Source organism: Salvia hispanica, chromosome 3 (assembly GCF_029641045.1).
Source record: "Salvia hispanica isolate PSC_SH4W2 chromosome 3, Shi_PSC_v1, whole genome shotgun sequence".
Taxonomy (NCBI): domain Eukaryota; kingdom Viridiplantae; phylum Streptophyta; class Magnoliopsida; order Lamiales; family Lamiaceae; genus Salvia; species Salvia hispanica.
This window is the reverse complement of record NC_142694.1, coordinates 12,441,395-12,512,426: the sequence shown is the minus strand read 5'-3', so window position 1 is coordinate 12,512,426 and position 71,032 is coordinate 12,441,395. Positions and strand designations below refer to the sequence as shown.

The window sequence follows — 71,032 nt, the reverse complement described above, 5'->3', positions numbered from 1 at the left end:
TCGAACATAAGTAATGGGAAAAAATATTGAGGAAACTAGGCAGCATCTGAAGATAAAAATAATGAATTATATTTAGATGCTAATAGGTCATAAACAGGACAATTCATTACCTGTAGTGGTGCACTTGGAAAAAGGCAGGATAAATTAGCAAGCTTACAAAAAAATATCATGATCCACCAGCTTAGTGGATTCTAGTTTCACTTCACACTCATGCCACTTCGAGTTAAATAAAGATCTCTCCTGTCTCACAACTTACTGTGCTCCAAGCATACAAAGTTGATTAATATGCAAACAGCAATATCTCCTAAACGCATACCTGACAAAGAATAGTAGTATGATGTAGTAGTAGACATAGTGAGAAAATACATGTAACTGAGAGTTGTTTATAAAAAATAGTACTAGTAGTATTATAGTTTCTTCTAGTTTTAAGAAAATATGGTACCTTCACCCCTGAAGATCAAAAGTGACTCATCAGCAAGGATAACTAGCAATACAGCAAACCTCTCTTTACTTGAGGCCCTGATTGAGGCCAAAACAGCCAATATGCAGAATGCTAACTGTGTTTAGAGATCTGAATCATTCAGAGTACAGATTATACTATTAGAATGGTTTGTCTACATCACATATTTTGCAAGTCAAACAAATGTAAATTCTAAGTTACATTTGAAAACTTCTACGAGTCAGATGTGTGTCATATTGCCTGCAACATGTCTGTGTTCTAGAGTTAGTCATCTATTATCAAAATGATAATACTTCCCACAAGGAGCATCATGGACGGATCATGCACTTCAGCATAAAGTCATCCTCATCGTATGGCTGGTCTCTTCTTGCATAATGATATCCATGAGGAGAGACCAGAAGCAACAACTATGGGAACACCTGTTGGATATGAAGAGGCAATTAATGATAAAAACAGCTTCAAACATTGCATTTTTGTGTGGATATATCTTATGAGCATCTCACAACTCAAATAACTTCGAATTAAAAAGTCAAAAACACTTCAAATTTCCAATTAAAAGTGTGAAATAGCTGCAACATCATGGACCCTAGAGTAGGAGGTGACAGGTTCCTAGATAAGGATATTGGAACTTCTATCCTTATCACATGCTTCATAAAAACTCAAAAAATAGAAATAAAAACTAAGAATCTCACACAGCCAAAAAGAAGCTGTTCTCATACTTGCACACATTCTTATTATATTTTCCCATTTTAATAGGTATCGGTGGAGAACTTGATTGTTCTTTAAACATTCAAGTAGGGATCTTCTTGCACACCCTGAAATATCCAGTAATATCCTCTCATCGCTCTTGCCATTTTTCCACTTAAGGGAGAGTGCAAAGGAATAGCAATATGCATTATAAGAAAGTTCATCTCAATCACACAGAAACCAAACGGAAAACAAAAGATTATTGAGTTTAAGAGATATAAAAATTACAAGCAATACTGAGGCCAAATAGTTGACTGCACCTCGCTCTTATCATCTATAATACTAGGTTTCTTATTGCAGTGCTTCATGATCATAGTTGATTATAGCACTCTGGCCTGCATTCAGAACATAAACACCACGCTTAGGTTAGTGACGTAGACATATCTGATTGATTTCTTCAGAAAATGAGAAAATAAACAACGCTTAGTAAAAACAAATAGATATTGTGTTCATTGAACCATCACCATATTTACACAAAAAAACATAATTCAGACCCCGCCAGACACTTTGTTTATTTTAATAGTGTCCCCCTACTTCACGAATATACAGGGAGGAAGAAAACTTCATATCAACCTTGGCAATGAATTGAGTTTGCTTCCGGGCCAGTCATTTCCTCTCCTTCATTGTTAAGAAACGAAATCCCAGATGCATCTATTCTGAAGAAAAACCCCAGAGATGGAGATATAGAAGATTTTGCTATCTTTATAAGCCTTTTTCCTGTAAACAAAAAGGCAAAGAAACATGACCCATTCACCACAAAAAAAAAAAAGAAAATCAGAAAGTCACATTTTGCATTGTATAGAAGGAAGTGGTTACAGGACAAAGTTAAATGACCCTTATTAGCACAATGATCCTCTCTTCATAAGACCATCATGCATATCACATCACTCCCTTATAACTATTAGTTTTTTCGGATGATAGAAGCTTAGGTTTAAGCATCTAAAACTGGAGCATGGATAAGATATCACATCAGACCAGGATTTGTGGGGGTTTTCTTTAGACATTGGGAAACACAAAGGAAGCAGGTCTTTCTGACCAAATTATTGCTGAAAACATAGGCCATGATTATGTGGTTAGACAGAACACAATTAGAATTTGAACTAAACATTGCTAAAGTAGGGGCTCTTTGAAATTGCATCATCTGATTGATTGTGAACCACCCTATCATAGAGTCCATCTTCTTTTTGAGAAACATTATTTCCAGATTCCAAATAACGTTATCTGGTTTTAGCAAAAGGATGAAACATACCTGACCTAGATTCTAGAACTAAGCGTATGCTAACTGCATGAGCCCAGTGAATTCCCAGAGCAGCAACAAGATGATATTCAACTTTTGAAGTGTCTTCTAAAGTGTCGGCTCTGCCGTGCCCTGCACCAGGATACCAATATTCATTATAAAGAAGAGAAGGAACAAAGAACCATACAATACATTGTTTATAGGATTATAGACTATTTTATCGGTTCATTTACCTCCACTTCTGTGTTTCAGTTTGAAAAGGTATTTGCTTACTGGAATTACTATTGCAAAATGATTCAAGTACTCCCAAAGCTTAACTTAATTTCAATATGTTACTTTAGAAAACCCCTTAGTTTCCATTATAGATAAAATGAAACCTACACATATTATCTACGAATACAAATTGAACCAAACTGTGAACTCACTTGGTGAAACTGTGCTCCCTCGTATGAACATATCCACTTATTCTGAATTTTCAAATGATTTCTCAACTCATTCATAAAGCATTTCAGCATAATGATTATGAAAGGAATCCAATAATAGCTGAAGCTTACAGATCACAAAGTAGTACCTTGGAATACATATCGGGAGGCTTCATCACGAACTTGAGATCTTACTTGATTGGTCACCACCACAGGAATCCGACAACATTCTGCTAAGGATCTGCATATAAAAAAATATAAGGTGGTGTATCAATACGGAGAAAATATTTAAAATTAGATCAAATTCACATATAAGAAGTCCTACTTGATAAAAGAGATGTGCCAACCTAGTTTAGGGAGTCCCTGACCATATTCCCTGCAAAAAAGGAAAATGATTTAGAAGATAAGAGAATCATGAGATTTTTATTTTTATTTCTAACACAATCATGATGTGATGCATAGTTGCATCATGATAAAAGAGTCTAACCAAAACCTCTTAGTTCACTGACAACTAAAAGAAAAAATACTCATAACCTAGCAAGAGTAATCACCCAGAAGCAAGTGCTGTCATGCTGTCAATTATAAGCAGCTTTACATCATGCTGGAGTAGAGAAACCTTTATTTTCTGCAAGCTGTCAACAAAAGACAACAGTACAATAAAAGGTTAGTTTTGAAGCAAGTAAATCATCATTTTAAGTCAAATCGAGAGAAACACAAGTGAGAACAAAGGTTTAAATAACTGAGAGCATCTAAGACCACATACAAATCTAGGTCTACTTATCACAACTTTAATTTGACACTGGCAACAAATTTTCCAATAAGCAATTTAAATAATTTCTGATGCCTCAAGAAGAATAAGTCTGAGAATGCTATAGAGTGAAATGTGGATACTGAGGCACAAACAAGTTTCAGAGCATGCTAGAAAATGACATATATACTCAGCCTCAGTGGAGGTAAGGACATAGATTTAAATGACATTCATGAATATGCACATGAATTATAATTTTAGATTAAGATAAAGTTACAAGTTTTAATAATCCTTCACAATAGCCATTCTGGACATTGGCAATTTGAGGTGTTTCTTGGATAAAGTATTACATTGCATTGCACTGAATGACAGATACCAAAAAAAATTAAATTGATTAGTGTCGAAATAAAATAAGCCAGGACACTCAGGCAAAGTCATTTATTAATTATATGAACATTTTACTTATTTATATCTGTGTTTCAGAAAATTCTAGTTCTCACAGACCATGTGAATAAAGTTAATATAGAGTTCAGATGATATTAACAAATAGATGGATCTTTTGTACCTTTCGGTGAATTCAGATAATGATGCTGGCTGCAGAACCAGAATCCTTCCAGCCATCTGCCATATAAAAGTCTTATCGATGGTAATTGATAGATAGACTCAAGCAACAGCCAGAATCCTTACACTCAAGAGAAAAACATAATTTTAACTCCAGTTCCATGAAGTTTATCGGTGAAATCAAGAACATAAATGCATGGAAGCTAAATCTTACTGAGTATAACAAATTCATGAAAAATGTAATTGTCATGCAAGTTCTTTGCTGTCAGAGAAAAAATAGAAATTTGGCATAAAGAGACACTCGGCACCAGTAGAATATCATTATAATAGTATACAACAGTAGCACTCTCTCCCTGAGGCAATTTTTTAATAATTTAACTTAGTTCTTATCATACGAGGTCCATATTTATACTATCCCTTTGGCTCTTACAACTATTTTGAATGAGGAAAAAAGAGAACGAGATAATCAATCAAACAAAAAAGGTGGAGAAAAACCAAACAATATTTTTTCTTTATCTTGTGAGTGAATGAAGTGAAAATGGAATTGTATGGTAATTCAGAAAGCATGATACACATTCGAACGAAATGTTTTTTTATGATGATGCAATACCACAGCGCTATTCTGTTTTTGTGTTACTTGTTCAATCACTGCAAAAACCTTATCTCTCTGTAAGTCTTTTATCACGAGCATTGAGAGTTGAGTGTAACTAACTAAGACTGCCTATCAGATGTATAAATCCATACCATCTCTTTGCCATCCTTGTTTTCTTACACAAAGAACCAAAATTATATGGTTACGATTGATGATATATCTCAGATATATCAAACACATCACAGATTTGAAAAACCAATGACACAAAGCACAATTCATTGGAAATTGCATACCTGTTGAGCCATGCCTTCCATGTTAAATATTTCTGGGAAACTACTGAGCCCCATTTCTATAATCCTGAAGATAGGTGTGGCAACAAGTGAAATTCAGCCAATATGTGGTGATTTAGCATGAGATTCAAAGCATACCTTCTTGAACTAAATTTGGATTCCACATCAATATATATTACTCGGCCACCTAATCCTCCATGAGAAGTAGGCAATGATGCAAGCAAAGCAAGCTTCAGGCAGAACTGCAAGAAGATAAGGCAATATCAGCACAACAATTAAAGAACAAGACAGCTTGACAGAAATATTAGCATACCGGAATGAGCGAAAAATATTCTAAGTATGATCTCCACAAGGAATCACCACATTCATTTCAAAACTTACTTGTGTTTTCCCTATCCCTGCAGGACCAACAAGCTCAGTCACAACGCCAAATGGTATTCCACCACACAGAGCTGCATCAAGACCTTTTAAGCCAGTGGGGAGATGACCTGCTAGGTACTCATTGTGGTTTCGCTGCTCCAGCAACGACAAAGCCTAGTATCGTAATCCCAAACAATCATCATGAGTATATGCACCACATTTCCTGAGCACATCATAAGCTGCCCGAACAAATTATAGAAACCAAAATCCTATACTTTTCAGCCATAAACTTACAGTTTGATAAGGTGGACATGAAATTTCACTAATATGTCCTACTGCAGCCATAACCTCTTCCAATCCAACATCCATCAACTCCATTAACTCAAACTCACTCAGTGACAATGCATCCTACAGAAAACAAATTAAGAACAATCTCATTTGAATTCAGCTATCAAGTGTCTAATACTAGTAGAAATGCATTAAAAACAGTGAAGAGCCACTCGATTAGCAATTGTATAACATATAGAGAAATATAGCAAACTCGATTCGACTCAATTGTAACCGGGGACGAAATATAAAGCAATACCTTGGCGGTGAGGATGTTCCGAGCAGAAAATACGTTAGCTATCGATTTGGGGAGCCCCATCTCGCTGATTAGCTTGTTTGCCATTTCCGAAGAAGCTCTCTCGATCGGGAAATTTGTTTCCGGTTTAATTTATAGTCCTTTTTTTCTGATTCCGTTTCCCTTCCCTCCAAAGGAATGGGCCATGGGCCGACATTTAACATCTGCTCGAAGCCCAATCACTGTTCCATTCGGCCCTGATACTGTTCCCAATTTTTTACATATAAAAAATGCTCTAGAAATTTAAGGATGATATAACTTTTAATGTCTAGTAAATAATGAGATTAATATTATCATTAGTGTAAGGTGTAATAAAATAAATAAATAAAAATATAATATTAAATTTTAAGGGACTAATTTCATGACATAAGAACACTGTTTTTAGAGACAGAATGAAATATTTATTTACGATTGGAGTAGTTATTGAGTGATCATACGGCACACATTACAATTACAATATGCCAAGGTTGGCATGCTAAGCGACTTTAGCATTAACAACAATTTATGGGGTCAACTATAGTCTATCGGCTTTATTGAAAGCGTATCTCAAAATTTAAATAGTAGAGCATTCAATTCAAGCTGTGAGCGATTATGACTACTCCACTTATCAATTCTTTTCTATTCTTAGTATATTCACCCGTTCCCAAATACTACTACTATTAATATTTTATTACTAATTTTGTTATTAAAATTTGTTTATTATCCATTATAATTATATCTATTGATAGTGGACAGATAGAAATACTATACCGATAGGTTATTTATTTGACAAAACCAATGGCTCGAGACAAAAGACCAAGAAAATAAAATGTGGGCAATAATCACTAGTTTACAAATCTTTATTTTGTTTTGAATTTTCCAAATGGCGTACAAAATAACATGAACAAGGCGATTTCAATTTTAAACATGAATCCCAAACAACAGAGTCTTGATTTAGTAATAGTTGATGATATTTTACCTAATAAGGGTAAATGCATAAAAATCATCAAGTTCGGTCAAAAATTTTGGTCTATCTACAATTTTAAAAATTTGGTTAATTATATCATAACTTTGGCATTTTATTTTACTTGTCTCATAATCTATGATTTGGGAGAAACTATATACGCTTTTGACGAACAAAAAATATCACGTGAACAAAACATTCAACTATTTAAACGGTGTCATTTAATACATTCAGTCAATTATGTCTTTAACATTTACATATGCATACATACATTGATAAATTCAAAAACACAACATAATTAAAAGATAAATTCAAAAACACAACATAATTAAAACTTTTGTACGAGGTAATTAAGAAAAATATCAAAATTGTGATATAATGAACTATTTTTAAAAATTCGATCAAACTCCATGATTTTTCTCCATTTACCCTAATAATAGTAATAATAATAATAGTAATAAATATTACAAACATGTATTTGCGCTTCCCAACTAAGCCACCCATTAATTAAGATGACGCAAACGTCAAATTGTTATCAATATCGATTATTCGATGTGTATGGTTATTAGTTCGATTCCACCGACATTTGAATATTACTTTCTGCATAAAAACAAAAAATGTCGAGTATGAATTAGTATACTGTATATTCTCCATATTACGCTCGAAAACTTATACAGTCATACTAGTAATTTACTCTATAAAATAACTATACAATAAATAAACAATTAATCTCACCCTTTGCTCTGTTTCTCTCTCTGTTTTACTCTGCTAAATGGAAACTTCGCCGCAAAAACATGCCGGCGCCATCGTTCCGCCGAAGAGGGGCCGCATCAAGGCGCAGATCTTCGAGAGCATCGCCGGAACCGTATCCCACGTCGCCTCCAAAGCCGTCGAATCACTCAAGATCCGCCGTGGCGGCGACGGCGGCAGCACAACCGATAGCTCCTCCACCACCTCCGCCTCCCCCGCCGCCAGTCCATGCCACGGCGCAGACGGTTAATCCGTTCCCGCCTCAAATCTCATGCTGTTTATATATTCTTACGTACAGATTTGCTATCGATTTACTCATTTATGTGTAGAATATTTGTGACTATTGTACATATTGGAATTTCAATTTCACTCTCCATGTAAATAGTATTCCTAATAAACTGGTACTACTATTTCAGTGTGTATATAATCTTAAACTTCATATTCGATTCATCGGTGTTTGTTTCTTTTCTTTTTACTTTTGTGTCAATTGAGGATTCACAATGATGCTCCATACTAATAACATCTCTTAACTATTCCTGGATTCCATACCATTTATATCTATTTTCCTTTCCTTTTTTAACTTAGGAACAACACTTCCTACAATTCATTTCCTTCTTTAATTATCTATAGATCTTACTATTCTATTCATTTAAAAATACAATTAATAAAAAATTTAATCAATAACACAACTTCATTAAATAACTCGAAATGACATTAAAATTTTCTATTACATAATTTATATCCTAAAAATTTAAAATAAATAATTCAAACCCTAAAAATTTAAAATGAATAAATTTAAATCCTAAAAATTTAAAATAAATAATTCAAACCCTAAAAATTAAAAATGAATAAATTTAAATCCTAAAAACTGAAAACTATTGCGGCGGGGTTGCGACAGTTGCGGCGGTATGACCAGTATAATTGACATAATTTATTTTGTTAATTAATGATGTATTTTTATAGATGATTGGATGATGATTAGGAGTAAAAAATGAAAAAAAAGTGAAAAAATGGTAATAAAACCAAGGCGCGTAATACCGCTGCATCAAGCAGTGCTCGGGCATGCGGTGTATCCGTTCCAGCGAGCCGCCTCCAATGGTGTTCCGATGCAATTTTGTCCCGACGGGATGGTACTGCTCAATGCATCTAGCGGCATTGAGGATAGTCTTAGTTTTTTAGTTTATTGTAAGACTATTTGTCTATTTCAAAGACAATGAAATTAGTTTAATATAATTAATACGTGTATATAACACGGACTTCATTTTCGTGATGTTTGAGTTACATAATCCATTGATTCAATTCAAGTGAATTCCGCGTCTAATTTTCTATAAGAATGCGACGTCATGGCCCACTTACTATTCGTTCAATCTAGAAAAGATATGCCATAAAAGGTTAGATAAAGATGCGAATAAATAAGATATATGAGTAGTGCCTAAGTAAATCTAATTCACTGTATTTTCTCTGCACTCCTTTAATAGTGATTTGTTTATCTAGAAGGTTAGAGCATCCGCGACGGTTTGAAATTGGCGATCGTCCGTCCGTGCCGCTGAGCACGAGCTCGTCCGTCCGCCGATGAGAGCTGTTCGTCCGTGCCAGCGGCACGGTGCTGCTCTTAGCTAAGAGCACGTCCGTGCCGCTGAGCAGCCATACGTGGCGTCTTCTTATTGGCCAACGGCATAGCCGTTGGCAAATTCGATTTTTATTTTTTATTTTTTTTAAATTCATAAATAATTCAAAATAATACTAAAAAATAAAAAAAATATTTTTGGATTCCCAAAAAAATAGAGCCGTTTATAGACGTTTTTTTTGGATTTTTGTGATTTTTTTTTTAATCCCAAAATCATCTATAAATACACACATTCATCATCCACTTTTCACATCAAATTATCTCTTATTCATACTTTTTCATACTAAATCATCTACATCTTCCTCTTTCACCCAAACTCTCTCTAAAAAATTCAAAAATGGATTTCACCAATCTCATTGCTGAAGCGGAGCGCGAAGAACAAGAATATGATGAACAATATCATGCCGCCTATGAAGCCTATGTCGCCGCCAATACCCCCGCCCCTCCTCCTCAACCAACTAGAGCAAAACGTCGCTACATCCCTCGTGATCGAGAGGGAGCCCATGAAAGGCTCGTTGCCAACTATTTTTCCGACCAGCCGCGGTATCCAGAAGATTACTTTCGGCGCCGTTTTCGCATGTCAAAACGATTGTTTATGCGTATTGTCAACACATTGTCCACCCGCGTTGAATATTTTCAAGAAGGTGCAGACGCAACCGGTCGGCAAAGTCTCACGGCGTTGCAAAAGTGTACTTGTGCCATCCGACAACTTGCTACTGGACAAACGGCTGAACTCTTCGACGAGTATTTGCATGTCGGTGAGTCAACTGGAATCCTATGCCTCAAGAATTTTTGCGACGGCGTTCGTTCTGCTTTCGGCGAGGAATTCCTTCGAGCACCCACCACCGACGATTGTCAACCGTTGCTTCGTCTTCACGAAACAGTCCACGGTTTTTCCGGTATGCTAGGCAGCATTGACTGCATGCATTGGAAGTGGAAGAATTGTCTGACTGCTTGGAGTGGGCAACACTTAAGCGGCCACAAAGGTGGCGGCCCAACGCTTATCCTCTCGTTCACCGCCTATGGATTTGGCATGCATATTTCGGTGTTGCCGGATCCAACAACGACTTGAACGTGTTATATTCTTCACCACTCTTCGATGATGTTTTGAATGGTGTAGCACCGGCGATCGACTTCACCGTCAACGGAAATGCATACCACATGAGTTACTATCTCGCCGATGGTATCTACCCAAGGTGGTCGACTTTCATGAAGTCGTTCAGCAATCCACAAGAGCAAAGACGGATTCTTTTTGCACAGCGTCAAGAGTCTGCTCGGAAAGACGTCGAAAGAGCTTTTGGTGTCCTTCAAGGCCGATTCAACATTGTGAAGTCCCCTTCTCGGCTTTGGTACGTTAAAAATATCGCCGACATCATGTACACGTGTATTATCTTGCACAACATGATTATAGCTGACGAAGGACCGATGGCGGGTAACTTTTACGACGAGGATGAAGCCGGAAGCTCAACCGCGAGGTCACCCCACGCCTAGGTGTGCATACGACGGTGAACGAGAGGATGGAAAGAAGACACACAATGCGCGATACAAGAGTCCACACTGAGCTACAAAAAGATCTAATCAATCACATTTGGGAGAAATTCGGCAACGAGTAGTGTAATTTTTAATTTTTAGGATTTTAATTGTGTAATTTTTAATTTTTAGGATTTTAATTATGTGAGTTTTAATTATTTTGTAATTTGTAATAGTATTTCGGATATTTTAATGCATTTTAATATTGTGGAAATGTTTTTATTTAAATTGAATAATAGAATGGTGGGACCCTTGAGCTTGTCCTTAGCTAAGAGCACGGATGTGGGTGTTGTGCTCTTAGCTAAAGACAAGCAGTAAAAGTGGGTCCGGACCCACTTCCGTGCTCTTAGCTAAGAGCACGGATGGGGATGCTCTTACCTTCCAAAACTTAAAAATTATTACAGAATGTATTATCTTTAGAAAATAAAGTCACTAAACATAAAAATACTTTTGTGATTAAAGTTCGTGCATAAATTTGTCAACCAATTGGATTTGCTTAGAGAGATCTAGATTCTAGGATGAAGTTGCCAAATTGACTTACTGTACCATGGAGATTTTATGGACTTGGTGGACTTAAATTCCGCGTCTAAACAAGAACCACAGACAAATACACAACTCAAGTCAATAAAATGAATAAATGGTAAAAAAAACATTAACTAAAGCTAAATTGATCACGAGCTTGATAGTAACTTTCGAAATAGGTTTTAATACAAATAAATATGCTAATTTGTGATTCTAATGTCTAATAATACCATTAACGCTTTAAAAAGTGACCTAATTCAATTCCAATTAAAATTAGGAGATACAAATGAAAGTGTCTTAGCAAAACAAAAGATTAAGATGATTTTTCCTCGACATAGGAACACTTTATTTTTGCATTCTAAATTGCGTTTAATTTACAAAATTTTCCAACATAATTAATTGTGACCCTATTTTTGTGTTCTTAAAAAGTTTGTAGTAGTTTTTTAGTGCTAGTGCTCTACAATCAAAAAGCCAAAAGGGCAATTACAAAATTTTTAGGAGTTTGAATTCAAACAACATTAAGCGTTACAAATGCCAGACAGAGAGCAATTGACAATTTAATTTATTATGATAGTCTCTACCAAAACACGTCGATATTTGGGGCGATTTGGAATACAAATGTATAATAAATGCTATACTATAAAAACAACAAGTGAAAAGTGATTGAACTATTTATTTACTTGGTCGAGTGACCCAGCAAATGATTATCTTAATGGGTAAGATAATTTATAATGTATTAAAATCCACTAACCCCTTTTCAACCCAATATTTATTTGTTAGACTTCAAAAACGATAAAAAATCTGTAATGAACTGTATTCACGATGTCCACATGCATTTGAATGCGGTGACGTTGTCTAATGACGTTAATGTGTGACGTTTTTTCATTGCTTGTTTTATTCCTCTTTTGACAATACAAATACAATAAAAGTATATACTAGTACTCCACTAGTTATAAACTTGCTTTAATTAGCCAAGAATTGATTGTCTATTTGTTCTTACATCAATAAAGAAAACACAAATAAAATTACAGAATTTCGACTACTATGAGTATATTTTTTGCTTCTGGTATTGAATAAATTATCAGATTAATTAAATTATAGGAGTATCTTCTATCGTCAAGGATATGATCTTATTCTCCTATGCTTGTTTCATCAACTCATTTTACTATTGTTCACATTCTATTTGGGCTGGTATTAATTTAGGAATTAAATTGGGACCACCTCTCGCCTCGTGTTTTGACTAATCTTTGGTTTTATAAGAACAAATAGTTTGTGTTCACATGTATATCTCTCTTTGATTCACTACTTTTGCATATTCATTCATGTCGTTGTTATTATACATATCAATAGATACTGTATCTCAAAAAGATATCCTATTGACAGGTAAGGTGATTAATTTGTGATGTGAAATACTATGAAAGTAACTTAGACCACATCCAAACCGAGCCCCACTCTTCGCTAATTTCATTGATCATATTAAATTTCTAGTGTGAATTTTCTTTATTCTGTCCAATAAATTGAATTAAATCGAACTAGGTTGAATGGTTAAAAACTCACCTTCGAGTTCGTAATATGACTCAAATTATTTTGTCAGATAATATATACTTATAAGTCAGCAAAATTGCACAAACAAAAAATCAGTAACATATAATACCAGTGCTGTAATAATTTAAAGAAAAGTTTAAACGTGATCAAATTTGACCATAGTTTAGTTGCGGGGATTGATGGAGACGTACGATAGAAATCGAACCTAATTAGTTACTTATATTTTCGCAATTTGAATGCCCTACTATTTGAGCTATATCCCCAAATTAACCAAAAATGTATCCATTGATATTTATTTTAAAAATTACCGAGCGAGAGAAATTTATGGAAAAGAAACTAAGGACTACTTATTGCTACTACTATCTCTGAAAATTTATCACTTATTTCTATTTTGCGTCTGTCCCTAAAAGTTTGTTATACGCATTTTATTATAAAACTAATATATAAAAGTGGAACCCACGTGCTATTAACCTAGTTATACACATTTTATTATAAAACTATTATATAAAAAGTGGAATCCACATGCCACTAACTTTTTCAGCCCATTTTCTATTATATTTCTTAAAACTTATATCGGATCAAATTGTGACAAATTATTATGGATGGAGGAAGCCATTGACAAAAAAATCTTCGCTGCAGCCCAATATATTTTGTTTAAATTTTTGGAGATGATGGGCTTGAATCTAATATTCAAATTGAATGTGCTACAATTTGAGCATAAAAGCCCATACATATTATTCATTCATAAATGTACGCAGTGATCACAAACTCCCGCTTATTCTTAATAGATGATGAGTTTGAGAAACTGTAATTAAGATACTGAATGTTGTCTATTTAAATAATCCTCTATATAAAACTTATCATCTTTCTTATTAGGAGTAGTATTTTTTTACTTGATGCATATTCAATATTTTTATAATATAGAATTTCTTTCATTATAACTAGCAGGCCAGAGTCACCTAAAAAGATCAATACGTGTTTCATTTTTAATTTCTTCAAACTAGTTAATCCGAGACACCTAAAATAATTAATATGGGTTTATTTTTCTAATTTGTGTGTGTGACGTGTTTGCCATTTCAACGCTCATCGTTACACGGCCTAATTTGTACAAGTACAACCGAAAATTCTCTCATAACCTTCATTAAGGATAGAAAATTAAAGCTGACTAAAAAAGAATAACACAATATATGAACATATAATTCGATACGTTACATTCAACGCCCGAAAATAGAAATGTTATGACGTGGCGGTCCATCATTGGAGGGCATTCCTGCACGAGAAGTAGAATAGAATAGGCATCCCCAAGAACAGAGATGTTTATATCTGAATTAGAAAGCTGAATAAAACAGAGGAAATTGTGTTGTGTTGCAGTTTCTCCTTCTCTCTCTTCTTTCTCTTCTGATAACCGTCTTCTGCTACTACTATTTCATTTCTTTCCCTGTTCTCCGCTATTTGCAGCTGAGAAATAAAAAAGAAACCACATATATTGAAATAAATATTTATATATATATATAGAGAGAGAGAGAGGGGAGAGGGAGGGAGGGAGGGAGGGAGGAGCTAGACATGGGATGTTTCTCGTGCGCAAGATTCTCTCACAAGAAGCAAAACAAAAAGAAAAAATTGGCCATCAAGGACAGAGATGATGGTCATGCACGAACCCCGTCTGGTAAATGTAGTTGAAACTAACACAATATCAAATGCAAAGATGATTGATTCTATGAAACTTTCCACATGGGTTTCCGAAAAGATCGAATTTTTTCTCGATTGGAATCGTTTTCTACATTGCATGTTAGGGTTAGGCTTTGTCATTCTGTATATTTTAATATCATTCCTGTTTACGCATACATGTTTTGCCTTTGTTATTACCTTCTGTAGATTGCGAATTGATAGATTTGGAGAGACTGAATTCCTGCATTTGATCGTGCTTGCTTTTCTGTGTTTGTTATTGTGTAAAATCCTCTTTGAACTGTCTACAATGTCAATGTAGAAAAATTGATAAGAGATTTTCTTTTATTATATGCAGGGGTGGTGGGGAAAAAGGTGATGGATATGACATTAAAGCAAAAATTATTCTAGAAAAGGCCTAATGTATTTGAAATGCAAAACTCTAATTGATTGTTATCTTAAACTGTTGCTTCTTTTATCTTCTAGAGGTTTGTGATTGTTGTTTGGAATTGCACTTTTCGTCTTTGCATTATGTATTGTGAACTTATTGATCAAATTGGGCCATTCATCTTGTAACTTGGTGTTTGATCTTCTTTGTTCATCTTTCTCTTGTGTTGTTTAGACCACTCAAAGGTAAGCCCTTATAGATCTATTAAAGAGCCTAAACTAGTGTCTCAATCCTCAGATGGCAGCTTGAGTCCTAGCTCTGATGCGGGGAGCGATATCTTTGAAGCGAGGAACTTCGCCTTCGCTGACTTAGTTGCTGCAACAGAGAATTTCAGGGATGGAAATTTTGTCGGTGAGGGAGGATTTGGACCGGTCTATAAAGGTCGTTTACCCGGTGGCAAGGTATATCAAGTGATGCAACAATGCGTACATCTTTTGCATTTACTTTGTTTGCATATTCATTATGTCTGTTGTATTGTGAATGCAGATTGTGGCTATTAAGCAACTTGATCGCAATGGCACTCAAGGAATTAGGGAATTCGTGGCCGAAGTTTTAACACTAAGTAATGCAGATCACTCTAATCTTGTCAAACTAATAGGCTATTGTGCCGAGGGAGATCAGAGGTTGTTAGTCTATGAATATATGCCCCTAGGTTGTTTGCAGGACCTTTTACATGGTAAAGCTCGTTTCTTTTTCTTTTACGCCTTCTTTGCTTTTATGAGTATGAAAAGATTTACGATTGACTTGCTTTTCTTGGTATCTATAGACATCTACCCCGGCAGTGAGGTCCTCGACTGGAATAGCAGGATGAAGATAGCAGCAGGGGCAGCAGAAGGGTTGGAGTATTTGCATACAAAGATGTCACCACCAATAATATACCGCGATTTGAAGTGTTCCAACATATTGCTCGGGGAGGGATATCATTCAAAACTATCGGACTTTGGTTTAGCCAAGGAGGGGCCTTGTGGAGACAAAACTCATGTTTCCACGAGAGTGATGGGCACGTATGGATACTGTGCTCCTGATTATGCCATGACTGGCCAACTCAACTTCAAGTCGGACATCTATAGCTTCGGTGTAGTTCTTTTGGAGATCTTGACAGGAAGGAGAGCTGTCGACTATACAAAATCTGGTCCGGGGCAAAATCTAGTTGATTGGGTTAGTATTCGAACATATTTCACCGTTGCCATTGCTTGTGATTCTTGAATAATTCGTTGTTGGCGTCTGCATGCAATGAACAGGCACGGCCGCTATTCAAAGGGAAGAGGTTCCACGAGATGGCAGATCCGGCTCTGGAGGGGCACTATCCGGTGAGGGGGTTGTACCAAGCCCTGGCCATCTCTGCAATGTGCATCCAAGAGCAGCCTAACGTAAGGCCGAACATTGGAGACATCGTGAAGGCGCTCAAGTATCTTGCTTCGCAGCATTACGATCAACAAAATGCCATCCCTTATACGAGAAGGAACAAATCTGTCACCGGATACGAACATGAAGCTGAGACCATCACCAAACCGGAGGAAGAGTAAACTCTAGGTCGAGTTAGAGTTTGCTTATCCTTCTCTGCATCCCTTGTAGAGTTGGCTTGCAGCAATAGCAACGGTGAAGGAGTCATTTGCTTTTTACTCTTTTTTCCCCTTTTTTTCTTTTTTTTTCCCTTCCTTTTAACCTTTTTGTTCGTGTAGTAGGTCTCCTCAATCATCTCAGATATGAGTATAAGAAAGTAATGTTTCTCTCGAGATTAAAGTAAGAGAGTGATTTTGACTATGGTTAAATGAAATCTCTAGCTTCTTTCATTAGATGTGTGACCTGATCAAATAAAACTATGATTAGAAATCAAGGAATATTATGTTGGATGAATTTACCATATCGTCCTAAATAATTTTAATTACTAGTACTAGAATATAATCATAAAATTCTATTTCGAAACAACAAAACACATAAATGGGCCACGCTGTTATTTGTTACTAGTACCAAATAATGGCAGTGTTTATCAGCCTACAGTTGGCACGAGTCTGACCCATACTTTTTCGAATACTATAGTTTATAATTCAATGTACTCTTAAAATAAAGAAAAATTGAGCAAACCTTGATTATGCAGGTGCATCGGTAAATTACTCTCTTGTGTCGGTGCATAGTGTTGCATATTTATATAATCTTAATTACTCCTATTAGTAGTCGTAGTCGTAGTAGTAGTAAATATTTTTGATGGATATGGGAGAAAAGCTTTTAAATTAAATAAATTCTGCCTAATATGTGCGTTTACTTGATTAGTACTGTAATTTAAAATATGAGAGTGTAATTTTAACATTTAAGTTATATTGCAATATAATTATTAGCATTAGATTAGGGTTGGCATCATGAGTTTATAATTTTGATTGCTCAATTTAAATTAGGCAACATCTGTTGATGTGACAATCATATAGATAAGATAGACAATTCAAAAGGTTGTTCACGTGGTTTGGACCTACCAATTGTTGGTTTTTTTTATATCTATTGATGTTGCTCAACACTACATATAGGAGTATTATCTACACTTGTTTTTTTATAAATATATAGTACTATTAGATTTCGAAGAAATTCCATATTTTCATATACATATTGATTGTACATTACAATTTTACAAGTGATATATTATATTTGTTCTTAGGTAGGTAAACTTTTTTAAATTTATTTTAGCACGAATCTGTTCGGCAACGAGCACGTGCAAACAGGATGTAATTTAATCATGCACTGCAGATTCTTTCCATCCAAATCCATGATATTCTATGAAAAATAAAAGATTTTGTTCAAGAATAATTTATTTACCAAAGTATATTCTCGATACTGATAAGTATTGCATAGCTACCACATCTTTTCAATTTATTAAAGTATGAGTAATTAACAAACAATAAATCTGAAGTAGACATACGTACTATGCTATAATCATATGGTTACCAGATGACCTTGGAGTTTGCTCAAATAATATAATCAAGAATTTAAACTAGTTTGAATTGATTCTACAAGATTCCATATTCGAACTTCATTTTATAATAACTAAAAGTGAGTCAAATCTTGATAATGTAACAAATGGCATTTTGTTAATCACTAAAAAATTAACAAGAAGTGACACTATTATTTTAAATTTTAGGGATACTACGTGAAATGAGACAAAATTCGTTGCATCTTAGGGTGCAGCAAATTTAGTTACACCCACACTTGCGTCAATAACAAGACTAAATGCCAATATTTAAAAGTTAACCGAAGCAGACCAGATATAACTTTTCAAACAATATGCTTATATGTTTAAAATAAATTGAGGTCTAATATAAGTTTTCAAAAGGTTAAAGTTAAAATATAATAGTATCATGTTACAAGAATCATGAACCTTACTCACGTATTGCATAGAGATATTGGTGCTATATATCTTTTCTTTCAATAGGATTAATTAGGAGATTTCATTTTTTTTCCTATGTGGCGGTTCTTAGTTCTTATTTCTCTAAGTGTTCTATTCTACTATCTTTTTTTTATTATATTCTCTCAGTGAAAAATTGGTATTTAATTATCAAAACTGGTTGGGATTAATATAATTTAAATCGAAAAATATTGTAATGTAAAATGAGTTTCCATCAAACTTTATACACAAGTACAATTTTATATAGTGCAGTGTATTCTGTAACACCAGCATGTCAAAAGAGACGCAATGCTAAAAGTTCAGTTTAAAAGATATCAGACTATCAGTTATGATTGCATATTCTTTCAATTTTTCTTATAAGAGAAAAATCCTAATCGAAAATTGGAAACTAGAATCCAAACATACCACATGACCTAATACGAAAGTAGCTAAAATTACAACTTTTCACCTTTGTCTGCTCAACTTTATGAAACATGTACATTCCCAACGTTATCTCCCAAAATTATTAATCTAATAGTAGTATTATTGAAGGCCCGCATAAAACGACATAATCATAAATCATTCTAGGTATTAGCAGGGGATTTCACATTCACTTCTACGATCATTAAATCTAATAATCCAACCCATTCCAAAAACAAAATACTAATATAATATAATAATCAAAATTGTTTCTCATTTTTTTGGCAATTAATCACCACAAGGTGGCTACAATTTTTACAAACCTTTTTTTGGGGGAGGGGTCAATTTTTTTGTACATATTAGTGGTGTTTTATAAAATATCTAATCCATAGAGTAGGGGGATTATGAGATCAATTGAATTATTTTTATTTATATGCATTATTACATTGTTAATTGTTAAATATGTCCTCAGTCCTCGTATAGCTAGTAAGTTACGTTAATATTATTGAATTTTAAAAAATCTTCACATAGAGTTAAAAGTTTTAGTGGTTTGGTTTGATGTCCTATTCATGCGAGACCTGTCGCAGTTACATAAATCTCGTATATTATTTAAAATAAGATAATTATTGTATTAGAAATACCCATTTAAAGTTACGGCTCCCAAACACAGGACAAAAATTGAAAATAAATCTATTTAATTAAGGTTAACTAATGGGGAAATAGTATTTTATCACGAAAATTTATTATATGAGCTCATCAAAAAGTCATACTAATTCCTCCCGGCCATCGTAATTTCTACTTATTGAGCTCATTTATAAAATTTACTTATAAAGTATATAGTAGTATAAGTTTAATCATTCAACTTGTTGACATAATATTGACACAATTTTCGGATAATATTGACGTAATAATTAGCTGCGAGGGAGTGCATAAGGGCTTTGTTGAGAGAAGAAATAATTAATTACGTAATATTCTATTTCTTGAATTGTGATACTATTAATTACGTAATATAATTAAACTTTTACGTGTGACAAATATAGTTAAAATTTCTACGTGGTTATTATTTTGCTACGCGCAGCAAATTTTGTGACATTCTTATGTTATCTACAAAAATCATGTCACTTCTATTCATTTTGTTCCCCCCTACTGATTTAAAATTGAAGAAACGATAAAAAAAAAAACAAGTGCAGTCCATATCCCCTCCATTTTCTCTTGTACTAGTACTACTACTTATCTCCTATATGCATCCTGCATGTGTTTTTTTGTCGCCTAAATTTTAATTGTCACAAATCACCACAAAACCAACATTTTATAGTACTACTACCATACTCCTACCAATTATTTAATGATTTAATAATATACTCTTCAAATTTCATCAAGCTCTGCCATATTTTTGTGTTCGAAAATTTATAATTTTTTTTATAGAATTCAGTGATGGAGGCATGTGAATTATAGGTGTACAGGCATGGGAAGCCAAACCTTTTCGACAATTATTCTCCAAATTGTTGTACCTCAGACTGATCACCCAGTTTTTTTTCCCTTTTAAAAACTGCTAATTTTCAGTCCAAAAATCATATTCTCACATTTTGCAATTACAAAAAAAAAAAAAAAAAAAAAAAAAAAAAAAAATCTTGCAAGTTGCTTCAAGTTGAGGAATTCCTCCTTTAAGGTAATGCTTTGTTAATTTTATACTACTACTAGTTCGTATTCATGTATATGTATCTTTCTGTTTCGTGTACATTTGTGCATGGATTCACATGTTTGATCTTCTTGAAATTGTGGGTACGTAATTAGTGTAGTGTTATAATCAATAATCAACTACTATATGGATTCCTGTGAGTACAGTTTATGTATAGTCATTTTCATTCACACCACACTACTTTCTTTAACATCATCACCTCACCTACCTACAATTTCGATTTTTATTCAATGCCTCTCTTCTCATAAACTCCTGACTTTGCTTCTTTTGATCTACCATTCAAGTATTGATTCAATAATATTCATGAAATTGGATATGAAATATTCTGACCATTCTGCCCTCCTAAATTGTGAGGTTCTCATAGCTCCGTGCAGTGCGGGTTCGAAAACGACACACACATTTTTTATTTGTCTGCCCGAAAAGGCGAAATTCCACTTATACCCCTGTCATCGGACTTATTGACTCCCGGTATCATATAAATAAATCCCAAAATAAATAAAACATTCTTCCTCCCAAAATAAGTGTCTCATTTCTACCCATACATTCAACTAGCTGATTAATTAATTAGTTAATAGGATGAAAGCAGTATATAGTGAAGCGGTCACATGGGAAGCATTAGTGACAAAACATCAATCTCTACTCTCTCAAGTCTTGCCATTTTCATGACAAGAAAATATCACACAGAATCTAACAAAACAAACATGCATGAAATTCAACTCTGATCAATCACAAATCCCCAATCCCTCAGTAGCAAGTAATTAATCCGATGTTGATTATCTGAATCTTGCAGAGCTATAATGGAAGGCAACAAGCCCCTAATCCCGCCGCTCCCTAGAGACCCCCGCGGCTCCCTCGAAGTCTTCAATCCCTCCTCCTCCGCCGCCACCTCCGCGCCGCCGCCTCCGTCAAATCCCGTTTTCCGGCAGGCCCCGTCGTGGAAGAGCTGGTCCAGCAACCCGGAGCCGGAGCCGGAGAAGCCAGGCTTCGCGTCGAAATCGGGAAGAGCAGGCGCGTCGAATCCCGACGGCATCACCTCATGGATGGCGCTCAAGGACACGGCCGCGCCGCCGCCGAAGGCGCTGGGCGAGATATTGAACGAGCATGCGGCGAAGGGGGCCACCGTGGGCGCGGCAGCGCAGAGGGCGGCGGAGTGGGGATTGGTGCTGAAGACGGATGAGGAGACCGGGAAGCCGCAGGGAGTGAAGGTGAGAAACTCCGGCGACGAGAAGGGGAACACGCGGAGGGATTCGAATAACTCTATCCGAAGCTCCGGGGATCAGTCCGATGATGGGGGAGGGAAAGAGAGGGGCTTTCCCAGAGTCTCTGAAGATCTCAAGGATGCATTGTCGACGTTTCAGCAGACGTTTGTGGTGTCGGATGCAACCAAACCCGACGCCCCCATCATGTATGCGAGCGCCGGGTTTTTCAAGATGACCGGCTACACTTCTAAGGAAGTTGTAGGCCGGAATTGGTAATTAATTATTTTATTTTATTTTATTTACAATTTAGTAGATAACGTCCTTCGTTATCTGTTCTTATCATGTTTTGACTTATCTCGTCTTCACATTAAATAATAGCCTCTTAATATTTGGGTGCGATGCAGTCGGTTTTTGCAGGGGAAGGAGACGGACCCGGAGGATGTGGCGAAGATTCGGGAGGCCTTAGAGACGGGGACGAGCTACTGCGGGAGGTTGCTCAACTACAAGAAGGATGGCACTCCCTTTTGGAATCTTCTCACTATCACACCAATCAAAGATGAAACCGGAAAAGTCCTTAAATATATCGGGTAATATTAATGTTTCAACATAAATTGTACTTACTCTAGTAGATAAAAGGTAGTAACAAATAATTTGAGTTGAAAATTACCCTTGATTTTTCACTATGTATAAGTATAATGATAAAATCTAGTAGTACTATATGTCTTTATTTGGCCTTCAAATTAATAAACGGAACATGGAGGTTTAATAGTGATGGACGTCCCAACTCAATTAAACATATTCTACCTTTTTCTGGGCCCAATTTTGCATGTCTTCTTCCTTTGCCAGTTGTGAGATTTTAATACCATTAATACAAGATTACCAGGGTGGCAATTTGCAATACGTGAATATGTTATTATTTTATTTTATTGTAATATCTATATAAAATTTAACTATTATTGAATTTTTGATTTTTTTGTACTATGTTTATGTTATATATAAATGTATTATTATCGTAAGTATGAGATGCTATATTTTTGTTTGTTATTTTGTTGAATTAATTACTAGATCATAGCGTGGTCCAGCAAAAAATGTCACAATAATTAGGGTATAAAATTGCGGACCACTTAGTAGCCTGTATGCGAATATATACGTCTCTGATCTATATAAGAATTACGAGTCATGTATCAACATTTATGGGCAAAAGTTATTAAGATGTGGGATTTGATTGAGACGATTTTGTGGATCAGATTGCTATTATTAAGATGTAGCCTAGTATCCCAATGTGCAGTGGCGGATCCAGGTGGGGGCAGGTGGGGACGGTCGCCCCCACCATGCGACTAATTTTCCCTTATCCCGGATGTATATTTTCCATATCCGCCCCCTCCGTTGCCTCCGATGTCGCCCCGTTGATCGATAAAAATAACCATTATCGCCCCAAGCTCAATTGAAATAACATCCACAGACTTGCTAAGTTGTATAGCATGCCTCGATCCAAAAAATATTTCGCTGCTTGTTCATCTTGCTACTCTTTACCCATAGGACTTCATATCAACTCAACATACTGAATTGTTTAAACAACTTGAAACTTTTGTTGATGTTGTGAGAAGAGATGCACGATTGAATGCTATTGAAGATTTGGCTAGCCTATCTCAGAAGATTATTGAAACTAAGAATGATAAAGTTTTTTCGTTGGTTTATCGTCTGATTGAGTTGGTATTAATCTTACCCGTAGCGACTGCATCTGTTGAAAGAGTATTTTCAGCAATGAAATTTGTCAAGACTGACGTGCGGAATAGGATGGGAGATGAGTGGTTGAATGACAGTTTGGTAGTATACAATGAAAGATTCATCTTTGCTAGTGTTTCAAATGAAAGAATCTTGAAACGTTTTCAAGATATGGATACTCGTAGAAATCAGTTGTCTCGGTTAACAGATGCTAGAGCTACTTGAATTATAATAGACTTTCATTTTGCTAAAAAAACATATTAAAGTATTATATTTAATATTTTATTATTATATTTAATATTTTATTATTTTATTCCGCCCCCTCCATTTTTTAATTCGGGAGCCGCCACTGCCAATGTGTACGTCTTTTATCATGTGATAATCACAATTGCTATTTGATTCAGACGATTTTCTGTAATTTATATGTTAGTACAATACTATGGCAGTTGTTAAGATGGATATTGAATTTGAAAAGTGGATTGATTAAGATGTGAAATTTTGGTTTATTGGTGCAGAATGCAAGTGGAAGTGAGCAAGCACACCGAAGGAATCAGGGAGAAAACCACCCGGCCCAATGGGCTTCCCGAATCATTGATCCGTTACGATGGTAATCCACCTTTTTTTAATTATTCTTTTATATATATCAATAGTGATCATTTATTTATTAGTAGTAATTTACTTGGTGATCACGATAACTTAAATCTCCGACCTTTAATTAGAGGAGAAACTTTTTATTAATTAATGTTACTTTAATACTACCTCATAAATTTTTATTAATATGAGTATTAATTTACATATAGTACATAAAAATTAAAATTTTATTTATTTATATTCCTCTATAATTACAAATTACAAATTACAAATAAAGTAGTAGTACTCCCTCCCTCCTAAAGAAGTAGACAAACTTGTAAATATGTAATTGGTATAAAATAAAATAGTGACGTGTAAAAAAAGTAGAAATAGTGCGAAGTCCACATTATTAGTATCGTGTAATTGATAAAATATTTTTGGCAAGATAAATAATCAAAACATCATAACTCAAATTTTACTACTCCCAAAAGTTGTTGGATCACACCCCCAAAAAATGAAATAAATGTACATATAATTAGAATAGTATTCATCTATATTGGAGTTGTACAACGTAAAACTATATGAAATGTGTGTTGTTATCATGACTAGAGTAAGGTGTTTTGACTCTTTTACTACTTTGGATTGAATAGCTCGACAGAAAGAGATGGCGACGAGTTCAGTAACAGAGCTAGTCGAAGCAGTGAAGAGGCCTCGACCAAGAGCTCTCAGCGAGTCCACCAACCGCCCCTTCATCCGCAAATCCGGCGACCACGAAATCTTCGACGCCCCAACTCGCCGGAGCTCCGACGACAAGCCGCCGCCTGTCCGCCGCCACTCGCATGCTGGCACTCGAACCTCCATGCAGAAGATCAACGAGCTTCCCGAAAAGCCTCAGAAGAAAACCTCCCGCCGATCTTTCATGGGGTACGTAAACTTTTCCTGTCCCCACAAAAATTTTGTCACATTTTGACCTGGCACGTTGAATAATTTGCTGGAAAATTAGTTTTTACTGTAATAGAATGTGAGTGAGAATGAGTTAATGCAAAAAATGGTAAAAAAGTGAAATGTGGGACAAACGAAAATGAAAATATGTGCCAAAGACAATGATGCGAACACTCATTCTTTCATGCAGGATTTTGAAGAAGGGGCGGCGCTCGAGCACTGAAGATCTCGAGCCGGTGTTCAATGACGACGAGGAGAAAGAGAACGGTTACTCCTCGGAGAGCGAGGACGAGGGGAGGCCGGACAGCGTGGATGATAAAGTGAGGAAGAAGGAGATGAGAAAGGGTATCGATTTGGCCACCACTCTTGAACGTATAGAGAAAAACTTCGTCATCACTGATCCAAGGCTTCCTGATAATCCTATTGTAAGTTAATTAATTACCCTTTTTGTTGGACTGATTTTTATTTTTGAATCTAATAGTAACAGTTATTGTATTTGTGTTTTGTGTAGATTTTTGCTTCTGATAGTTTCTTGGAGTTGACAGAGTATAGCAGAGAAGAAATCTTGGGTAGAAACTGCAGGTAACTTAACTTTACTATTGAACCTTCCAAAATGTATCTCAAGGCCAAAAACATAAACTGAAACTTGTTCTTTTGTAGATTCCTTCAAGGGCCCGAAACTGACCCGTCAACGGTTAGGAAGATAAGAGACGCCATCGATAACCAGAGGGAGGTCACGGTCCAGCTCATCAACTACACTAAAAGTGGTATGTATGCAATGAGATTAGGTCTTACTGCAAAGGGAGTAGTATTATGTCTGCTTTTCTAATGAATTCAATCACAGGCAAAAAGTTCTGGAACTTGTTTCATCTGCAGCCTATGCGTGATCAAAAGGTAGGCACGTTGATCGTTGTGCAATATTAGTAGTATTTGCTCGTGTGTTTGGTGTAGAAGGCGTCCGTTTTTAAACATGTACTTGTTCTTGAATAGGGAGAGGTGCAATATTTCATAGGAGTGCAGCTAGACGGAAGTCAACATGTCGAGCCGCTTCACAATTGTATCCCTGAGGCCACAGCAAAAGAAAGTGCAGTACTGGTGATTAACTTTCCTATTTCTCTGTATATTTGAGATGACATTTGATGGTTGAAGTGAATTTTTTTCATATAATTTGAGTTCGGATGAAAGATCTGATTTTCGTTTGCTCAGGTGAAAGAAACTGCTGCAAATGTTGATGATGCAGTCAGAGAGCTTCCAGATGCCAATACGGTCAGTTAGTATTGAATTTTTTCTTATGTTCCTCCTTTTTGAGGTGTTTGTCTTATCTAACTCAACCAACAGAAACCCGAGGACTTGTGGAAGAATCATTCGAAGGTTGTTCATCCAAAGCCTCATAGGAAGGACAGCCCTTCCTGGCAAGCTATTCAGAAGGTGCTGTGTCATGTTTAACTGAGAATCTTCTATTTTCTGAATATTCGAAGATTATATGATCATATATGCATATCTGCTACCTTCTTGAACATACGAATCTGATATACGCATGTCTACAGATTCTAGACAGCGGGGAAGAGATAGGATTGAAACATTTTAAGCCCGTGAAACCATTAGGAGCCGGTGATACTGGAAGGTATGTGTGTTTTCCATGATATTATGTTGTGAACAAAATTGATATCAGTTGATGCGGCTAATGAATTATGTCCTTGCAGTGTGCATCTCGTAGAGCTATGTGGAACAGGGCAATACTTTGCAATGAAAGCAATGGACAAGGGCATGATGCTCAATAGAAACAAGGCACGGAGCTGAACTCTGTCATTTGTTTGCATGTTGTGCGTCTGAGTCCTCGCTTATGTAACGGTGCATCTCTGAATCTGCAGGTGCACAGAGCTTGTGCGGAAAGAGAAATCCTAGACATGTTAGATCACCCGTTTCTTCCGGCTCTGTATGCTTCATTTCAGGTTATACAATTGGCATTTGAATGTATGCAATTAGATTATATAAGTGATATAGACGATGTTCGAACTAATTTTTCCGTTAAACTTGTTTGCAGACTAAAACTCATATCTGTTTGATTACTGATTACTGCCCCGGTGGAGAGCTCTTTCTTGTACTCGACAGGCAGCCTACAAAAGTGCTGAAAGAAGATGCTGCAAGGTAAACACAACCTTGGTTATTACACGTGACAAAATTCGCTTGCAGTCGTAGAAAAGGATTCTAATGCACCCCTATGATTGTTATTTCTTTCAGATTCTATGCTGCTGAAGTTGTAGTGGCACTGGAGTATCTTCACTGTCAAGGTATATATAACCGCGATTTATATATCAACTAAAAAAAAGATTAAGCAGAAAAAAAAAACACTGAATTTCCTTCATATCACCGTCTTACTTTCTTGCTGCAGGCATAATCTACAGGGACTTAAAGCCGGAGAATGTCTTACTTCAAGATAACGGGCATGTTGCTCTCACGGACTTTGATTTGTCGTGCTTGACATCTTGCAAGCCACAGGTGTGTTTTCATCTCTTCTAAAATCTACTACCATTTTAGTGATGATAGCTTTAACTGATAGAGTTAATGTACAATGCAGCTTCTGGTCCCAGAGATAAATGAAAAGAAAAGGAGTCAGAAAGGTCAGCAGCCTCCCATCTTCATGGCTGAGCCAATGAGAGCATCGAATTCTTTTGTTGGTACTGAAGAATACATAGCTCCGGTTAGTATCATCTCTACTTTTGTTTTTGTCCTCGGTTTAGAATCTTCGCCTACTTACTCGTTTGATCGTTCTTCCCAACAGGAAATCATCACCGGTGCTGGCCATACCAGTGCAGTAGACTGGTGGGCACTTGGTAATGATACTACTTTCTTCTTTCTCTGAGATCAGACATATTTGTTTTTTTACATAGTGACTGATTTCTTCTTGTTGCTTCGTAGGGATTCTTTTATACGAGATGCTGTATGGATACACCCCATTTAGGGGAAAGACGAGGCAGAAGACATTTGCCAACATTCTTCACAAGGACTTAAAGTTTCCAAGAAGCAAAGAGGTTGTCGTTTTTGTAGCAATTTCAGATTCTTTCATTTGCATAGAGTCCTAAAACTAAAAATAATGCAAACTCAGCTCTCACATATTGTAGTAGTATAGCTCTTATGAGTATAATGCAATGAACAAGAATTTGGGCTTGCTGCAGGTGAGTCTTCAAGGAAAGCAGCTGATGTATCGACTGCTACACAGAGATCCGAAAAACAGACTAGGATCACGCGAAGGAGCTAATGAAGTTAAGCAGCATCCATTTTTCCGCGGGATAAATTGGGCTCTAGTACGTTGCATGGTAATTGCAGAAAATCTCCCTTTCTAGTATCTGTCTCGACACGATTCATTTTATGTAAAGCTACGTTTCTTTCTTGCATACGTGCTTTGGAAATCAGACTTGTATCCGTGCTTCAAACATTATATAAATGGACTAAAATGATTTTTTGAAACCTTCAGAGTCCTCCTACACTTGAAGCCCCACTGTTTGAGGAGAAAGAAACGGTTGATCCCGGGCTCGATGATCTGCAGAAGAATGTGTTCTAAAAGGTAGTTATGCACTCCTTGTCAAGGTTTATGCAATTGTGGTGGCTGAATCTGATGATCCTGATAATTTTGAGCTCACCACTCAATTCCTTTTTTCTTCGGCATGTTGTTGTAGACTGGAATTCTATAATCTTTTTATCCTTTTTTCTTTCGATCTTTGCAAGTTGTGAAATAGTTTGTTTATTGTATCTCAATTCTTTGTCACATGTTGTAGCGTGAGCTTGTCTTGTTTTGTACATTGTTTAAGTTGTGCAACAATAAGGTTGTTTTATATGATTCCTATTCCCAATTTAAGAATTCATGATTCATGGTAATAATGAAACATCAATTAGTCAACATTATCAGTAAAACTTGAAGAAACTTTCGATAACAGATTCTAAACAGAAAGCATATCGATCATCAAATCAAGTTGTGAGCATGTTCATTTCGAAAATGAGAATGCATATCTGATAAGGTATACACATGAAAGGCATTCATCAATCAGACTATTTTTTCACAATGAAAATCGAAAGATTCAACGACGTATAGATGAAGAGTTGAATGCAGAGGATGAATGCTGGGGCTGATCATATAAACATGCAAGCTTTTCTATCCAAATCTTGAAGCTCTAGAAGTTCTCCTTGTGGAAATTGAACCGAGTAGATGAATTCATGGTGAATTCTTGGCAGAGCCCCTTGAGTGTCTTTGTTAGCATTGGACTTCCACAGTAGAACACTCCTGAAACACATGCATGATTTCGATTTAAAGCTTTGAAGATGCTTGTGTTTTGCAGGAAAATTAAAATGTTAGAATTCATGGCTTTACCTATCCTACTAGAAGGATGTACAGTGGATAAATTAGTGAAGACTTTTCTCCAGTTGGGACGTGCAAAATGAGTCCGTATCTGTTCCAACAGCAACCTCAGAATCAGCAGACTAGTTCAAGAAAACATGCATATCCTCCTGTTGAGAGTTGTTATAGCTGTGAATGTGCTTACCCTGCTATCTGAGACGACGTCTTTTCCATTCTTGGCATGTTGCAGCGACTGCACCATCGCTATCAGCGCTGATCGAGCATCACCTTCCTCATACATGCTTGTCAGGTAGTTGTGCATTTCTACGATATGCTGCAAGTAGCAGCAACTTTGGTTACATAGAAAAAGATAAGTTTCTTAGCTTGGTGAGTTTGATGTAGTATTAGGCTTACATTATGGTCATATTCTGCAATGTCATCCATGACGCCTTTGAACCAGTCAAACGACCCTTGCTCCCTCGTCACCCAATAAAAGTATGCCCTCTCTGGACCACGCTTGTCTGTAGGCACTTCATCTAGTAGTGCCTGATTCAGGAAGTTATGAAATCTGTTTAGTAACATTGTCACTTGATTTTGTGTACAAATTGGTGGATTTCTTTGCATTTACCGAGCGTGATTCATTGTTCACTATGTCCTTGATAATGCTGATGAATGGAGTAGCTCCTATACCTAAACCAACAAGTAGAAGAATGTCGAATTTCCTGTAATCCTGCGCAGGTGCACCATAAGGACCTCTAACGACGATTCTTGGGAATCTGTGGAAAAAGATGAGTGAGATATGTGCTATGTTGAGCTATTGAAAATATTAATTGAATTTCTCACTCTAGTGGACTTTCTGTGTATGCCTTAGTTTCCATTCTCACCAGATCTCCCCTGCTTTGTTTCTGGGATTGAGGCTCACACGCCTGTGTAGAATGAATAATTACAGTCAAAAGAAACCTCACAGTCGTATGTGCAGTATAAGCTACCTTTTCAAAGCGATTCTTGATCTCCGTTGTCCAGTCTCCCAATGTCCGTACATGGACGCTCAGATAGTCGTCGTCTGGTGCAGAAGTGATGGAGAATGGATGCCTGTGAAGAAAGGTTTATAGAGTGAAATATAGACAACAAGTAGCAACAAAAATACTACTCCACTGTTGTAGGATTTGATTATATTTTACCATTCAAAGGTAGATATATCAGGACATTTGACAAATAGGTACATCCCACTCTTGTATCTGAATCCAGGGGGCTTGCTCATGTATAGGGCCAACACATTTCCTGTATATATGACAGCCTGCGCTTCGAAAACAAGAAAAAACGAGGTGGGCTTGCTGCTGCACGCGTGTAACAAAAACACATGTGTTACCTTATTGATGTCAACTTTGTAGTTTCTGTCATGGAGTGTGAGGATTCTCTCAGTGGTGTAGACGAGCATTGGTACTGACACATACATCCATGTCTGTAAAACCAATCCACATTTCAATGGAGATTCTAGAGTAGCAAGAAAAAAAGAAACATGTATCCGAACATGACATACCGTCTTCTTATACCATTCTGGGGTGAGGAAAAGGAACCAGCCATGGACAAGCAAGAGGATATAAACCACAGCTAGCAGATGGTGAGCATACCAGAAGGCATTGAACCCTGCCAAACCATGGAATGGCCCCGGAAACTTAACCACATTCCGCCTAAACGAGTGAGTTGCCAATATGAAGGCATAAAGCATCAAAAGTATCATTATAATGCCGGTAATCCCTTCAATACTTAACAACAAATCCATATAAGTCGGCTGCTTGTAATTGAAGAGTGGTCCAAGGATAGTATCAAACTGATCTTTAGGGCAGCTGGATATCCTGACAAAATTGCAGCTCATGTGCATTATTATATGAACCATGGTGCCCAACATAACCTCCACCGAGACCAGCTTGTGGAAGTTGATGTTTTCATCGAAGGGGATTACGTGGCCTAGGAATGTCTCTCGTAGCCTTGTGAGAGTTCTTCTGCACACGGGCACGAGGATGAGGGCCATGTTGAACTTGACTGTCTCAGCTGCAGCCTTGGCGAAGCAGAGGCAGAATCCAAGCACTTGGAAAGCAGGTACCCGCTGATACGCATTCAGCTTCCAAGTGAAGAGGGAGATATTTGTGCCCTGCCATAGCATGATGATCCATATTTTTTTCCAGTTGTCGAAGAATCTCTCCTTGGTCTTGGACAGGAACCGGCTGACTGGAGTACTGTATTCTTTGGGGATCATGGTTTTTGCCAGTGTGTCTGCTTTCTTGTCTGATCTTTGGGTTTCTTCTGATCCAACCATCCCTCTAAGAAGTGCTTCGAGTTGCCACATCTGTTTGAATTAGTACAAGAAGCATAAGAGATAGGGTGCTAGTTTAATTTTCAAGAAAATGATGAGATAAAAAAATGGTAATACCTCTACATATCCATGATTATCAGGATCTAGCTCCTCCATGATCAATGCAGCATATGTTCCGGCTTCTTGCTTGAATTTTGACAGTTTGTTCGCGGATGCACTCATAACTAGAACCTTAACTTGACAGAAAATGAGTATATACATGAAAATAGAAAATTTGATGTAATGAACTTGATGCTCACCTCTCTGACCTCATCCTCTGATAGCTTCCCATCTCCGTTCTTGTCACACCTGTGAAGTTAAAAAAAATACTCGTATCATAAGCTGAAATAAATAGTCGAGCATCCTATTTCAAAACTACAAATGCTCTTACATGTCAAAGAATATATGAAGCCTTGCATCCAAGTCTTGATTTGTCATGTCTTCCCAAAATTTCCTTAGTTGTAGCAAGTCTATCCCATTCTCAGTGGCAATGTTTCGACGCCTTGCCAGCGCCTCGAACAGCTCCCCTGCAAATTCCTTGCTGTCTCCCATCCCTTCCACAAGAAATAAGGTCAAATCCAAAGCCAAAAACTCACCCCCAAAACAGGTCTATCTTCAAGGATTTAAGGAAGATACCAATGCAGGCCCCAAACTTGTCCTTAAACAGCCTGTCATCAACGGAATTCACGCAAAAACGCTTTTCAATGGCCCTCCACCCGTCCTCCTCCTTCCCCGTCTTGGCCCTGTCAAGAAACCGGAGGCTCATCAGGCCCCTCTTTGCACCCGATTCTGTCCTTCCCATCTTAGGGCCGGAGCTCGTAACCACATTCCTCTTCCTCAAACTGCTGGATCTCTCATTGAAAGACGTAGACGAAGAAGTTGTTTTTTTGCCATCTTCCATGGCAACATCATCCATGCCATCAATGTGTATATTTTCAAGAATCCATTTTTCAGAATCATCTTCCCGCCCTCCTGACTTTTCAGATGTCATGTTGTTCAGTGAGATCAATAATTCTGGGATGCAATATGATGAATGTGAGTATGAAATGTTTCAAAATTTTGGTTGGATTCTGGGAGAGAGGGAGAATAAAAAGGAAGAATAGATATTTGAGGAATAGACACAGATAAAATGAAAAGTTAGTTATATTAGTTATTATACATAGTCTTTAAAGTCAATATCATGATTTCAGCCTAAAAGTTGACTTTGTTTTTGTACATATAATGAAGTGTTACAATAAGGGCTACAGAGTCATTTTTTAATAAAAATAATTAAATTTTTTGGGACACTCTTACTAACTTTTCTTTTAGTAGGATGCACGTAGTTACTGAGAATTACGCATCACTGGGGAACGTGCATAAGACATTAAATAAAAAAAATTAGCAATGATTTCACACGTAAAAGAATGGGTTAGTACTAGATCTTGATTCTTGACTAGTATTTCATAATTAGGATGTAATATAAAATAAAATAAATTGAAGAATAATTAAATGAGAATAGAAGTTGAGTCTACAAAAATGAAGGGAGAAAGTAAGAGTAGGCAAGCCATTCAAATATGATACAAACCTCAAGATAAAACGAGTATCATCATTATAAACTGATTTCATAGGGCAATTTTACAAAAAGAATTTATATATACACACTCATATATGTATATATAGTAGAATTATACTATATGTGTAGTTCATGAAGAGGTTGAACATATATTTGGGGCCTCATGGATAAGCCACCGGGCCTTGACTATATATGCATATACTTTTCAAGCAGCAATCAACTCCCTTAATTGAGGGCAGTGAGGGGAAGTCGGGAGTCTCTCATGGCTACGGCAGCTTCTAAAATATGCTTCGCATCACCATTTGCTAGCTTTGATGATTTTGCATCCCAAAACACACTTAGCAGTTCCTCGAACGATGGAGTTCTCAGTTCCTCGATGGAGGCGACGCTTGACGGGTTGATTGGTCTTTTCTTTGGTGTCGAACATGATGGTTGATCAACCTGAGCATAAATGAACCCAAATTGGTGAACTTAAGAACATTGGAGTATGATATATCTCATAGATAGGCCTACGGGTCTTACCGTGTACTCTTCTAGGAGGCATTTCCCAGCAGTTTCTGTAATTTCGACAATCTTGTGATAATGTCCACTGTTCAAATCCCTCAAGTCTCCACAACAAGGAACAATCATGGAATCAAGATTGCCACATGCCTCGTGGTCAAGTTGTAACGAACCTGCAATTGGTTTTCACTTCATTAAACATGTTTCAACAATATAAATTTCCTGTTACTCAGACCAGTTACAAAAAACAGGAAAGCTTACGGTCAATGGAGGAGAGAAGATTCTTGCTTCCAGTATCTGTGTCTTCCAATGCAGAACTCACAGCAGAAGAGAAACGTCCCCTTAAGATGTCAATAGTATCCATCCCTCCTCTACAGAGAACAGATATTCATGTAAGATCGCAATATGGAAGAACAGAAGAAGAAGACTTGAAGTGGAACCCTGGATTTGTTACTAACCTAACTATTTCATCTACTGAAGCAACATTGGTCTTCTCAAGATGAAGCAGGGACTCTTGAGCACTTTTCCATTGTTGTGCACCCAATTTGGCTTGTTCCATGCTGCATTTTATGTACGTTTAACAAGTTTAGCATCGGCCAAGTCCAGCAGTTCAGAAAAAAAGTGTATAAAGCACGCTAACCATTTATGAAGGACCTCTTCCATATCTCCTTTCCCGATTTGGACTGAAGCAGTATCCTCAAGATAATGAGATTCTGCACTTTGTGTGTAACTTGTCCATTCAGCTTTGATAGAGCTGGTAGTTTCTTGCATAGTTGACATCTCTTGCTGTAATTTACTGGTTCTGCTGGCAGCGCTCTCTCGAAGTTCAACAATCGCACATTTGACCTAATGCAATAAAAATTTAGTCAAGAAAAATTGCTAAAGGTTGACTTATACGAGAGTATATATGTGTTTAATGAATATAAAGGATGATTCTATATGAAGAGGTTAGGTTATCTTGATTATTCTAGATGACTATCAAAATATATAATCTTAGATGTGACAATTTAGTGGCCGTTCGGTTGGTGCAACTGAAGCATGTGTACTATTTAGTTCTATGTTCGGTTAATAAAATTGGAGGACTAATTAATCCATGATACTATATTATATGGATAATCTCCCTGTTGTCAGTCGGAGCCGTACCCCTGCGACAAAAACAATATGGGGCATGATTATCCCAGACTCAATCTCATTATTATTTTGTAATATAAACCGAACGTGGCCTTAATGTTTCAGTGCAAGCAAAGATAGGAAAAACCATTTTTTTCTTCTGCTTACTCTACAAAACTATCACACAATTTCAATCAAAATAATTATTAAGGAAGGAGGGGAAGATTAATTTTGGAGGTGCAAACCAGTTTCTTTTTCCGAGCATTTGAACCAGCAAGCAGCTCAGCCACTTTTGCTAGTAGTTGTTTTTCTTCATGGGCAGCACACTCCTACAGTGAAATCAGTCATCTGGTCAGAAAAAGCTTATCTAAGTGTGTTTTGTGAAGAGCTTTGATACCTCAAACTTCTTTTCAAGTTCAGATAATTTCTGGTCATTATTTGTCTGTGCCTCTTTGAATATTTGTCCCAGCATTGAAGCATGCCCGTCTAATGTCCTAAAGAAGTTTACAGTAATCTGAGAAATTGATCTTGTAGTTTCGACAGCTCTGCTATGAGCCTGTATATCATGTCAAACACAGCCAGTTATTATTCTGGTGAAAATAAACAAGAGATAATAAGTTAATTGGAACAATAACCATTATTAGTTACTAAAAATCAACCTCTCGCTGTTGTTCAGCATAAGCAGTTAGCTTTTTCTCCTGACTCTGCAGACTATCTTGAAGATCATGAAGTAAAGCGTCAGCCTCGGAAGTTATTCCCTTGAAAAGCTGCATCACATGACATTAGAATCAGAAAATGCTAAAGAAAAAATCCCTAGTAATTCAAAATGCAACACGAACCTCTTCAAAGGCCGAGGAGTGTTTAGAGACTTCAGAGTTCAGTTGCCCAAAAGTTGATTCGGAGTTAGAATTAAGTTCTCCAGCTAAATCATCTAAAGCCTTGATCCCAGATCCATACATGGTTTTAAGTTTCTCTAGATGACCTCGAAGCTCTTCAGTAGCCTGCAAAGTGCACAACGAAGTTTACTAAAAGGCACTTAGAAGTGACAGGTACCACATGAATTTGGTAGGGGTGATAACTCATCCAGGGATGGAATTTTATGAACAAAAATGTCCCTACCAAACATGCCATAAATATATTAATATAGATAAAATATACCTCAGTTTTTGTAGATACAAATGAATGCATGTCTTCTTCCATCTCTTTTAGCTGTTGTTCTTGCTGTGTGGTCGATGATGCCACAGCTTTGTGCAAGACACCTAGCTCCTCAGTCAATTGGGACTGGAACCTCTGTATAAGAGTTCTGTTGTCATCTTCAATTTTGTCCTTGCGTTCTGAAATATTAGTATGTTGAGATTAGGATAGTATCTTTATATAATAAAATATAATACCATTATCAAAGTAAGGACGGACCAATCTTGGTGAACAGATTAGTGATATCTGATGCAGCATCCTCCAGTTCTGACCGAAGCTCTAGTGCCCGCTCTATGAGTGCTTTCTCTGGTGGAAAACATTCAGATTACAATGTGTCAATCGGTTAGAGGCAATGTGACGAAAAGGTAGTGGCTGGGTAGTAACATAATTGGAGTTTTGACAATGGAATATCTAAGACAGTCCGGAAGAGGAAATTTAAATTTCATTTATAAGGACAAAAAATACAGAAACAAAAGTAAGTAAAGAAGATGATGCCACGGCACCTACCAGATTTCAGAAGATTGGAAATCAAAAACTCCTTTTCTTTTATTGTTGCATTTGCCTGCATATGCCTTTCTTCAAGATCAAGCAACACATGCTCAGTTTCCTTAAGCCTTTTCTGTATCATGACCCAAAAGCCTAGTTATTGCATGACAGTAATATGAGTAGAAAATGTTTTAAGTTTGAATGGGCACTAATTGAATATTACCTCAGTCTTTTCAAGCTTATCACTCAGTTCAGCAGTCGACTGCTGCTGAGAGTTGTACAAATCCTGGAGTTCTGCTAGTTGCTGCTCATAAATTTCATGTCAATAATAAATCATATTTCATCATGGGAACAACCAACAATCCAGTGAGATTTTATTGTTAAATATACCTTGTCCCTGGAATCTAGATCAAGTTCCATACGCTCTATCCTTTCTGACATGGCCTAAAAATTAGAAGAATGCGATATATATGAATCAGTTGGAAAATTCTTCACTTCTTCTACCTTAGTAAATACACTTATTACATCAAAAGCACTTGATAGAGAAAAAAAGGAACCTTTTTCTCTGCCTCCTCTTGGAGATAACGATCTCTTGGTATGTATATTCCATTCTTCTCTCTTGCAGCATACACCTCTGAGAAACATATGGTTTTCATGAAAAATAGTAAGATAAAGAGTATACGCAAAAGACTAAGAACCCAAATTTGACATTTTATAACTCGATGTACTAAAGGAATTTCACTGAGGGAGAGGAAGGGAAAAAGAGTCAGTTGAGGAGGGTGTGGATAAAAGACCTTGCTTGAGTCGATCAATTTCAAAATATAAATCCTTGATCACAGCAGATTTCATCATCTTCTGGTTGATCTGTAAGTATATTAACCAATAAATAAGTCATATTAAGTTGGCATTAAGAGTAGCAAAGCTGCCAAAAAAAGTAACTATTCCAGGAGTACTAACCTCAGGTTTGTTCTTTATGTTTTTGGCTCGGTGTGCATAGTCTAGTGTGCTGAGTGTCTCTTCCAAACAAAGTATGGAAGGGGATACCGTGGCAATTATACATGTTTTCGTTTTTCCTCCCAGAGAATCTCTCAGCAACCTTGTTAACTTGCTATCCCTGAGATTTAAGGTAACATTATGCAATATTTCTGAAACACGCCTAACCAATTCACAGACCAGCACTGGTGAGATCTATATACCTGTATGGCACATGACCAGAATGCTCAACCAAAGCATTTATAACTCGACCAAGTGTCAACAAGCTCTTGTTAATCTCACCAGCTTCCCTTGCTCTGCCCTATAAAAGTAAATAAAGCTTTTCAAAAATCATAGAGGATCTATCAGACTATGATTGCAGCAGAATGCGTTTCAAGAGCAACTATTCTATTAGCTATATGGTATCCACAAGTTCAACTATAAATATTCTGTTGTTTCTTTCGTTGTGCATTACATATATGGAAGAGGTGGCTAGTCTTCGGATAATGAATCATTCCTCACCTCTCTAGCGCCAGAGCGTGAAATATTCTCTGAACCAGCAAGGTCAACGAGATTCAGCTTCCCACATTTGATCATTTCCTCTCCTTCTGGGGTACACTCCTTGATGTGAATAGTGATAGAAAAGATAGAGTGAGAGCGACTGCTCTGTTTGTTAAGAAGAGTCTCCGCTGTCTTCCTTTTAGCAGAACCTTTCTCTAAGATCTTATAAATCTCATTCGCAGTAGTCACAATCTCTTCTTCCAGTCCCCGAACAAAAACTCCACCTTTTCCATCCTCCATAAGCGCAATAGGTTTCTTTGATTTGTCCTCGGGAAATTTTGAAGTTTCTTCTGGTGCTAAAAGATCTGATATTTCCTCGTTATATAGTTCTAAGAATGTGACTTTCATGCTATACTCAGCATGCTGAGCCTCTAAAATGTCAAAAATTTGCCGAACAGCTCTTGGAATAACTCCTGCGTCACTTGGATATTCACCATTCTAAACAGAAAGAAGAGTTAAAGTTACAAGAATGAATATGACAAACAACATTGTCCATTAATAGCACCAGAGAAATACCTTTTTCCTTGATCCACCCTCCATCGTATACGTCTTCCCAGTTCCCGTTTGCCCATAGGCAAAGATGGTGCAGTTATACCCCTCTAGCACCTCAAACACAATAGGGCAGACTGCTTGTTCAAATAAATCCTTTTGCTGGGATGATGGCCCAAAGACCTAAACACAAGCACATAAATCCAATTTTTACAATGCCACCTAAAGCGAGACAACGCAAAAGCAGAACTTGGATGGAATTTAAAGAGTAAGATTGGATAATGAATCAAAGTAGCATTCTGAAGAAACACACCTTGTCAAAAAGGAAAGTCCTATCTATCTGCTTATTAGCAATAGTCTGAACAGCACAGACTTCTCTTTTGTTATCATTGCAAGAAATCACCACAGGCGTATGTATTCTCGCCTCATCCTCGCTCAACGGCCTATACAACACAAATAATGCATTTATTGGAAGAAAAGATGAAAATGCTAAGAAAATCAAAAGGTGAAAAAAATCCACCAACCTGCATCGAACAATGACCTGCACATTGACACCTTTCTCCTTGTCTTGCTTCCCATTGAAGCTCCCCTCCCCGGATCGCAGATCTCTCCCCGCCTTATCACTCGAGCGCGGCGTCTGCGATGGGGAAATCGGCACCATTCCTCCTCCTCCGCCACCGCCTCCTCTTCTCTGTGTAGCTTCCATCGCAATTCAACGCTCCAAATCTCACCGCTTCCACTAATTAACGGATCAATCCTCCTGCACTGAACTGCAAGTGAGGCGATCTCAACTCAGTCAACTGAAGCCCACATTTTTTCAAATCTCAAAATTAAAACAATAAATCGCAAAATCCGCGGAAAATCTTCGACTTTTGATTGAGCAAAACAGTATAGAAATAGAAAAGGGGAAACAACGTAGAGCAAATGAAGGAATCTAGTAAAACGACAGAGCACCTTGAAGATCGGAATTAATTTAAAAAAAAAAAAAAACAAGTGTACAAGAGATGAGGGGAGTATAATACCTAGAGATGAGGTAAGAAGAGGGCGGCAATCTGGGAATGCAGAAGGAGAATGTGAGTAGTACAAATGGCAAGGCTATAGAGACAAGAGGTGAACAGGGGCCGTCTCGATTATCTTAAAATTAAAGCAGAGGGAGTTGAGTTTAGAGAGTAGAAAGAGAATCTAGTGAGAGAAAGAGTAGAAGCATGGCCGTTATGAGTCACGACATATTTGAAATTGAACCAATACCAAATCAAGTTCATCTAAAAATATAATTTCACTTTTTCCTGCTGCTCAGTAAAATATTCCAAATTCAAATATTCGATTATATTCAAATCGATATTTATTTTCAAATTTTTGGTTTGGATTAGTTTTTAAATAATTTTAACATGGTCGGCTCAAATATTTAAAAATCTCAAATCATCCAAAATATATTTATACATATAAAACCTTTGTGTTGAACAACTCTAGTGGGGTTTTAATTAAATTTGGTTTTGATTTTCAATTTTTTTTATATATTTTTATGTAATTGAATTTTTCGGATAGGATTAGGTTCATTGTTTTATGAATATTTGAATTATTAAATTGGATTGGATAAAAATTCGAATGCTTAATTTTTATTTTTATTTTCAAATCAAATTCAATGCATAGTGAATTGATCGTTACATGTTGTAATTTTCGATATGTTTAAAATGAAAAACAAATTGTTGAAGAAAAGCACGCACAAACCATGCTTCCAATGAATATAGTGTGTGTGTGACAAGCAACTACACACTGTTTTAGCTTTTTTAAAATATATTTTATATAATTGGTTAAAATCCATTTTTTTATTTAAAAATAATAATTTGCACGCCACGACTATAGCTCGAATTTTCAATCATATAATTGTATATATGTTTTTTAAGAGAGTAGTATTTTTTTTTTCTTCTAAACCTAATAACACTTTCACATATTACTGTCTCCAAAGGCACACCTTGAGGGTTTCACTAAAGAAAATTGGATTTCAAGCCAACATAAATTAGTCAAAGTATCAAAATTATTAAGTTGTTTTGTCTAAATTATTTTCCGTGTTAGTACCATTTCTATACTTTTTAGGCATTGAATGCTTACTCCAACAAGTATCTATTTTCTTTAAGTGAGATTTTGGTGCTAAAAGTTTTGTACTTAGATCAATTAAAGTACATTTATTATGTTTTTTAAAACTTAACAAGTGTTATAATTGATAATTAATTTAGATAGATAATAAATTATTAAAATATTATTGACTGTTTCATCATGAGCATTGAGCTCTCCCTTATTTTAGGAGAATGAGAATTTATTACTCCATGTTTAATTTAGAATTAATTGAACTCTAATAAATTAATTGGATAATACTTAAAATAACTTAGTTAATTGAAATCAGAATTGGCCTCACTATGCACGATTCTTTTATTGCTTATTAAAATGGATCAAAGCTTTGGATTATTCACCATAGATGAGTTCTGCAATTGAATCTAATTTACTTGACATATCTGTTCAAAAGAATATAATCATAGAAAGTAGAAACAGTACTAATGATATTATTATATGTATACAAATATTCAATTAGGATTGAAATTTTTTTTAAAAAAATGCCTATTGCTTTACCTAGTCTTTACGATTTGTTTATCAGACTGACGAAATTCCCCCAGTATATGGGGACAAAATAATGAGTGTTCAGATAGTCCAAGTCCAACAATGTCACATTTTTTTGGAAAATTTTGTCTTTTCACTTAAAATTTAGTGCACGAACATCATCTTAATTAGACAGGGTAGTATTATTTTCTCTAGGGTCTCGTTTCCTCTATAAAAAAATAAAAAAGAAATAAATTCCATTAGTCATCCCCAAAACATTGCTCACTATTATCCATCTCTGTCAAGTATGACATACTATATCCACATAATAAAGCATTGTACTAGGAGTAATAATTAGTAACTGAATTTTAATTTGGTATGAAACCGAAAAATTGAAGCATGATAGTGGAGTCCTTGGTTTGGTGTGAACAGTGTGGTGAAATTGCACCAAATATTAGTAATATAGTAGAACCTAACAAGACATTGTGGCAAAGAAATTGAGATGTAAGGTAAAACATCACAAGGAAATGAGATAGAGATAGGTTGTATATGTGGTGAGGAATGTGCCCCCATGTGATATGACCCCTCACATCATCATATTGCCTCCTAATAAGTACTCCTATATTTTATTTAATTTGAACTTCCAATTACCATGTTAAGATTTATTCATACTTTTAATTATATGAGGGGGAGTTTTCTTAATTCTTAAACAGGAAATGTTTTGTCAAGCAGTTTAGATGCAAAACTTAAAAGTTGTAGGGAGGGAGGTTGCTGTCCTCCAACCCATATATATTCATCTAATAATTTATTTTATTTAACTGTCAACCTTGCACTAATATTAATATTATAATATATTTATAACATATTTACTTGAATATTGACATGCTTCCAATTGTACATGTATTTAGTGTGACTGTGAATTCATGTGGAAGTGTTGCTTGGAAACTAGTCTATGTATATATGCCCTGACAGCTTTAGTTGTGCAGTTGCAACTCATACATATGTAATATGTTTATAACATTCTCTGCAACATTACATATGCTCTCTATCCATTCTGCTCATTTTTTCATAACGCCAACTAAAAAGTAAAAAAGTTAAAGTAGAGTTTATCTCTAAATACTGATATACTTATTCTGACCTAAGCATATCACAAGCACGTGCCGTCTGTAATGTCTGCACGTGCCCCAAGATCCTTGACATATCCTCTATATTTATCTACTCCATATTTTATAGAACTACTAGTATAATCTATTTATATTCTCCTCTAATATATGTGAAATTTAAAAGATGTAAACAAAATAAATGTCAAATGTTTTTTTTTTTTCTTTCTTGCAACATCAATTCCGGCTAGCAAGCCCAATATTTTTAAACAATACTACCTGAAGAAGAACACTGAATACACTACTCCATATTAAAGGAGGTATTTCAATAAATACAAAAGCGGCAAAGAAAATGATGCCATAAAAAATAAACTAATGTATGACTATGAACTCAACTGCCCGTGACACAAAAAGGGGGTAAGGGGTCCAATGAATAACATGGCGTAAAGTGTAGCAAATCATAGTATATATACATGTGTGTGTGTGTGTGTGTGTGTGAGAGAGAGAGAGAGAGAGAGGTATATATATACGTATTTGGGAATGGTTGAAAGGGGGAAATACGGTGGAGATGGTCCCAGAAATCAGGTGTGATCTTTGAATAAAGAGTATTCATTTCTGAACACTGCACGTTTAATGTCTCATTTCTTCTAATAAATATATGTTTCAATTGGATAATAATATGATACTAGTACATTTTTTTTTCTTTTTTTTTTCTTTTGCGATTTGAGATTTTACGAATAATTTTGACTTTCGTGATTGGGTGGTCCAAAACTAAATTAGTAACCCATATATACCAAATACACTTTGATTCAACCTAGCTATATTAATTAACACATTAAAGTACTAAACCATTGATACGGTAGTTTTAAATTGATCTTTCTTTTTGCCAGGCAAATTTAGTTACGGAGGTCGCAGTTTTTACGAAGTTCAACCAAAATTGCAATTGCAATTTTTTGTATAATACTCTAGCTAGTGGTGTTTCTTTTTTATCTTTTGATTTAAAAAATGTTTTGCATCCACTCACAATATTTTTCAATTATCGATGAGGGTTGATTATCTAAATAGATTCTTTAAACATAAACTGTTTTATCGGTAAGATACAATATATATACTACTATAACAACATTTAAATTCATTTAAAAATGATGTTTATATCTTGGACTCCACAAATATTTATCACATTAAGACAATTTTGATGTCGAGGCGTTAAACTCTTGCTAATTACCTGCTACAACTATGAACTATGTACTGTCGAGACGACCTAGTGATAAAATGAGTAAGTATTTTTTTAGGCTATAGGTCTCTGAGTCTCTAATCCATCACTCACGATTTTTCAAGTGTAATCCGCCATCACATGTGGGGTGCATGCTATTGTACTAACTGCTATATGTGGAATAAGTGATTGATTTGTCGATGGTCGAACAAGGTTAAGTTCGCTATCATATAATGAATGATGCACAATTTTGCATCAGTACGAAGATGACCTTCATTTATTGCCAATCCCTTTTCCTTTCAGTTGGGCTCAACGGCCCAGTATTTTACTATAACGGAACTTGGGCCTTTTCCAAGATAAAGCCCATAGTTGGTATGCGTGGAGTATTGGGCTCAGCTTCAATCTGGGCCGACTTACAAAAACAATTTAGGATGAAGCCCTAATATTAGACTAAAGAGAATGATATAGTGTTAAACTCTCCTGCATGATCATGTGTTTGGAGTAAATAATTAGTTACAAAATTTTTCAAAATGAAAGAGATAGTAGTAGCTGTCTATTATAGTTTCTAACTTGCAAGAATGAACATAATAATAATCAGGAACCTAACCAACTACAAGTGTTGACTTAATTAGCACCATATTTTTTGATAGATTGAGATTGTTGCTGTCTTTTAACCAAAAAGCCTATTCCTTATAGCTGCACCTTTTTCTCCTATTTTTCCTCTTTAGGCATTAAAATGTAGATGCGAAAGCGACTATAGTGCTGTTTTAGCCTTATCTTGGACTTGGACTAATTGGATTCATCATTCATGCATATCACTTCTTTCTTCCTCCTTCTATTTCAACTCCAAACACACACACCCCTCTCACCTGATGTAGAAATCTCCACTCCTGCAGTCAATGCTTCACATTGTGTGTTGTGTGTCAAAACAAACTAATACTATCACTCAATTTATTAGTATTAGTAACATAAAATAAATTAGAAACATGTTTGCATACTATATATAGAAAGGGTTTCATGAATCTTGAAGAATAGAAAGTGATTATGACTAATTCTGTCTTTTACTGATGAAAATCAGGATAATCGAAGATGTTTTTTTTATTATTATTAATTCATATTTTCTATATAATCATGTTTTTGCGTTTCTAATTATGTAACGGGCCTCACGGCCCACTTTTTTGCTTCCATGCACAAGCAAGATAGGTGACCACTAAAGGCGTGATTTGAACCACTTTTAATCTTCACTTTCGGCTTTGGACCCATTAAAGGCCAAATCAATTTTCAACTTTGTTAAACACTTAATTTATTAGTATTGAAAAATGATCATTTCTGCAATACTATGCAGACAATTTAGTCAAAATTACACACTGATTTCAAAAATTGACATTTACCGAACCTGGTACTCGTACTGTACAAATATTTTTTTTATTTCACATAATAATAATAATATGAGGCAGCGATGTTTGATTGAAGAGTTTGTGATTAAGGAGAAGCTTAGGTCAAAATCAGAAAAGCTAAAGCTCTTTGTATGCGGAGAAAGGCAGCTGTTCAGCTTGGGTTTACATCTTCTACTCCTCGTCATATTATAATTTGTCCAAATTAATGAAAATAAATAAGTATTGTTTTATCAATAAAAGTAATAAAATCGGGGGAATCCTTATGGGAATAAGCATTGATTGGAATATAACATGAGAAACTTGATTCATTCATTTGCTTAAAACATACTACGTCCATCCCAAGATATTAGATCCATATACTATTTTGGAATGTCCCAACATATTTGAGCAATTTCTATTTATGGTGAAAATTACTTTATTACCAACTCCACTTACACCACAAAACAACATCTCTTAAATTCCTGTGCCCAAAAGAAATGAGTCTAATATCTTGTGATGGAGGGAGTAACAATTACTGAATAAGAAAAAAAAAAACTAAATAAGTTTATTTCCATCATGCTTCCAAGTTTCAGTTCTCTAGTAGTACTAATCTTATCAATATTTTACGAATTTTCAAACTAGTGAACTGTATAATTCGTAGTTGCATCATGAATTATTATCATAGAGTGTAGGCTTATTTCGAACTACATCACAAACCATTTATCTTTTAAGTAGTGCTCCTAAAAGCACTGATTAATTAATTTTTGGGCCACTCTGGACCAAAACGATTCTCTAAAGAGTTAATGCGTACCACAATCCACTTGCTAGAATCTAGAGAAAGAGGTTGGTGTCTACAATATAGATATACTAACATAGTTGCATTTATACAATGCTTTTAATTTAGATTTTATAGTGGATGCTTCTGCCGTAGATCTTGGTGATGAAACGGCCCAAAATGATTTTCATTTCTCAATCAAACATCAAATGTTTAATTTCTAGTAGTACATGCTAGAATAGATGCAAGCTAGGGCTAATTATCAATATTAGAATTCTCTTCCAACTTGAAGTTGCAATTTGTTACTATATGTTTGTTTGTTTTATACATAGAAAATTGTCAACTGGTCTTTTTTTAAATGGGGAGAGAAAAGGAAGGAAGCACTGTTGCAAATTGATCAATATCAAATGAGTAATATCGTAGTGGCAACAATTTAGTCGTAGAAAAGGCTAGCATGACATAGACATATCTTAAATCACACATTTAAAAAAAATTAATTTGTACTATTGAAAAGGGATTTTTTAAAATTCTATTATTCATCTTCTGTTAAATTATACGTTGATGAAATCTTAACATCGATTGTACGAATGATAGAAGATTTTGAAAAAACATACTAGTATATAATTGATCGAGTGGTTATTTATTTCATATTCATATGCATATTCATATTCCACCGTTTCCATATATCTAAGAGTTATAAACACAATATTGTCAAAATGATATTTAATTCGATCCCAATTCATGAGGTCTCTAGCATCCAAAAACGAACAAAATAAAGAAATAAATATTTTATGGAATGAAAATAGAAATTAATTAAAAAGCCTAAGCTAGAGTGTATATATATAGCATATAGTTTAGACTTTAGAGTAAAGAAGGGTGTGTGCCACCCACATGGCTCTAGCCTCTAGTCTATATAAAGAGCATATTTTGTAACTGAAGTGGTGGGGGCGTTTTTTATACTCTTATATTCATTATTATGTTACACGTGCTATTTCACCATCTAAATTTGCTATTTTGAGAAACACATACACAAATCGAAACACCAGTGTATTAAACACTAAATTTATGCAATTTACAAATTCATTTAGAAAAATATACCTATATTAACAAAGCTTAATTTCGTTACAAAAAAAAATACAAATTGACAAAAGAAATATTAGAAAAAAATTTATTAGGGATGTTAACTGGAGCAGTCCATCGATTTTCTAGTCAACTCTACTTCAGTTTTCGTATGTGTTAATTGAGTGCATCAAATTTGATCAAGATGGAAAATCTCAGTGTTAACCCTAAATATTCAGATTTTGGGACGATTCCATTAATGTGTGAATATTTCAATTTACCATTTGTATAAGGTGATGTAAATATCTAACCCACTTCCATCACCCCATCCCTAGTCATGTGGTAGTGCAGGTAGGCCAAGTGACAAGATTGGCAAGTCAACGCCCAATCGGACATGACGTCATCTATTAATATGGCCTTTGATCATAATCTTACCTAATTTAATTTCCCTTTATATATATAGGATCATCCCACAAAAATCATAACATAACACTAGCAAGAAAAATTATGTCCGGACCATATTGGGGCCAATTTTCACTCCACCACGCGCCGGCAGCTGAGCGTGTGTATCCGGCCCTCCTAGGCGGCGGCGACTACTACGATTCCATTGGGCACAGCAGCAGCGGCAGCAGCAGCCACGTGGATTCCCCGAAGTCGAATAGTACAACTTATGGAGCACACAGTCCTACACTCATCAATTGCCAATATCTCATTGATACAAATGTGGAAGCCTATTACAACATTGAATCAGAAAATAGCCATGACAGCTCCCAGGTAATGGTATCATCCAAGACTTTGTTTTATTATTGCAAGCTAACTATAGACTATAGTAATAACTTTAATTGTGTTTAATTGGCTAAGTAATAGGAAATGCAACAGTGCTATAAGTGGTCAAATAGCTCATTTGCAAGTGAGGATAGCGTATTTGAGAGCATGAATAGAGCCATTCCATACAGCCCAGAGGAGAAAAAAGAGAGAATTGAGAGATACAGAAGCAAGAGAAATCTCAGGAACTTCAACAAGAAAATCAAGGTTCGTTTTTACTTATTAGGAGGCCCACTACTAATCATAGTTTGAAAATAAAATTAAAAAGAATAATTTTAATAAAAGCATATTATTATTTAAATTATTTTATACATCCTTCCATGCAACACGTATAATGACGTCCGTATACTCCCTCCGTCCCACAATAGTATGTATGCACTCTTTCATTTTAGTCTGTCTCACAATAGCATGCACCTTTTAGTTTTGAAAGATTTTTCTCTCTAATAGGGAGGACCTATTCTCTACTAACAACACTTCAAATTTTTTTTTCTATTTCTCTCTTACTTAATTGTCATTAAAACTTGTGCCTAATAAAAATGTACTCCTATACTCTTGTGGGATGAATATAGGGAATAGTATTTATTCTCTAAGTGACCTTGCATAAAACATCCGTATAGTATTTACTCTATAACTAAACTTTAAAAAACACCACTCCTAATTAATGGCACTTGTCACATAGGTCTCACTACTCATAAGTTATACTCCCATCGTTCCTTCATAGTTGAGTCTTTTTTTTATTTTGAAAAGTTTCTCCATAGTTAAGTCGTTTTCCATAGTAGTAATAATTAATATTTTTTCTCACTTTTCTCTTACTTCTTTTTCTATCTATTTAACACACTAATCATCTCTTTCTTAAATTTTGTGCTTAAAAGAGTTCCAATTCAACTACGAGGGATTTGAGGGAATACCTAACTTTATGGAATCTATAAGTTTTTTCATCGAGTTTAGAGATAAAACAATCGATCTAATTAAGATGTGCTATGGTGAATCTTTTATTTGCAAGTAACATAGGGATTCTTGGTTGGAACAGTATGAATGTAGGAAGACTTTGGCAGACAGTCGGCCGCGAGTGAGGGGAAGATTTGCGAAAAATGATGTGATAGAGAAAGCGACTCAATGTCCATTTCAAGAGGAAGATGAGGACGATTATCAAAGCTGGATTACTATACTTGACGCACTCAACAAATCTGATCTTGGGTTAATATCTTCATTTTGATAAATTGATCTTAGTGTTCGATTTGTTTAACTATTATTTTCATCGAGAATTATTAAAATCATAAAAAAAGTATAAACTATTTTAAATATTTTCATTCCTTTGTTGATGTAATGTTGGTTTCATGACAATGTTAATATTGTATTCACAAGGTTCTCCGACTTGTAAAAAAAAAACTTTTTTATTGATGAAGAGACATTATATAACCATATATACCAATCAATTTCGCCAGCCGGTATCTACTATCGAAACTGGGAGTACTAAACGATTAGTTTTTGAAACAAATTTGTAGTGTTAATGATTGGTAAAAGTCATTATATAATCATATATGCCCATCAGTAGGCCCCTCAATCCGAAAAAGTCAAGTAATTGGATATCCGATACCCAATTTTTCTAGTTTCTGATTGAGATCAAGTACTAAGTGATGCACTTTTTATTAGCATTAAATAATCCTACAAGTATACAAGGTATATATTGTATAGTTAAAGATTAATACCGGATATCGAACACATGGAAAACAGACACAAATAGGCTACCTTCTACTAAGCTTCTTTTACTATTTGGAGAAACAAGAGATTTTGGGTTTTTAAAAATAAAAACTTGTAAAAACAAAAGTAAACAATGATTGCAGATAAAACACAGAGAAGATGCAGATGAGATAAAGAAATCTCAGGATTGTGCTTTCACAGTTATGATTATACAAATTCCAACTACAACATCCTAGCACAGTTCATACTTCACTAGAACGAGTCACACAAGTATTGTCCATGCGCACAAAGTAGATTACAGACACTAGGGGCGTCAATCCTAGATTTGTAACTCCTAAAAGCTCCTAAGACTATCAAGATGCCCTCACCCTCAATTAATAGTGTCGTTTTAAAGGAAGCTAATTGTAGTGTCAACTAAGCTCTTCTAACTCCCAACCTCCTCTCACGATATAGCAAGTCAATAAATCATCACGGAATGTGTCACTCAAACGTGAAACAAATTATCCAACACTTAGAATAGAAACGAAGTGATGAACAAAACGGATATTAAATAAATAGGAACCAAAGTCGTTAGTAATACATCCCTATAATTCTACGAATTTAGTTACACATGATTGAAAATCTAAAGACATAATCTTTAGGGAAAACAATAAAACATAAGAACTAAAGTAATAAAACTCAAATGTTGAATCCTTGTATCATTGATCCTCTCTTGAATCCCTCTTCAAACCCTTGCACTTGATGAACAATGTAGAACTCTCAAATATTACTCTCTGGAATTATGCAGCAAAAAGAAGATCCTTAATGATGAAGCTTGAGGGGTACTTATAGCCCAATTTTCGTGTACCATAATTATGGTAAATATTCAGCACAATATGATAAATTTTGTGGAGAAAGTAGGTCAAATATGTGCACCGCGTTTTCCAAGCGGCCGCTGTGTAATGTTCCGTAGCTTCTGTCTCTTGATCAGCGGTCGCTGCACTTTGTTTCAGCGGTCGCTGACAATCATCCTGTAGCTACAGGATCTCCTGGCGCGGCCGCTGCGCACACCCCAGCGGTCGCTGGGCATGTTCATCTTTCTCAGCACAACTTTCCCGACACGAACCGCTACTTGTTCAGCGTTTGTTGGCGGCCAGCGGTCGCTGGTTTCCAGATTTCCAATTTAGACTTTTAGCTATTTTTTTAGGCTCTAATTTGCACATTTCTCACAAAACACGTAAAAATACCAAAATAGATAAAATATGCAATTTATGGACATGTAATGCAACTTTGACACTCGAAACGGACCAAATAATAGACTTAAAACAGTGCAAAATTCGATCGTATCAGTAAGATTTTTGGATTGTGGTATCAGGTTGCCCGATATCGGATCGGATATACCCGACTTACCCGATTTTTTTTAAAAAATTATTTAATAAATCATGTATGTGTTAATACTTTGCCTATTATAGAACCAAGTCCACTGCGATTAATACTTGAAGACTTTATTGTGTATGTATTTGTTAATACTTAACATAATAGAAATCTCAAATCTGGGATATATTTCGAACTTTCGATGGATTTCTTTTGATTATTAGTGTTAATATTTATCTATACTAGTATCACACTCGTGCGATGCACGATCAATTTTATTTTCTTCATACTTACTTATTTCATTATGTAAAACAATTTTACGAAATAGAAAACAATATCATCATATGAAACCTAAAATCATAAATGTTCAAAATAAAAGTGTTATTATAAAATTATAAAATGAAACAACTTTCAAAATTATAAACAATATTGATTAGATAATTTAGCAAAAAAAATACGTGCATATTTTTATTAATATCTTGATAAATTAAATCAAAGTATTTATATTTTTAATTATTTTAAAAATTAAAATTTAAGGTCGGTAAATATAATAAAATTTGCTTATTAATGTATATGTTAAACATATAATTTATTGTTCACCATTCAATAAAATTACACAATTTTTGTAAATTAAAATAAATTAATTTACATTTTATTCATATATAGAATTGGAATCAACATGAAAAATCGTAATTTCATTTTCATTTCATTATCACTTACCAAGAATCATTTCATAGTAATTATTTGTCACTGATTATTTGGAGGTGTCAATGTGTATCTCAAAAGAAAAAGAAATGAAAAAAAAAATCAATCTTTTCAATTATATTTATAATTTTTATTTGCACAATACGTTATCACAATCTTTTCAATTATATTTAGATTTTATTGCCAGTTAACTAATTTTGAATTCTTTATTATTCTCATAATTTCAACCGCCACCTTATTTTGGGCGTATCATTATTTTTCCCATTTAAATTCTCCGTTTGGCTATTTGACTTGCAATATAATTAATCTTATTGAGCAATTAATAAGATTTCTATTACAATATCTTATTAATTATTTTTTGGAATGTTAAAAATTCAAAATATATTTATGTATGAGACACATTTAAATTGCTCACAATCTCATCAATTCCATAAATTAAGAATGAATCTGCATTCATTAATTATTAATTAATAAACGTTTCACCCATTTAATCAGTTTTATTTCAAAAAAAATGAAATCTCAAATTTCATAACTAAATAGAGTCTTCTCATTCTCAGCATCTCTTCTTTGTCTCAAAGCCCTCTCTCCACCGCTAATCCAACCTACCGCCCTTTTTTTTGCCGATAGGTAAAGCTCGTTGCCACCAACAGCCCTCTCTCTTTCTCTTTCCCTGCTTCTAGGCGACTCCCTCCGCACGACTTCTGGGCTACTTCTCCGCACGGCTTCTACGTTTGTACCATCATCACCGACATTACTTTCTTTAGAGTCTTCCCATATAGGAGCGATGCGTAGTTGCCTCAATTTTTTTTCTCAATTCCTCATTTCTACATGTTTGAGACTCTTCCTCGATTTTGCACATCCTGGAGTGGATGGTAGTGCCGGAGTTGAGCCTCATGTGGTTTTGGTGCTCTTTACACGTCTGTGACACCCTTACCTCTAATGATTTGTTGAATCAAGTTTTTGAACTTATATTTATAGAGCTTAGTTCATGTATTAACCATCGATCATTATGAATTTATAACGCCAACTATCATTATTTTTGTCATTATGGTATAGTAATAAAGTCAAAAATAAATTTTGCAACGATATAAAGAATTCGTCTAAATGCTAAAAGCCTGATTTTGGCGTTGGATTTGTATCAGTAGTAATTGCCGGATTATTTAGTGCAATTAGTTGTTTCCACAATTTACGTTTGTGGCAGTTATATTTCCTTAATGACGACCTAAATTAAACAATTTTAATTATTGTATAGGCGTTACATTTTTTAATGGCTGCTTTCAAAATATTCACAGAAACTTATATCTTACGTGTCATGAGAATGTGTAGAGGTTTGTTGGTAGTTACTCCGTAAAACATATTATTATTTATGGAAGATTTACTGCATTCTTGCCCAATACTTATAAATCTTAAAATGCAAAACCAAAACTTATGAAAATTCTAAAACACATCAAAACTCGCCTTTTATATTACTATAGATAACTTATTAATTTTATTTAATGTGAGGATGAAATGCTCATTTTGTGTTTAGCGTCATTTTTTTAAGCATGTTATCATTTTTATTACATATTTTTGTTTTCATTCTAATTCGAACTACCTCAAGTTTATATTTCTAAAAGTTTGTAGTTAATTTTTTAACAAAAAGAAAAAAGAAAATTTTAAAATCAGGACTGGATACCCGAAATCAGTTTCAGATCGGATATCATGTATCAGTTTTTAGAAAATTTAGAATCAGATATTCAAAATTTTGGATCGAATATCCGCATTTACCAATTTGACCAGACTGCTCATCTGGCGTTACAAAACCATTATACTAGATACTCAGTCTATAACCAAATCAATGTCAATGTTAATCATAGATGTGTAATGATATCTATTAATTTAATAAATTTAAATAGTCATATACTATTTTAATGTCAACAAACATTTTTAGTTTATTTATTTTAGTTTTATTCAATTTTTTTTCAACTAATACTTTACTTCCTTTCATTTTTATTTATATATCTCAATAATCTAGAGTAGAACAGATTCACCTCAGTACCCCTTTTTATAGTAGTAGTAGTAGTACCAAAAAACTTTAGAAAAAAAAATCTAGAAAAATGGAGGAAAATGTTATAGATACTTCTCAAATGGAGAGGCTGGGGGAGTCTATGATGCATTCGCCGACGAAGAATATCCTTGTCCTTTGGGAAGAAAAAACGGACACCTACAAATTCATTGAAACAAAAATGAATTAATTCCCAAACACGAATTATTATTTGAAGAAAATAATTAGAGGTGAAGATTTGTGGAGAAGCTGCATTACACTAGAATTAGTGGTTATGTATGATTGTTCATAAAGAAAAACTTAAAAGCCTAAAAACCTGGGTGGCACGCCGTAGCTACCTAGTATTAGGATTTGATTGATGAAATGAAAGAGAGTAAACGACGATTATATGATTAGATTCTTTAAAATTAGCCACGTCGTCCTTGTAGCTAAAAATAAAAAAGTGAACTTAAAAAATGATTTCTGGATTATGAGTTTATCTCGAAAATGGTCCCTGAACTTTAAAAATATCATCAGTAGTTCCTGAACTAAGGGTTAATATAAAAAACAGTCCTTTTGCACTGTTTCGAGACGAAAATGCCCTTTTGAGGGATTTTGGGGGGTTTGGGCAATTTGGTCTTTTTACACTTTTAACATTTTAAATCTGATACTATTATTTCAGTTATGTACTAAATCTGATATTATTTCAAAATTATCATTCTTTTTCCTTTTTGTCATCCTTCACTTTGTTTCTTTATTTCAACATTAGATTTAATTTTACAAAATTAAATTTTAAATTTCAGTTTTTAAATATCAATAAATTTTTTTAATTATAAAAATTAATAAATAACAAAAATTAATAGTCATAATCAATATTTGATAGCGTCTAATATTTAATCAATAAGATATGACAACAACTTAGTTTTAATCAATATTTAATAGCTTTAATCATAAATAAATTATATAACACGATTTATTCTGAAATAAATATGCATCTAATGTAAGACTAATATAATTTTCGTTTATTAATTTGAAAACAATCAAAATGACTAGAAAATTTCAACAAAAGTACTCCTATATAAAATTTTTAGTCAAACTTCGTAATATTCAATCACAAACAATTATAACAACCGAACGAAAGCTAAATAGAATAGCTCCTATTTTTCCATCATGATTAATATTATTTTTCTGTACTTCTTCAATTCAGCTAAATATTATATTAAATAACAAAAATTAATAGTTTTAATCAATATTTATAGTGTCCATGAATTAATAGTTTTAATTAAAAAAATTTATTGATATCTAAAAATCAAAATTTAAAATTTAATTTTATAAATTAAATCTAATATTGAAATAAAGAAACAAAGTGAAGGATGACAAAAGGGAAGAAGAATGATAATTTTGAAATAATATCAGATTTAGTACATAACTGAATTAATATCAGATTTAAAATGTTAAAAGTGTAAAAAGACCAAATTGCCCAAACCCCCAAAACCCTCAAAAGGGCATTTTCGTCTGGAAACAGTGCAAAAGGACCCTTTTTAATATTAACCCTTAGTCCAGGGACTACTGATATATTTTTAAAATCCAGGGACTATTTTTGAGATAAATCCATAGTCCAGAGATCATTTTTGAAGTTCACTCGAAATAAAACTACCTACCTTTGAGAAATTTATACATTCACTTATCTATCCTGCCTTATAAAGATCTTTATTTTGAATGATAAGTTATACTAATATAAATTAATTTATTACTACTACTATTATTGTAATGAATTGATTAATTTTGAGCTTGTTCGATAATCTTTTTTTTGATTACTCAATCTTACTATATTTTATCAACCCATAATTAGTCTCAGCTTCTCCATAATTAGTCTCAGTACGGCAACATATTCATTAAGAAATAGGACTATTACCATAGTCACATAATATAGCATTGGGGGTCATGTGGATCATCTCCTATTGTATTTATGGACGATTGCAAGAAAAAGTATAAATCTACCATATTTTTTTTATGAAATTTCTCATTAATTCATGAAAAAAAAACTAGCTATTTTTGTGAAACTTATAATTGTATAACTATCAATTTTTCTCGTCTTACATTGGAATGCTATAATAGGCATGGGCTTACCAGTTCAATTGGATAGGGAATATAAATTTACAATTAGTATTATAATCTAGGCCCAAGCCCATTAAACTGTACGGGCTTACCACAAAAGATTTATCGGCCCATGTTTTAACTTTTTTCCTCTATGATTCCAACAACATAGTCTAGTTTAAGATCATCCGCAATGGTGCTTAGGCCAGCAATAGGCCAGCCATTCTCTCCCCTGCCACGTCAGCAACACTAAAAAATCTACCTACCACATCAGATTTAGGCCAGCCATAGGCTAGTCGCAATAAAAATAATTCAAAATATACTACATTTACGGAATTAAAATTACGATTAAAATACGGAATTAAATTTACGAGACATATACGGGAAAATTCAATAATTTTATTTAAATAAAAAAAGTACATTAACTAAAAATCATAAAAATAACATAATAAAAAAAAATCCAGGCTTCCACACACGAGCCACCTTGAATCTGTTATAGTTTGTCGCTAGATGTTGCTCTTGTACAGAAATTTAGAGATAGAGAAAATCGCGTTTATATAGTTTTTCAAAAATTTAAAAAAAGAATTAAAAGATTTTTTTTTTAAAGAATTAAAAAAAAGTAAAAAAAAGAATTAAAAAAAAACAAAATTCGGCGCTGGCCGATCGCTGGCCGATCGGGCCGCCACAATGGCGGCCAGCGCATCGGCTAGCGCATCGGCCAGCGCCGAGCGATCGGCCAGCCCACGCCGATCGGCTCGCCGATTTCGCGCTGGCCGACTCCAATGGTTCGGCTAGCCGATTGGCCAGCGCGACGAATCGGCTAGCCGGTCGCTAGCCGCCCATTGCGGATGCTCTAAGAGTATATTTATATGCTTCCCAAACCTAATTGATTTAAGGTTCAATTTTCCAATTTCTTCAAATTTGAAATTATTGTGTTATTCTGTAAACATGAGATATAAAGAACAGCCTCTTACTTTTCCTCATTTCCTTTTGGCGGCAGATAAAATAATTACCACTCCATGATTTACAAACAAAAAGATCGATCAAACTACATGTGTGAAATACTTACTAATTTAGGAAAAATGCCACATTTTATCACAAAGCAAATTGATGTATAAACTCCAATATTTTATAAATAATGCCATTAGGCCTGAATTTCGGCATCAGAAAATGCATATAGCACAACGAATTGAGTAGATAATAGTAGTATTGCCTTTACAACTGTATATATTCCACATTAGATCTGGCATGCCACGTAGATTGATGCCAAAGTTTGGGTTTCGTGATGTTATTGAAAAATTATGTACAATAAATTTCTTAAAATTAAAAGCTCTAAGTATATAAAAAAAAAGGTGAATTACATATTGTGACAAAATATATACTCCATCGAGAAAGCAAAGAATGCTTGAGCAATGATGAAAAATCTCTAATTTACTTCTTGGAGTGGGTTGGTAGTTCATCATTGTCTTCTCTGGACAATTTGCAGCCTTAACTAATTAGATGACCTCATAAAGGAAAAATGTGTGGAAGTTTGGAAACATTAGAATTAGAAAACTATATTCCTCTTCTATATTGATCTTACATTTAAAGTACATGGAGTATTACCATAGGATAGTTTATGATCAACTGCAAACTTATTTACCGTAAAAACTCAAAATTCCAAAATACAGTTTCTAACACAGTTTTAATATAATATCAACATAGTATAAAATTTCAAAATTTTAATGGCAACACAGTATCAATACAACATTAATCATTGACTATCGTTGAAATTCTGTTGACATTTTCCTATTGATGCTTTTTTGTGATCTATTGACATTTTCCAGTGATCCAGGTCATTGTTTTGAGTTTGTACAATATTTAGAGTTTTCATTTTGATCACGTCTCTACTACTATGTATATTAATTATCAAAATTGTATACATGAAACATGCAACACATATATAAATTACCATGCACCTGACTGGATATATATACTACTAGTAATATAATTAGGTAAGTAATTAGCTTGAAGGATTATACGTCACAATTAAGGGCTCATCCTCATTCATCATCATCCATCTAATTATTCAACATAATCAACATGTAGTAATATTTGCGATCTTTGAGTTATTAATTACTCCATGAATTTCGTCTAGAATTAACTACTTAATTATGCTATCATCTTATATAGTGGAGCATTTGAGAAAAATGATTGCTCACCTCAAATTATTAGTAATATGAATCTAGCTACTGCACTTGCTTAGTAATCAAGACACATATAGTAGTATATCTTTTCACGATGGATATAGGGTGTCAAAATATTATTAAAGTAGTGCTTGATTGCATTAATTTTGAGGAGGTTATTTCGTGGAGGTCATGGTTCCAAACCATTTATGGTATGTCGTAAATCGTTGATGAGCTAAATAACTATACTGAGTAGTAGTATTAATTTTCAGCATTATTATTGCCTATGGTGGATTTAATTTAAAATATTGGTTGCTGTTATTGATAATTAAATTGTACTCCATGTTAATAATAAAATCATAATCCTTTTACTAAATTAAATTATGTTGTGACCATCAGGCCATATATATGGTCTAATTTTACAAAATTTTGGAGTTTCAGTATTTGTATCTAGCTAGTAGTAGTAGCTATGAAGAATCATACAAAATTTTGACTTTCAGTAATTGTGCCGCTGTTTAAATTTTTGACTTTCAAATACGTTATAAAAGTAACAGATTAATTGGTTGCATTTGTTTTATATATTAATTAAATCGTCTCTATTGTTACATCTCAGCCGTCAAACTTGTGCAAATAGTGAGGTTAGGGGTAGGGTTGGGAATATTTTGCATTTTGACTAAAATACATACTGAAATGAAATTGAATCAATTAGCAAGTTTTCTTTTAAATCGAATCGAAAAAATTTGAAAATTTTTGAATCAAAGCCGAACCGAATTGTTGGAAAATAATAGGACTACCTTTTTTATATAGATTGTTTAAAATTAAACTACTGTATAATTTGTGACAATCGAGGAATATTTAATAGCTTCGGTGCAGGCGATACATGGAGAGTAATCTCAAAATTTTTATATACTACTTTAAAAATAAAAAAAGAAATATAAGAAATACTCCATAAAAGTATATTCACGAATAAAGGTCAAAGTCAATGACTGGTGTGGTGATGGCTATAGCCAATTAACCATATGCACTCTAAAAATCCTCAAATTCAAGACCACTACAATTCAATTCCAACCAATCAGATCATGACAAATCATTCCCATTCTCCAATATGCCTAGTTTTTATTGAATTAAACTTTAATAAATAGCACTAGAATATGCTATATGAATATCATATCCTAATAGGTTCAGGACTCCTATTTAATCTATAATTCAAATTCATAAACTCATACTTATATACTCCATAGTCCGTATACGTGTACGTGTATCGTTATGTTTAAAAACTCAATTTATATATTAATTAATGGCAAAACACATCTTTAGGTCCTTATACTTTAGTTAAAATGTTTATTAAGTCCTTGTACAATTTTTTCATTTTAACAGGTCCTTATACTTTTCATAATATTTTTATCAGATCCTCGTACAATTTTTTATTTTAGTAGGTCCTTCTATTTTTATCATAACTTTCATAGGTCCTTGTACAATCTTTAGGGACTTTTTTTACATTTATCTTGGATAATAATCTAAATTTAATTAAACTTAATGAACTTTTTAATATTCCATTATTTAACTTAGCATAGTCTATAAAGATAATATCATCTTGTTATCCAATAATCTCAATAAGTTGCAGAGAGTAATAAAAAGATTAATCGTGATGATTGAAGATTAAAATTGAAGTTTTTTTTTTAGAATAACTATCTGATTTTTAATTGATTATTTATATTTATATTGAAAGATATGTTTCCCTGAATATTTATAATCATAAGATAAGTTAAATAATAAAATTAAAAGATTCATTAAATTTAATTAAATATAAATTATTATCTAAAATAAAAGTAAAGGTATATCTTAAAATAAAAAATTGTATAAGGACCTAATAAAAGTTATAATCAAAGTTTAAGGACCTACTAAAATGAAAAAATTGTACGAGGATGCGATGAAATTTATGAGAAAGGTATAAGGATCTATTAAAACGAAAAAATTGTACGAGGACCCAATAGACATTTTGATTAAAGTATAAAAAGCTAAGAATGTGTTTTGCCTTACTTAATCCGGTACTCCTAATAGGTAAAGCACACAACACCACTATAATCTTATAAACATTCTCTATTTCTCAAAACCTCACCCAAACATTCCCTCTCTCTCTCTATTTTCTTGTCTCTCCAACCGGCAGAGCCATCTTTTCTTCTTACATACAATCAAGAAAATCGATCAAAATCCCGGGGCACGGGGCACCGGAGAAAGGATGGCGTCGGTCTGTATATCGAGCTGCGTGGACGACGCCCGCGTTCCGGTGAGAGCAACCTACGTGAACCTGTACAAATGGCCGGAATCCGACTTCGAGTTCGTTAGGTCGATGAGCTCCAAATCCCACAACTCGAGTCACGGCCGCCCCAGAGTGGTGGACAGCATCTCATGCAGGCAAATGTATTTGAGAAGCTACACGTTTTCGAGGGAGGAAGACTACAAAGAGGAGAAGGCCAAGGTCAAGTGCCTCGGCAGAGCCAAAGACAAGACCAAGAAGAAGCCGGCCGCAGGCCTCAAGAAGGCCAAGTCCGCCTCGTGCTCCGCCTTGACCTATATTTTCCGGCGGCTGCTCTCTTGCACCACCGAGATTGATGTTGCTAATTAAGTTGACTAATCTTTTTCTTTTTCTTCTAAATTTGTTGCTTTCTTTTCTTTTTATTTTTAGTTTTGTTTTTAAAGTATATGTTAATAATTATATATTTATGTATGCTTATTTTTCATAGAATTTACTCTCTCTTGTTTTGATGGGATATATAATGTGCTCTTGTACGGAGATAATGGGCGGATGATTTCTTATAATTTGGTTTTGTCTTGTACTATTGATAACTTGTCTTGTTTCGAAAATAATTTTATGGATTATGCATTGGAAATATGAACGTTTTCTTTTAATAAATGAATTAAGAACGTTATTATTGATTATTTGAAAGATTCAATTAGCAGCATTCCAAATAATTAATGTAGGTAACATTAAGGCGCAACCGAGTGTTAAAAAGATGATGACTCATGAGGACAAATGTGGAATGCGTAATCTCTATGTGATTGGTTTGACTCACAAAAAAAATACAAGTTTGTTTTCAACAAAGCAAGAACACTACATATAATGACATGTAAAAATCAGTGGTTCAAAATAAAACGTGTCAAATACATGAAATGTAATTATGAATGCAAAAACATGCACGCATCATCTAAATTCTAAAGCAAAAAAATAAAAAATAAAAAATTAGTCATATGCAACGCACTATATCGTTCAGAGATTCATAACTTAAAAATGGAACTATAAAAAAGAGTTTCTAGAACAAGAAAGATGCAAAAAGCAATGAACATATCACATATGCCTTATCTACTATTTACGTGAATGACTTTGATTTTGTTATATACACATAGAAAAAATATTTAGTGCGTGGAAAGGTCGGCCAATGTAATTTTCAATTATACCTTTTCATTTTCCACCATTCAATTTTACAGCCATTGACGACTTTCAGATTCATATAACTTCAATTTAGCCTACTCCTCCACTAAAGTGCTGTCACTTGTCTGCCTCATAAAAAGGTTATTTATATTTTTTAATTTCTTCATATGATTTAAAATTGGCCTCCACTAGAATTCAGTGGCACTTGTAGATAGACTCACATCAATCTTTTTATATCAATAAAACAGATATAACAACTTTTTGTGTGTGTTGAGGATTCATGGAATCAAATTTCCCAACTTCAAAATAAAATAAACTCCTACTACTAATAAAAGAGATTTAGTATAATATGCTGCCTCACTTTTTTAACAAGTGTCTCCAATCGTCAAACTATACATATTAAAAAAACTATTAGTATCATAAATACATGTATAAAATTATTAACTTTCAAAAAAGGTAAAATGAGAAGAATGTCGTGGGTTAAATTATCAAATTTTAAAGTCTAAAACTTATTTAAAAGTGGAGGTAGTACTTTTCTCCCTAATAATTATTTAATCTTCAGCTCATAGTTGATTTTGGTTATGTTAAGTACTCCTAAGATATGAGTCAATGGTTATTTATATTCATATCAGGATTAATATGCATTTAATCAGCTGCATTATTAATATTTTCTCCGTTTAATTTGGGGGAAAAAGTATTACTACTGTATAAAAAATAATATCATGAATGGTGTGGGTTTGCTCCCTAATGAAAGACTAACGATTATATGAATTAAATAGCGGTTTAAATTTGACCTTTTAGCTTTTAAGTATTCGTCATTGACTATATTGTAAAATTTAAAACACATTTATTGCTCAATGATTATTTGATTTATGTTCAAAATTAAAACCTTCGCAGGAATCTTTAATTTTGAAATAAGAAAAGAGGATTAGAATATTATCTTGATGGTGAGATTTCTTCTCTAATTCTTAATTAATTTAAAAAGTAGCAGTGTTAGTAGTTAAGCTCCACCAATCATTGTATTTATATTCACAAATGCATATACAGATAAATATAATGTTAATTGACTTAGTTATTGTAAGGGAATATTTTCGTTTTGTGGTTACTCTTTTAGTTTGTTATTTTGAAAATTATCAACATTGTTTATTATTGTACTTTTGTTCTGGATAACCATCTTGATTAATTAATACTAAGAGATTTTACTAGTATTAGAATACAATTGTTATTTTTATTGCAACCTTCAAATTAAAGAGATAAGTCTTTTATGGAGTAGTTTATTGAAATTTCATCGAACATGAAAATAGATCAATATTTGTTAAACCAAATTTGAGAGTCATTTTAACTGTTAAAACGATTGAAATTATTCTTATAACAATCGTGAGATAATTGATCACATTTCGTGACTATAATCTCATTTAGCTCTTTTATTTATTGGGATTACATAATTAAAAAATCGGATTTCGCCGTAGAGTAAAAGGACACTGCAAAGGGAATTTTTGTGTACTGAAACTTGAAAGTGACTAATTAAATTGTAATTTAACTAATTTAAGATAATAAGTTGTCTAAATCAGATTGGAACAATAATTTGTACTTAGATATGGAAAAGGTGTGTTAAACTGTTAATACGCAGGCTAAGTTTGGCTGTTTGAATAAAAACTTGTCCGAATCCCACAAATTTGTATATTGATTTTATTTTATTAGTTCATAGTATTTTATTGCCATTTATATATTGATTTTATTGTATTAGTTCATATTTTCATAAACTAGTATCGTGATCATTAAGATTTTTAAATCATTTAAAAATCAAATCTCAATATATTCACTTCCTCATTTTAATGGTTTGTAGGTTTTACATAATATATATAAAGTCGATAATCCTAATACTAACAATTACTAGTACTATTAATGAATAAGAATTAAAAAAATATATAATATAGGAAAATACTAGCATAAAAAGAATGTCCGTGTTATAGCAATACTAACAAAAGATTCTCAAAATTGAAGAGTAACATATGGATCTTTTCATATTGTATTCATTTAAATTTAAACTAAATCGAGAAAGTTATACTCCTATCCCACAAAAATAGGTACATTTGTGATTATATAAATTTTAATGTGTAATTGATAAAGTAGGAGAGAAATATGAAAAAAAAAAATATTGGAGTATATTAATGGATGAAGTGCCTTATCTCATTACAGATAAAGAAGTTATCAAAAAATAAAAGTGAATTATTTTTATAAGACGGACTAAAATGGAAATAACTTTTATTTTTATGAAACCCGATTTATATAGTTAGGCCAGCAATGCAATAAGTTACTACCATGATATAACAAAACAAAAATTTCAAAGAGACGAAATGATAGGTATGGAGTGGGAAGCATGATTAGAAGGAGGAGTAGGCCAAAAGAGAAAGAAATGGGCCGACCATAAAACCATACATTATCATAAAGTTCAAAAACATGCTTGTAATTATGGAACTTACAATACACGACTTCGTTGGATTCGTCGCCACTATAATCTTATTTCACTTTTTAGTTTTGTTTTTTTACTTAAAATTTTCCTCACTCGCCGGAAAAGGTTGCAATTCATAATGTAATTTAATAGGAGTACTTACTCCGTATTATTTTGAGTTGTCTCATTAAAAATAAAATATTTAATATCATTTCTACTTTTTCATCTCTTTTAGGTATTTAATTCGCTTCTCATTAATTCACAAAACAACACTACGTAAAATATTACGTAAAAAGACAAATATTTCATTTATAATAGGACGGATTGAGTACTTTTATATAGGTTAGTACTATGATCTACGATACAATTATTATCTCATGTGGAGTTTACGAAGCCATCAACTTTGCCTTTTGTGAATCCCTCTTGAGTTAGTTGTAGTTTTCATTTTGAATTATATCATTATCTATCGATGTTTTTTTCTCTTAATTATGTGAACTATTCGATTAGAAAATGACTGTTAGGTTACATTCATACAGTACAATTTTTTTACGGTGTACATTATAATCTTGACTATCTCATTCATTAATGAGTAAAATTTCAGATTTAGTGACACATTAGAGCCTAAGTAAAACAAAACCTAACAAGCTCTCCAAGTTCTACCAAAACCCGGAAACTAAAAGTACAAATAAAGAGAAAAATAGCAAACCAACAAAGAGACAAATCTTAAACTTCAAGTTTGGCGATGATATACACGAAATATATAATCATATGAATTTGGGATAAATTTGTAAATGTGCCCCTATACTCTCTTTGCACACTGCAACACTAATGGCCTTCTTATTAGGAGTGAGGAAAAAAATGAATATCTCAATCTAACCAAATTGAATTTTAATGTTTAGTTTGATTTATTTTCTAATTTTGGTTTGTTTTGGTTTTACTTTTTAGGAAATTTCAGTTTTTACAATTCCATTCGGTTCAGGTACGTAACAACCCAAAAATCATATAATGTTTATAAATCTAATTAATTAAATTAATTTATACTTAAAAATAAAAAACTTAACAAAGTGTAAAACAATTTAATTGCGTCATTTTGTTACCGTTGAAATATACTCCATGTAGCACACAAAGTATTTGGAACTCGATATGAAAGTTTATTTTTGATTTTTTGGATATTTGTTATACAATTTCAGTTTGTTTCGGTGTTGTACGGTTTTTTCAATTTTTTGGATATATATATATATAAGAGTATACAATTTCTCTTTAAACAAATTATTAACAGTTAAGTATATCCTTCATAGCATACAAAAAAGTTCTCATTTAGGAACCTTTTCTCTAAAATTATCGAAAACAAGAATTAAGTATTGACGTGTTAAAAAGAGTTCTCGTTTAGGAACCTTTTCTATGAAACTATCCTAAACAAGAATGAAGTATTGATGTGTTCATCTTTCATAGAACACAGCCTTTATGGTAGATAAATGTATATAAAACAAAATATTAAGATGGGCATATATATATAAGGGGGATACAGCTCACCATTTCAATCATAACATAATGCCAAAGTCCAAATCTAAATAAAAATCAAATTAACTTCAATTTACCAGTGTATATCTATGTATCAAATCTGCTAATCTTGATTATAACAAATTACAAATGCAAGAAAACCAATGATACCTAACTTTCATTACATAGGGCAGAGGCCCTCCAAAATCTTATACAACTCTGGTTTCAATTTCCATACCACATATGAAAGCAAGAAACGCAAACAATTAAACAGTGTAAATGTTGCTTGAAAACGATGAACAATTACAAATGGAAATCTCAAACATAAACATCATCTACAAGCATTTAAATCACCTCCCCTCGGAATTCACCAGCTGCGAGAAAACTTTACTCATCGAGACACCCGACAGATCATCAACACTCGAGGTCTCAAACTGGGCAACAGAAGTGGTAGTAGTCTCGACATGGATGAACTCACCAACTTGCGGAGACAGCTGCCCGATAGCATTTGTGCTGTTCTCATCGGGATCATTCTGGATCACTGCCTGTTGAAGCTGAAGTGCGTATTCAAGATTCCAAAGAACATCGCCCATTGAAGGCCGGTCCACTCCATAATCCGCCAAGCATTTCTCTGCCGTTTCTCCAAACTTTCTGAGGGAATCGGGTTTTATCTTCCCCACAAGATTCACATCGATGATTTGATCAAGCTGGCCCTTCTTCTGACACTTCATTGCCCATTCAGCTAAGTTAACCTTTTCTCGGGGTAGAGATGGATCTATCACAGGCCTGGCGCATAGAACTTCAAACAAGACAACGCCAAATGAGTAAACATCTGATTTCTCTGTCAGCTGCTGCCTTCTGAAATACTCGGGATCGAGGTAACCAAAGCTCCCTTTTACAGCCGTGCTGACGTGAGTTTGATCAAGCTCTGGCCCCGTCTTAGAAAGCCCAAAGTCAGCAACCTTAGCCATCATGTCCCCGTCCACCAATATGTTTGCTGACTTCACATCACGATGAATAACTGCTTTAGCATCGCCAGTGTGGAGATAGTGCAACCCTCTTGCAGCTCCAATGCATATCTCGAGCCTCTCTTTCCAGCCTAAACTTGGAAGATCTGAACCGTAGAGATGGCCTTTGAGAGTCCCATTCTCCATGTACTCGTATACCAGAATCATCTCATTCTTCTCATCACAATAACCAATCAAGGAAACCAAATGGCGATGGCGGAACTGGGAAAGCATCTCGATTTCAGTTCTGAATTCTGCTAAACCTTGCTGGGACCGGGGATTGCCTCTCTTAACAGCAACCTTTGTACCATCGTGTAATTCTCCCTTGTAAACCTTGCCAAACCCACCAACTCCAATCACCCAGCTCTCGTCAAAGTTGTTTGTTGCATCTTGCACTGCTACAAAAGGGATGCGATAGCTCATGTTCGAACCAACGCTGACAGTTGTGCCAGTCGAATATTTGCTTCCCATGGTATGAGAAGCTCCACCATTAACCGATATAGGAACCCATGTTTTTGAGAATTTCAGTTGTTGACGTTTCCTTCTTTTGTGCATGAAAAACAGAATTCCGACCAAAATCAACGCTACTGGTACTCCAACGCTCACACCCACGATAATGCCTAAGTTCTTCTTCGATTTAGGAAACGACGGCATAACAGATGCCCCAGCAAGGCTGTCCTTGCTATTTCTTATTTTCATAACCTCCAAACCGTTTAGAAACGCATCAGGATAAGAACCCCTAGGAGATGGACCAATGCTTACACTAACGTTAGGTCTATCAAGCACCGGGGTAACAAAATCCCCATAGAAAGCAGTGGCCAACTTCCCATAAAGTTTCGTAGATAGTTCTAGATCTCGATAAACAGCATACGTGTCAATGTAAACATTAAACACAGAATCGGTAGGCGATGCACTCACAATGTCACAGAAGTGCAACCGAATCAAGTACTGAAAACCAGGATCCACCGGGATGTCCCAGGTGACATTGAAGTTACTATTTGGATCACCATCTGAGTTCATCTTCGTGCAAGTCCCATAAACAGTCGGTGGAGCAGTATCTGCCGTTGCACCACCACTAGGGTACTGAACAGCCGGGATATTAGACTTACTAGTAGCAAGATTCGGCTGTTTCAAATACGAACCATCCGGTTCCCAGTTACGCCCCAATGTGTCATTCACCAACGACACGAACGGGCCACCCATATTCAGCCTCGCAAGTGTCTGCAGGGACTGAGCCGACAGCCCAGTAAACTGCCCCGAAGAGCTATAGAGCTGTGCAGCATCCGCGATGAGATTATCGGGCACGGATGCAACCTCGATAGCATTAACATAAGCAATCGAATTGTCAGAAGGCGAAAAGGCGATGACGAGATCCCCCCTCTCCACATTAACAGAGTATTCCCTAACAATAGCAGCCTTAGGGGTGAAATTACTAAGCAATGTAGTCGTCTGAGAGAAAACAGAGAAACTAGCGGTTTTCATATCATAATTTTGATAGATAAAAGGGTAAAAATGGAGGCGGATCCAATGCCTACCGCTTTGCCTAATCGGAAACGTATACTTAGAAGGGCCATTGAAGATTCTAGCAGTTCTAAACAAAGGGGAATCCTCAGCCCTAGTTATCGAATTCAAATTGCTATCAGCTAAAATCTCTTGAGGGGTTAAGAGATATTTCGCAGCAGATTTATCAGCAATGAAAGTAACATTACCCACAACGGCGTCGCTCGACGATCCACAGTTGACATAGAATTGATCAACGGGTGTGAATCCCCTCGAACAGCAAGCGAGATTCAACAGCAATAAACCCCAAATTGAAAACCCAAATCCCATCATCAAATATTGAAGTAAGACAGCAATTGAAGTGAAATGATGTATAAAGATTGCACCTTTGAGGCGGTGGGGAAACGAGATTTGTGTTGAATAAATGCAATGGTGAGAGGGAATGAATAAAGGGGGAAGAAACCAAAAAATGGAGATCGTATGAATACAACAAATTTAAAGGCGATCAAACCTGGCCTCAACTGAATAATGGCCAACTGGATTTTGACACAAATTCAAAATATAGTTTTATTCCTAAAACGAGATGATTCCACTACAGAGTGTTTTAATCTGCGTTCACATCCATTTTTATTCAGTCCTAAGATTTATGGGAAAATCCAATGGAAAATTGAAGTTAGAATATGGAAAATGACTGTGTTGGAATATGTGTGTTTTGATTTGTAGAGTTTTAATGAATTTGACAATGGAGTGACTTTGTGTAGGACTACTCTTTTCTCATTTTATTTATTTTATTTCAATTATTTTTATTTAAAGTGAATATGAATTTTTCTTGTGCTTTTTTTTTTGTTTATGAAGCCTAGCATGTGATTTACATAATAGTTTCATGTTCAAGATTATTTACGTTATATTTCACACAACAATTTATTTAGTAAGTTCAGACATAACGTTTATAACTATAAAGAATCCGTTATTTCTTCTTAGCTACAAATTCTGATAACCCATAATTGTAGATTTGGGATTGGATTTTAAAAATAACAGCTTTCGACACTAAATGTAGGATTGAGTCCATTTCATTTTAATATTTTCATTCGTTTTTTTGTAGTATATTATTGTATATTTTAAATCATTTAAAAACATTTTCAAATCTAATTAATTTAGGAATGAGAATCATAATTAATTATTTTTTATAACTGGGTTTTATAATGTTTTTAATATTTTCCAGTATAAAAGTATAAAAATTAATGAAAATTTTGACTCAACCCTGCGTTTTAAAATGCACAATATCTTGTGCTTTGATATTAAAACCCAAGTAATACAGTCCTGTATATTCATCTTATTCAACAATTAAAATGATTAAAAGTTTTCTTTGTGCAATCAAATCTTCTCTTTTTATCGCCCAATAAAAACTAAAAAGTGATTTAATTAAGTGGGATTAGTTAAGAGGAGGTATACGTCATTTTCACAATGTCGGAATTAAATAGTGAGGTCTTTTTTTAATAAAAGTTTCCATTTGGCAATTCTAAAAACTAAAAATGAAACTGCCCACTTTAAATGATGGGTTAAATTCTGCATTGTGATTCAACCCCACATCACTATTTTATTGTAACTTGTACACTTACCAATTTTGAGAACATGGTTGCATGTCTGACTTAGTTCGTGATATTATTGAATGAAATGATAAAAATACTATTGAGATTATTGATCCATATCAATGCATTATTGTAGATTTAGGTGGAATTCCACCCACCAAGCCAAAACTAAGAGATTGGTGTACACAAAATGATTATGATATAGTAGAACATCAAAGTATTATATTTAGATTTCTTTTAACAAAGAAATAATATTATTTTCCCTAAATCCCACATCTACTGTTTCCCATCATCTTTTCAAACTTATAATTATGTGGTTTTGATGTGAAGGGAGTTTTACAAACACATATGTCCAAAAAAAAAAGAAAAAAACCGAAACTTAAATTAGAAAATTATTAACTGATATGCATGCGTGATTGACCATCCCATTAATAATCAAATGACTTTGCCAGAAAGGTTGAACTGATCATTAAAACCTATTTAATTTATTACTATGTTAGTTTACAATTGGCGAGAAATATAGATGCATTATGTATTTTGTAGTACTCTATAATGCATTTATGCTACTCTCCATATTATAAATCCCTTATACTAACATGTAAATGTACTTATCGAATTATATTTTAAGTAGTACTCTATTTAAGAGTAATTTTTTTTAATAACGAAGACTTTGAAGAAGTGATTAGATTTTTAAAAATATGTTTGTATAGTTAATTAAATTCAATATTCTTATGTGTCTCACATCATCCTGCTCATTAATTTATCTAATCACTATTATCTGGATTTGATTTTCAATCTCGTATTTAAGAACTAAATATACTCATTAGAAAGGTGACAGCAAATCAAAACACTCCACGTAATGAATCCCTGAAAGTTACCAATTTGATGAATAATTTTTCGACAACTGTCTTTAAGCTGTATGTGGCAAGGCAATTAAATTTATAGCCAGTAAATGACTGGAATTGGTCAAAAAAAATCAATAAATACAGCAGGCCAACATTTTTGTCACCTTTATAAATATTTCACCACTGCCACATTTTATTAATAAAACAAAATATTGATTAAAATAATTAATAAAAAAACAGCTCAGGTCTCTTTTAGAATCTTGTAAAGATGAAGCTTCATAATGAAATTGAGTAATTATCCAGTCCTTTTGCTTGATTAATTAATTAGATGTGGGTGCGTGGTGGCACAAGAATATTAGCATTTTAAAAATGCATATAAGTCTGATATAAAGACTGACACTGTATTAATCTGTATCCTTTTCCTATGTTATTAGATTTGGTCGAACTAAATTTTAACTATTTATTCTGATTTGGCAGTAATGACAGCAATGATTTTTAATATCCGGACAATATACATATACTGAATTTATAAGACATTTTCTCATGTATTCATATTTGTGGCACATAATTTCCCTCCTAAATCAATTGAAACATTTTATCTTATGATGTATCTTTTCATAAACAATTTTTTTCTCCATTTATTTAAATATTAATATATGAAAGTCTCAAATTATATCTTCAATGGGCAATGTTTTTTCATACGAATTCCTTCTGTTCCCGGGCAAAGAAATCAAATTGACCCATTCTGTGTAACTATTTTCTTCAACTAAAACAAGTAGTACAATATTATTCTGTTGCAGGCCCAAGAAGACAATTTGGTCAATAGTACATCTCTAACTAAAAGGTACTCTCTTGTGTCTCATTATATTACGTGTACCAAAATTTTCATTTTATGATGTTTCTTATTAATTGTCTCTTGTATAATAATTTTCTTAAAAAAATGAAAATCTAAATAGGGTAATTTATATGGCCATTGCTGGCGCTTATTCAAAAATATCTAACTACCTAGATAATTATTCCATCTCACCATAAGCGAGACGTTTTTAAGCATGAAATTTAGAAAAAGAAATATTAATAAAAAATGCCATCAATATTGAGAAAAGTCTAATATTTTCCACAAATTTGATAAGTAAAAATCATTAACTTTAGCCTATATTCAAATCTCCCACGTCTGGTCAAA

General features: G+C 34.3%; 7 protein-coding genes and 1 pseudogene across 11 annotated transcripts; 4 read left to right on the top strand and 4 right to left on the bottom strand.

Moving 5' to 3' along the window:
• Positions 1-47: 47 nt before the first annotated feature.
• Positions 48-6,101, bottom strand: RAD51B (DNA repair (Rad51) family protein). 4 transcript variants are annotated; one of them, XM_089067307.1, is made up of 15 exons: positions 6,004-6,101; positions 5,712-5,825; positions 5,439-5,591; positions 5,196-5,299; positions 5,061-5,124; positions 4,180-4,235; positions 3,418-3,498; positions 3,192-3,242; positions 3,016-3,107; positions 2,457-2,576; positions 1,781-1,924; positions 1,436-1,542; positions 662-879; positions 443-571; positions 48-316 (listed from the first exon to the last, which is right to left on the bottom strand). In XM_089067307.1, the coding sequence occupies exons 1-12, from the start codon at positions 6,085-6,087 to the stop codon at positions 1,499-1,501; spliced, it is 1,107 nt and encodes a 368-aa protein (XP_088923433.1). In that variant the 5' UTR covers positions 6,088-6,101; the 3' UTR covers positions 48-316; positions 443-571; positions 662-879; positions 1,436-1,498. The 4 variants fall into 4 exon arrangements, with proteins under 4 accessions (XP_088923433.1, XP_047967798.1, XP_088923432.1 ...); XM_048111841.2 differs by having other exon boundaries at positions 443-879; XM_089067306.1 differs by having other exon boundaries at positions 443-879; positions 1,468-1,542.
• Positions 6,102-14,339: 8,238 nt separating this feature from the next.
• LOC125213234 (receptor-like cytoplasmic kinase 185) lies at positions 14,340-16,862 on the top strand. Its single transcript, XM_048113658.2, has 5 exons — positions 14,340-14,622; positions 15,307-15,470; positions 15,556-15,745; positions 15,836-16,227; positions 16,311-16,862. Exons 1-5 carry the CDS (start codon positions 14,520-14,522, stop codon positions 16,593-16,595), a joined length of 1,134 nt encoding a protein of 377 aa, XP_047969615.1. The 5' UTR covers positions 14,340-14,519; the 3' UTR covers positions 16,596-16,862.
• A 4,243-nt stretch (positions 16,863-21,105) lies between these two features.
• Positions 21,106-28,832, top strand: PHOT1 (phototropin 1). Its single transcript, XM_048113654.2, has 22 exons — positions 21,106-22,029; positions 22,162-22,344; positions 23,998-24,089; positions 24,703-24,976; positions 25,185-25,419; positions 25,506-25,576; positions 25,655-25,761; positions 25,839-25,888; positions 25,985-26,089; positions 26,201-26,260; positions 26,333-26,422; positions 26,542-26,618; positions 26,698-26,782; positions 26,866-26,946; positions 27,039-27,142; positions 27,236-27,285; positions 27,387-27,493; positions 27,573-27,695; positions 27,777-27,828; positions 27,914-28,026; positions 28,171-28,311; positions 28,470-28,832. Exons 1-22 carry the CDS (start codon positions 21,356-21,358, stop codon positions 28,554-28,556), a joined length of 2,961 nt encoding a protein of 986 aa, XP_047969611.1. The 5' UTR covers positions 21,106-21,355; the 3' UTR covers positions 28,557-28,832.
• Positions 28,833-28,884: 52 nt separating this feature from the next.
• On the bottom strand, positions 28,885-32,964 carry LOC125213232 (putative respiratory burst oxidase homolog protein H). Its single transcript, XM_048113657.2, has 14 exons — positions 32,317-32,964; positions 32,072-32,234; positions 31,941-31,989; positions 31,759-31,872; positions 30,868-31,674; positions 30,697-30,789; positions 30,509-30,624; positions 30,317-30,419; positions 30,171-30,253; positions 29,956-30,103; positions 29,742-29,873; positions 29,533-29,661; positions 29,361-29,439; positions 28,885-29,273 (listed from the first exon to the last, which is right to left on the bottom strand). The coding sequence occupies exons 1-14, from the start codon at positions 32,669-32,671 to the stop codon at positions 29,164-29,166; spliced, it is 2,481 nt and encodes an 826-aa protein (XP_047969614.1). The 5' UTR covers positions 32,672-32,964; the 3' UTR covers positions 28,885-29,163.
• A 284-nt stretch (positions 32,965-33,248) lies between these two features.
• Positions 33,249-39,769, bottom strand: LOC125213230 (kinesin-like protein KIN-5D). The gene is made up of 23 exons (XM_048113653.2): positions 39,568-39,769; positions 39,070-39,315; positions 38,859-38,988; positions 38,573-38,728; positions 38,018-38,494; positions 37,720-37,817; positions 37,481-37,637; positions 37,318-37,387; positions 37,081-37,157; positions 36,914-36,967; positions 36,747-36,827; positions 36,545-36,656; positions 36,257-36,343; positions 36,002-36,177; positions 35,683-35,844; positions 35,503-35,610; positions 35,241-35,399; positions 35,089-35,172; positions 34,374-34,579; positions 34,192-34,293; positions 33,995-34,104; positions 33,755-33,906; positions 33,249-33,673 (listed from the first exon to the last, which is right to left on the bottom strand). Exons 2-23 carry the CDS (start codon positions 39,249-39,251, stop codon positions 33,458-33,460), a joined length of 3,156 nt encoding a protein of 1,051 aa, XP_047969610.1. The 5' UTR covers positions 39,252-39,315; positions 39,568-39,769; the 3' UTR covers positions 33,249-33,457.
• Positions 39,770-47,139: 7,370 nt separating this feature from the next.
• On the top strand, positions 47,140-48,849 carry LOC125216991 (uncharacterized). 2 transcript variants are annotated; one of them, XM_048118795.2, is made up of 3 exons: positions 47,140-47,434; positions 47,540-47,692; positions 48,516-48,849. In XM_048118795.2, the coding sequence occupies exons 1-3, from the start codon at positions 47,168-47,170 to the stop codon at positions 48,699-48,701; spliced, it is 606 nt and encodes a 201-aa protein (XP_047974752.1). In that variant the 5' UTR covers positions 47,140-47,167; the 3' UTR covers positions 48,702-48,849. The 2 variants fall into 2 exon arrangements, with proteins under 2 accessions (XP_047974752.1, XP_047974751.1); XM_048118794.2 differs by having other exon boundaries at positions 47,528-47,692.
• Positions 48,850-59,612: 10,763 nt separating this feature from the next.
• LOC125215980 (uncharacterized) lies at positions 59,613-60,369 on the top strand. The gene has a single exon (XM_048117573.2). The coding sequence runs from the start codon at positions 59,769-59,771 to the stop codon at positions 60,153-60,155; it is 387 nt and encodes a 128-aa protein (XP_047973530.1). The 5' UTR covers positions 59,613-59,768; the 3' UTR covers positions 60,156-60,369.
• Positions 60,370-65,068: 4,699 nt separating this feature from the next.
• LOC125214367 (receptor-like protein kinase HERK 1 pseudogene) lies at positions 65,069-68,097 on the bottom strand (annotated as a pseudogene).
• Positions 68,098-71,032: the final 2,935 nt, after the last annotated feature.

Bases quoted from the DNA above. Each gene is read 5' to 3' on its own strand.
- RAD51B (XM_048111841.2), bottom strand. From the start codon at position 6,087: ATGGCAAACAAGCTAATCAGCGAGATGGGGCTCCCCAAATCGATAGCT. The intron at 5,592-5,711 runs GTAAGTTTATGG...TTACGATACTAG, and splicing joins CATGTCCACCTTATCAAACT to GCTTTGTCGTTGCTGGAGCA. The intron at 1,543-1,780 runs GTTGATATGAAG...TTCTGAATGCAG, and splicing joins AAACTCAATTCATTGCCAAG to GCCAGAGTGCTATAATCAAC.
- LOC125213234 (XM_048113658.2), top strand. From the start codon at position 14,520: ATGGGATGTTTCTCGTGCGCAAGATTCTCTCACAAGAAGCAAAACAAA. The intron at 15,471-15,555 runs GTATATCAAGTG...TTGTGAATGCAG, and splicing joins GTCGTTTACCCGGTGGCAAG to ATTGTGGCTATTAAGCAACT. The intron at 16,228-16,310 runs GTTAGTATTCGA...TGCAATGAACAG, and splicing joins GGCAAAATCTAGTTGATTGG to GCACGGCCGCTATTCAAAGG.
- PHOT1 (XM_048113654.2), top strand. From the start codon at position 21,356: ATGGAAGGCAACAAGCCCCTAATCCCGCCGCTCCCTAGAGACCCCCGC. The intron at 27,829-27,913 runs GTAATGATACTA...GTTGCTTCGTAG, and splicing joins AGTAGACTGGTGGGCACTTG to GGATTCTTTTATACGAGATG. The intron at 28,027-28,170 runs GTTGTCGTTTTT...GGCTTGCTGCAG, and splicing joins AGTTTCCAAGAAGCAAAGAG to GTGAGTCTTCAAGGAAAGCA.
- LOC125213232 (XM_048113657.2), bottom strand. From the start codon at position 32,671: ATGACATCTGAAAAGTCAGGAGGGCGGGAAGATGATTCTGAAAAATGG. The intron at 30,420-30,508 runs GTAAAATATAAT...CTTTCTTCACAG, and splicing joins GATATATCTACCTTTGAATG to GCATCCATTCTCCATCACTT. The intron at 29,874-29,955 runs GTAAATGCAAAG...TTCCTGAATCAG, and splicing joins TGAACAATGAATCACGCTCG to GCACTACTAGATGAAGTGCC.
- LOC125213230 (XM_048113653.2), bottom strand. From the start codon at position 39,251: ATGGAAGCTACACAGAGAAGAGGAGGCGGTGGCGGAGGAGGAGGAATG. The intron at 36,344-36,544 runs GTAGGTGCCGTG...GTTTTCCACCAG, and splicing joins TTCCAATCTTCTGAAATCTG to AGAAAGCACTCATAGAGCGG. The intron at 34,294-34,373 runs GTTAGCGTGCTT...CATAAAATGCAG, and splicing joins GAAGAGGTCCTTCATAAATG to CATGGAACAAGCCAAATTGG.
- LOC125216991 (XM_048118794.2), top strand. From the start codon at position 47,168: ATGTCCGGACCATATTGGGGCCAATTTTCACTCCACCACGCGCCGGCA. The intron at 47,435-47,527 runs GTAATGGTATCA...GCTAAGTAATAG, and splicing joins ATAGCCATGACAGCTCCCAG to GAAATGCAACAGTGCTATAA. The intron at 47,693-48,515 runs GTTCGTTTTTAC...TGGTTGGAACAG, and splicing joins ACTTCAACAAGAAAATCAAG to TATGAATGTAGGAAGACTTT.
- LOC125215980 (XM_048117573.2), top strand. From the start codon at position 59,769: ATGGCGTCGGTCTGTATATCGAGCTGCGTGGACGACGCCCGCGTTCCG.